The sequence below is a fragment of the Gymnoscopelus microlampas genome (genome assembly GCF_963454915.1).
Source record: "Gymnoscopelus microlampas genome assembly, chromosome: 16".
Lineage (NCBI taxonomy): Eukaryota > Metazoa > Chordata > Actinopteri > Myctophiformes > Myctophidae > Gymnoscopelus > Gymnoscopelus microlampas.
In genome coordinates this window covers 6368414-6440502 of record NC_139953.1, presented here as the reverse complement: position 1 = coordinate 6440502, position 72089 = coordinate 6368414, and the positions used below count along the sequence as shown (strand labels likewise).

Below are 72089 nucleotides of genomic sequence, written 5' to 3'. Positions count from 1 at the left end.
ATAAGTTCTATTCATATCGTTAATGTGTTCAACTAATTAATCATTCAATTGAATAGATGATGTATATTCTTCTCCTTATGTGTGCAGAAGCCAGAGACTGCATATTAGGTGGTTTGTTATCGTTACAGCTACAGATGTTTGCATTCCTCTGTTATCAGTTCACTCCCTGCCTTGGAGTTCTCTCTCTCTCAGTTTGCTCTGCCTGTACGCTGTTATAAATTACATTCAGTATAGATTACTAGAGTAATCTGATACTTTTAAGTACTTTTGGTCACGCCTCCCTGCTAGCTTCTCTGTCTGTCCTGTTTCCTTGTATAAATGACAATGTAAAGTGAGTTGTACTCCAGAAATGATTCAGGTCAAGCTGTACATTTTTCCTTGCGGCAAGTAAAAAAGAAGGAGATCTCCGTTGTGTCTGTGTCTATCTTATTCCAATGTGTGATCTGAGCCTAAGGTGTTTGTAAAATGATAAAGCAATCTATCATTACAATGGTCCCTCGAGCCTGGATGTCAGAGCTGTTCCAAGAAGAGTAAGAAGGAAGACGCCGCTGGAAAAGTCTGCAGCCAGGACCCGGATCCTGAAAAAATCCTGGAGCGTTGAATTCGCCTCCAGGCCGGTGGTCATCTCGTCTTATCATCTGCTCTTCAAGGAACGGCCGACGGCATTTGAACGCTGATCACACAACTATAAGATAGCACGTGAGTAAGACACAAAAGTTGTCTATCTGCGTGCATATAGACATAGGCCTAAGCACTGAATAAGCAGTGAAATCTTAGGATATTTTGCTTGTTTTAGAAGCAACAGAGTGATTTATTTCCTGCAAATTGTATACTGTAGTGTGTATGAAATCACAGATATTGACAGACGTGCGTCATCACTATGTGTATCCAAAACGCGATCTGAGTGAGTTATCCGGGTCTAACGATTTTCTCTCCGCGGTCATCACTATGTGAGTGAGCCGTGAGCACTTTTCCGGATCATCTTCTAGAATAACCCACGAGGTATCTATATTCAGTCTAAATCTAGAATAACCCCCATTTCATTCTAAGGGGTGTTCGGTCTAGATTGGATGAGAGTACTCTTGGGTGTTCGATGAGAAATCCGTTGGAACGTGGTGAAACTGAATGTGTTTATATTGTATGTTTGTGCTTAATATTACTAAAAGATCCTCACTACCGTGAGCACCTTTCCGGAGAAATCCGTTGGAACGTGGTGATAGTGTGATATTAAGATGTGTTATTAAGGAATGTGTGAAGTACGATTCAACCAGTATACAGCAGTGTAAATAACGCTCGAAATAAGTATGAATGATAATCACGGTGGTTGAGAGACGAGGTCTGTTTGGGACAGTCGCGTGGACTGGTGATTTCTGTATGAATCTATGAATGAGAGTACAGTGAATGTGTGTGGGGATCCCCAGGGAATATGTGTATGTTCCTGTAGAAGCCTATGAGAGATTGTGAGGAATGTTCAGTGGAATATATGTGAATGAGAGAGAGAGAGAGAGACTAAGTGCGTGAGTGGATCTGCCTCTCTGTTGTGTGACTGTGAATGAATAAGATTTTCAGTGTCTGTGTATGTCCTCACGAGTATAGGAATACAAGTGAATGTGTGTGTGTGTGAGGGCTACATGTGTGTGCCGAGCAGAGAGAGATAGCGACTGCTTGAGAGTGTGGAAAAGTAACTGAGTACATTTACTCAGATACTGTACTCAAGCGTGCGTGTATGCAAGATGGGAGAGAAAGCGAAAGAAAGAGAGTGGGGTGATGTTGATTACCAAGGAGCTAGACCAAAAGGAAAGAAGGGACCCTCCCGAACATGTTTTCGCTGTGGCCGTACCGGCCATTTCATAGCAGATTGTAAATCGAGCACTACGGTTGACGGATGGGAAGAGGAAAGACATAATAACAGAAAGACACGTAAACCTAAGAGCAGAATGGAGAAAGATGATACATGGCAGGACCTTGGTTTTATTGGTACAGAAACCCTTATATATATATATATATATATATGATGAGGGCACACATTCTGCACACATTTGGTATTAATTAGCTACGATGTCTAAGCCCCTTGCCTGTTTACAGTAGCCAGTCTAAAGCAAAGTTTTATGCATGAATAAAAGCCCCACATCTTATTACAGTCATAATTAGAATCTTAAGCCAGGGAAACGTTTCCAAATGCAATCATCTATATGCCCTTGCTAAATTATTCCACATCACTGAGTTGGCTACAGCAAGAAAGTCTCTTATCCCTTAATTTGTTCATCGAAACAAACTATCGGCACCTGACACCAATCCCAGCGCGTGATTTTCAGACAGTGGGAGATCATGTACATTGGACTCCAAATACCGCTATGAGTATACTTAATCACTGGGCGTTACAGCTTCAGATGTAGTTTACTGTATAAACCATTCTCAAGAGTGTGAGTGTGAAAGTGACTGAGTACATTTACTCAAGTACTGTACTTAAGTATCACATACGTGTGGGGGGAAGAAGTGACAGAATGGTGACTGAGCAAATCAGTAACTCCCAGAGAGTAAAAGTATTTTTGTGGTTGGTATGAATGAGTTACAGCGAACAGTTGAAATGAGTGTATGTTGGAAAGTAATTGAGTACATTTACTCAAGTACTGTACTTAAATGCCAACCAATAGGGTTGCTGTGTGGTACTGTGTGTGGGGGTGTTTAGAGGAGTCTGTGTGCACGTGTGTATGTGCACGTGTGTGTGCGGGCTGTGTGCTAACAGAGCGAGACAGAAAGACAGTGATGAAGTGAAAAAAAAAAAAAACATCACAAAAGGCCATAAGTTCTAGTGATATTTAGGAGCCCTTATCAGTGAAGTATGTGCAGTTAAAGCTATTAACCAGCTCCCATATAAGGCCCATTTTTCTGTTACAAGCCCTTTGTCTAAACTCAAATGTTAAAGATGTGTTATGACTTCTGTTCTGTTGCGGTGACATTACATTGAATTAAGGCCTGTGGGTGGTTTACTCTGAAAGAGTGATCAAAGTAACATGGGCCTTTGCTTAATGATATTGAGCTCATTGCGGTAGAATATGAAGTTTTTAGTAAATTAGCGAAGCGAAGTGAACCTTAAATATTAAGAGGGATTAGTTCCAAGTACCCCAAGCTAGGAATGTGCACTGCAGGGTCAAGGGGCATTACTGTCCAGAGAAGAAGCGTAGAGGTTTGTGTGTCGTGTCCTGGAGTGTGGGTGGAGTTTGCAAGCTACTGCAGGGCTGCAAGTCTGAATCCGCTGTGCCATGGAGTGGCTCACAAACTTTTTGTATTAAAACTATATTCAATATTTTTGTTTTGATTTAAAAATAGTTAAAAGACTTAAGCGAAGATAGCTCTACTTTTGTAAGTGACATTTGTGTCTTAACTAGCAATGGAAATCTTTTTCCAAAAGATGGCAGATCTACAAGCTGTAGAGCAGTTGTTGATTTTAAGAAATACTCAATAATGAAAAGTATCATAAGTATTAGAAGACTTATGTAAAGTTACCCTATGTCAAAACTGACACTTCGTACATGTTTGAGAATCAGTAGTATTCATAGTTTTGGCCCTTTCCCTCTCCACATGTAAGAAACTAGAGTATTTCTACTCAAATTGTGGAGTATATCATGTGAAGACATTCTAATCTCAGCCTGCAAGATGTTATGGGTAGAGCAGTGACTACCTCGTCCCAAGCCCATGGGAACGCTTATATAAAAAAAAAAACAAAGGAAGCGAGTTCAGTTCTCATGGAACTTATCTTTCATTTGTTGTGTCTTGATACTAGTGTGTCAAATTCCTATATTTGAAGTACCCAAGCAGTGTTATAAGGCGATTGTTTTATTTTTTTATTTTTTTATAATTATAGTGTCTTAATGCAGTAATTGAAATATATTGAACCAATCATCTGAGTAATGGTTCAACAGGAGGGATAGTTGAAGATTATGAAGCATATTCACACTATATTCACACTATATTCACACTTATATTTTAAAAATTCTGGTAAAAGCCATACACTGTAAAAATGAATTTGAAGACGTTACAAAGGTCAAAAGAACTAGTAAGCTGCCAAGAGTTTATCTCTTCCACAGGAACGATGGGACTGCTTATGGTGATGCTGACCAGGTCATCAAGTGTGAACTGAACTCTCCGTGCTAGGAGGGTCCAGGCCCGGGTCACGTCAACATGCCAACTGCTGTGAGATGCAGTCCCTGGTCAACATGTCACCTGATGTGAGACGTGTGGTTTGTCCAATCCACACAAAAACATTCGCAAGTTGGTGCAAACATCATCGAACATTACGTAAGAAGGTGAAGAAGGCCGGCTTGTGGGGTGGAGTCTCACATATAGAGTGATATTAGGCCCTAACCGGTGAAGAATCCACTTAGAATAGTACCCCCTCCCTCACCTGATTACACTTAGAAGGACGATGCACCACACTTGTTTTTATATTTTCCTATCTATGTTATTGTATATTTTTCTATGTATCTTTTGTCTCTATTATTAAAAGTTAAGCAGGGGAAGGCTAAAGCTAAGATAATTATGATCGTTATGTTGCATATATATATGTCTACATCCTACATTTCCTGTTGCAGTTAACTGGTAGTAAGTAAGTGCCTCGAATCCAAAATAGTGAGTGCGCCTTGGGGGTCAATGCTATTTGCCGTGCAAAACGTATGATCAGTTTTAAGCACATAAATAAGAGCTTTTATGTCACTCTGAAGCGGACTAAGTATGAAGTGTGAGGAGGTTAAATGCATATCATGGAGTGTGTGGAATGAGGGCGCATTTAAGACAACCTCCGAAGGGAGGGGCGGGATAACCGACCAAACGGTCATCATCTGGGCTAAGCCACACCCTAACATGCCATCAAACCCTCTCCGAAGCCACATACTAATGATGCCATCAAAACACCGTGACACCACTGGGGATCCAGTGGTCCTGGTGAGAAGTACTTTTCGAACAAGTACCTGTTGTGTTTACATTTCAGATGACATTAATACTAAGGCTATGAATGGTAACATCACGATAAGGGGTGGTTTTTCTTGGTTAATGGGAGGGGGTTGGATTCAAGCTCTGTGCAAATTTGAAACAATGGTACTCTGTGCTTTGGTGCTGTTTCGCGTGTTATCGGTCTGTGTGATCCCGTGCATCAGGACCTTAGTGAAACGCATGGTTGCTGACACGTTCGTTCAAACGTATACTGCGGTATCCCAGACTGGGCAAGACTTAAAAGATGACGGGAATGTGTTCTCCCTTCGAAGCCTTTATGATGAAAATGACACAGACATTTAAGCTCTGTTAATATTTGAAAATGAATTGTCAGTTCATAATGGTCAAATTAATGATACAAACGGTTGAAGGTTATTAAGTGTTACAACCACTGCTCACAAGAAAGCCACACATTCTGAGAGTGATAATGTCCTTTTTCCTATCCGTGGGTTTTTTCAGCATTATCTACAATCGTTTATATCATTATTGATCAGGATCAATTGACATTCTAATAGTCTCATCATGTGCCCTGATAACAGCTTTGTGCTATGCTCTGTATGACAAAGTGCGAAAAGCGGATAGCTTAAGTACCAAGGCCACTGAAAGCAAAAGAGGCAAGTGATTCCTGTTATGATGTCCATTTTGAAAAAGCGGAAAACAAGAAGAATGTGAAGATTAATAAATTTGATCAACAGGAGGGAAATGACAGAGCCGATTCTCAGTTCTATGTAATGTGGGTTTATAAGTTCTATTCATATCGTTAATGTGTTCAACTAATTAATCATTCAATTGAATAGATGATGTATATTCTTCTCCTTATGTGTGCAGAAGCCAGAGACTGCATATTAGGTGGTTTGTTATCGTTACAGCTACAGATGTTTGCATTCCTCTGTTATCAGTTCACTCCCTGCCTTGGAGTTCTCTCTCTCTCAGTTTGCTCTGCCTGTACGCTGTTATAAATTACATTCAGTATAGATTACTAGAGTAATCTGATACTTTTAAGTACTTTTGGTCACGCCTCCCTGCTAGCTTCTCTGTCTGTCCTGTTTCCTTGTATAAATGACAATGTAAAGTGAGTTGTACTCCAGAAATGATTCAGGTCAAGCTGTACATTTTTCCTTGCGGCAAGTAAAAAAGAAGGAGATCTCCGTTGTGTCTGTGTCTATCTTATTCCAATGTGTGATCTGAGCCTAAGGTGTTTGTAAAATGATAAAGCAATCTATCAGCAACAACTGTAAATGATGAGTGGAGCCCCCTTCCTTGTGTCCTTTGATGAATGGCTTAAATTTCAATTATTTCAAGGGACTTGCCAGAACTGGTTATTTGCAAGTGCAAGACTCAAATTACCACGACAACCTCATTGTCATGGTAGTAAGAAAACTATTGGGGATTTGTTTTGCCTTGAAACCTAATTAATTGGATTCCTTGACCCTAAAAATGTAATGTAAATGTGGGTTCTAATAATAAATTATAAAGAAATACATCACATGGATGCAACTGGGACGCATCATCAGTGTTGTAGTAAAAATGTAATGTAAATGTGGGTTCTGCTGTATTACTTCAAATGGTGGCAGCCATTTTTTTTATTTTTAACGCATATATTTCATAAATGAAGAGTGAACTAACTTGTCTCTTGTCTCTATTTTTTTTCCTATGGCCCTAAGGTACTTCCATGACAAAGGGGAAAGTAAATAAAAGTTTTAGAGGGGGGGGGGGGGGGGGGTAAGTTACCCTGTTAAAACGTATTTTTTTAATGAAATTAGTATCATAGAGCCTATTGGTTTTGAATCTGCTGCTCTAGCTCCACACACACACACACACACACACACACACACACACACACACACGCACACAGTAGTTGATCAGTCATTTCTCGGTTCCATACTTACTTTGCAGAGCAGCAGCTGCAGCCGGCGAGATCTCTCTGATTTCTCTCAACAACACTGACATGTTGTGAGTGACAGATGTCACTCAGATGGAGAGAGTGATAGGTCGGTCAAATAATGTGTGTGTTTACTGTTGATCACGCATCGGCTTTCTAGGAAAAAGAAAACGAAACTGAATGAACTCACTCAGGATCCAAACCAGTGTTGCCATGTTTTGCGAGAGAAACAAGCAATCAGGTCTATGAAAACAAGGCCAAAAGATTGATTGATTGAATACTTTATTAGACAGAAATGCAAACAGCACGAGGTACAGTCTCACATTTGGACTAAAAGGATAACACAAAAATGTCCTGGGGACTATTAGCTCCATAAAGAACCTCTCACTCCGCTATACAGCTCCGAGATGAGGTTCTATGTGGTTCTCATCCGGAATCGGTCGAACGTCCGCCAAGCTCCGCTGTTTACCCTTTTGTATACATCGTATCCCAAAACTAATGGTAGATTCCAAACCTCACGGATGTTTAAGGTTTGGACCGGAGCATAATATTTTAGGTCTGGAGCGAAACTACCCGTTTAAATCGCTTATTTAGTCCGCCGGTGGCCATGTTTCCCATTGTAGCCAAACCAGGAGCAGTACTGGCAGCGGACGTAGGGGGGTTTTCCGGGTTGAATGGGAAACATGGCCACAGGCTGACTAAATAAGCGATTTAAACGGGTAGTTTCGCTCCAGACTTAAAATATTATGCTCCGGTCCAAACCTTAAACATCCGTGAGGTTTGGAATCTACCATTAGTTTTGGGATACGATGTATACAAAAGGGTAAACAGCGGAGCCTTGGCGGACGTTCGACCGATCCCGGATGAGAACCACATAGAGCCTCATCTCGGAGCTGTATAGCGGAGTGAGAGGTTCTTTATGGAGCTAGGGGACTATAGGCTACGGCTATTTGAAAGTAGCATTGTGAGCTTGTAGATCTGCTATTTTCAAAAGAAGAACTTTTTTAAACATTTTAACAACACAAATCTGGTATGGGGGTCCCTGGCATAAAATATTTTCAGATGGGGGTCCGACAAATACATATTAATTTGGGGGTCCTTCACTTGAAAATGTTTAACAAACCCTGGTTTAAACAACTTTAGAAACAAGCCCAAATAAGCAACTACACTTTAGAAACAAACAAGCCCAAACACCCGCAACCAACCAACCAAATTGTTTACAAGCAGAAAAACACGCCCAAAGTCGCTTATAATAAGCGGACATGGCAACACTGGTCCAAACATCCCAATCATAAACTATAACCTCGGTCCCAGCCTCACTCATCTGCGAAAAGAAGAGCCTGATCATAAACCTATCCTATCATCTATGCTCCGTCGCACGACGGTGTCGCGCGTCGAAAATAGCAGACCTACAAGCTCACGTAGGTCTGCTATTTTCTTCACGACGGCAGCAGTAATAATAATAATAATAATAATAATAATAATAATAATAATAATAATGATAATGATAATGATAATGATAATGACAATGATAATAATATTAAATAATAACAAAATTCTGTTATAATAATAATAATTAAAAACAAGTCAGATGCTCTTCTCACTGATGGCTTTATTAAGGCACTCTTGCAGCATTACCAGGCCAGCGTCAAACTGTAGTGAAACATAAAATAATATGTTCAGAATAAACATAAACATAACGCAAACACACATAAACGTAATAAAAGAAAATACACTTTAAATTAAATGATCTCACTCTCTGCATACTAAACACACACAGGGAAAGAGTCCATGGGTGCCCAACAGAACGGCGGGGCATAACTGAAAACAAAATCAATCGAATGAAACGTATAAAGAAAACACATGAACTTAAATATTCACATTTAAACAATCAAACAAACCTTTGTTCGCTTCACGCTGTCAGAACAAACGTTACGCCAGCATACACAACAAAACGGAAGTGGCAACACTTGCTGTGTCCCACTGGCCATGTGGCGTTCCGGCATGACCTATTATGAAGACATTCACAGGTGTTACCAATGATACTAATGAAGGCTTTGTTCCATTCTGGTCAAACAGAGTCAGGGTGCTGATATTGTGCATGTTGGCTCACTGGAAACACTCCCAAATGGCCCTTTACGAGTGTGTTACGGGTCCATTTGTACACTCTCAGAGTTATGGGGGTTGTGAAAATTGAAAAATCTGAGAACTACTGTGCTACAGTAAACTAAATGGAACAGAGCCTTCATTAGTATCACTGGTAACACCTGTGAAGGAAGTGATAATATGGCTGCTGTGCATAGAGCCTATCGAAGATACTTCCGGTACCTCAAACCCAAGCTAAGATAATAAACCATTATGAGCAACAGAAACAAAAATAAAGAAATTAACACAAAAACTATTATTGCAAAATTATAATCATAATAATAATAACAACAACAACAATAACAACATCAATATCAATACTACTAGTATTACTAGGCTACTAATAATAGCAAAGTAGTACAAACGTACAAAAACAAATTTGCTGTAAAAGCACTAGAGAGCAGCATTTTAACACATACAGTAAACAACCATAACAATAGAAGTCCTATAGGACTCAAGCTATAACTTAATGACTATTACTTAATTTTATCCTTCAACTTATTGTTTATGCCCCAAAATGACTGTATATACAGGTTTTGTTGCAATTTGTCAATGTTGTCGAATGTTCTAATCGGGAGGCATGCGTTAATCCGACAGACCTTTTCTCCGACTATGTGGCATCCGCGTGCGGTTAGGGTTAGGGTGCGGGTTTGGTTCGGGTTTAGTATTGGAAACACCCGTTCTAATCATGTATACTTTACTTATTTATTTTTTTCCAATTGTTGAATGTTTAAGCATGTTCTAATCATGTATACTTTACTTAAAAAAACATTTTATGTTTGAAAAAAAAAAAAAACATTTTGTAAAAGATTGCCAATTTAACACCGAGGTGCCCACTCTTCCTTAGTGCCCACCTATCCTTTTACCCTCTGATAGGTCTAAAACTATGTATTTTGTCGACAATATTGACATATGCCATTGTATCCTAGTGTGCCATCTCTGCATAACTCAAGTTTGCCTACCAATCCTATGATTTTATTAAGTTCAAGGTGGTCTGGTAATCCTAGTATTAGTTCTCTCCTTTACTCTAGAGACTGCATGTGTTTTGAGTTGCACAGCGCACAGGCCCTCTGAGGTAACAGCTCATTGGAGTTAACGTGACCATCTATGACAAAGCCACAACACCTCAAGCGAGGCTGGTCAGAGCCAAGGTCTCGCCAAAGTCTCAACCTACGAGCAAGGCTCCTCATGGCCATATGTCATCATCAGAGCTGATAACAACTTCATTTGTGTATAACTGTTGTGATCATTGACTGTTTAGTCAGAGAGATATTTTTGCTATACGGTGCCTCGTGGATTGATTCTTTCTCTTAATACAATGTCAACCTTTAAATTTGAGAACCGGCCTGTGTCTGTCTTTGATTTCGTCTCATCCTTTTTACACTGGGTTTTACTTTTTCAGCTGTTTAACTACAAATAGTTTGAATTAACATAGAGCAGGATTTACGACCCTTATCAGCTCCTTTACCAACTGTATCAGTGTGTTTAAAGTTTCAATCCAATAGTCCCACTTCACTCTCTTTATCTAAGTCAGTATATGGACCCCTGCAAAATAATGCTGTCCACCCCTGACTTAGATAGATAAACCTGATCCCACGGTTGGGGGGGGGGGAGGGGGGGGGGCAATACTGTAGCCTGCACTGCAAAACAAAAACAACTCCCAGTCACAGTTGTTCATCCCATGACTCGCTTAAGCAACAAAAAAAAGTGCCTGTGTCAACAGTGCAATCAGTAGCCTAAAATAACCCAGGGGGGGTCTCCAGCTAAATGATTGATCTCTTTCTTCTTTTTGAAGTCGGAGAGGACATGTTCCCGTCTTCCCCGACGAGATCAGTGCCCATCATGTTGACAGGAGAGATGATCAGAGGAGCAGAGTTTTTACCGCCATTACTAACACCGGGACAGAAGTATGGACAGAGTTGGCCAGCGAAGGTGCAGCCAGTGAACGAGTGGAGATGAACTCTGGTCTCCACATCGTAAAAGGAGACGAGACCCTCCTCATAATCCACAAACACGCCCACTTTCTGTAACCTCCCTCTTACAGGGAGGACGGGAGGGCTAGCATTGGTACTCACCCCGTACACGTACACATTCCCATTCCCATCCGACCATATCGTCCAATAACCGCTGTTGGCACCCAGTGTGATCATTCCCTTCCTGTCGACGGACTCTCTGGCCACGCCTATATCCCAGGAAATCTTCCCGTTAACCTGAACCTTGTAGTAAAACCTTCCCGAAGAGAAGCTTTGTTTTCCTAAGACACTGAGACTATGAGAGAATCTCTCCTCGTTGTCCGGGAGTTTCTTCCACACGTCTCCATCACTCACCTGTTTTCCATCCTCAGACAGGATGAGGCAGGGATTTGCCGTATCGGGGTCCAGAGTTACATCCACTGCATATTGCTGGATGATCCTCAGCTGCTCTGTATCACGCAGATTCTTCACAGCTGTCCACACAGCTGTCCTCACAGTCCCCGCATGTGTAGACTGATGGACATTGACCTTTGTCCAGTCCTTGGTGGGTGGAAGGCTGTTGATGGATGTGAAGTTCTGGAGGAGGCGGAGGTGGTCTGCAGTGTCTGAGAGCTGCCTCAGCTCAGATCTTCTCTTCTCTAACTGAGCGATTTCCTGTCGCAGCTCTCTGATGAAGCCTTCAGCCTGTTTCTCTGTTGTTTTCTGCTTCTCTTCAATCACATCAATTTGCTTAGACTGGATTCTCTGAATACGGCCGATCAGAGCAGTGAATCTCTGAATACGGCCGATCAGAGCGGTGAAGACCTGCACACTGTCCGCTATCTCTCTGTCTGCATCGTTCTTGTTCCGCTCCACTGAGTGTTCGATCTCCCGAATCTTCACTCGTCTCGCCTGGACCATCCGCTGAACGTCGGCCTCCGTCTTTCCCAGCTCAGCCCTCAGAGACACGACGTGATGCAACCTGTGGTTTGACTCGGTGCAGAAAAGACAAACAATGGTGCGGTCGGACTTACAGAACAGCACCAGAGGTCTGTCATGTTTCCGACAGATAAAGTCTTCCAGGTTCTTCACGGGGTCCATTAGTTTGTGTTGTTTTAACACGGCGACTCTGTGATGAGGCTCCAGGTGAGTGTCACAGTAGGAGATCTTACACACCAGGCAGGACATGGCGGCTTTGAGCTTGGTCTCGATACAGATGTCACAGGGTACCTCGTCTGCTTTAGCCGCCTCTTGCTTTGTGGTGGACTTCCTGAACTGATCAGCCAACTCAGATAGCACCTTATTGACATAGACTTCTGGTCTCTTGTGGAAGGTTTTGATACATAGAGGGCATTTACACACATCAGTCCTGTCCCAGAGTAGTGTGATGCAAGTCTTGCAGTAGTTGTGTCCACAGGGAATGCTGATGGGATCAGTGAACACATCCAGACAGATGGAACAAAGGAACTGCTCCTCCGAATGGAGAATACTGGCAGAGGCCATTTCGACACACTCTGGGAATAATGAAAGTGAAAGTATCAGATGTAGTTCTTCAATGCTACTTCTCACAGCTTAATAGTTATATGAATCTGCTCTGGATTGTATTAGAATAAAGCTCAACAATGTCGAAAGGTGTCGAAACATGCAGTGGTGGGAAAAGTACTCAAACGTTTCACTTAAGTAAAAGTATCAATACTGCAAGTAAAAGTCTGTTATCAAAATTTAATTGAGTAAAAGTACACAAGTATTGGTATCAAAATGTACTTAAAGTACCAAAAGTAAAAGTACTAAAATGTTTGAAAATAGCAGATCTACAAGCTCACAGCGCGTCGCATAGCCTAGGTATAAAATAGGGCTAAAATAGTGGTTAATGTATGTTTTATAATGTAATCATGTATATCTGCAAAGTAACTAGTAACTAAAGTTTTCAAATCATTGTAGTGGAGTAAAAGTACAATATTTGTCTCTGAGATGTAGTGGAGTAGAAGTAAAAGTATAGACAATTGGAAATACTCCAGTAAAGTAAAAGCAAATTCAAAATTGTACTTAAGTACAGTACTTGAGTAAATGTACTTAGTTACTTTACACAACTGGAAACATTTTTAACAATTGAAAGATCAGACATTTCAAAGAATAGGGAAATAGGGAAAGAGCATATGTCTTGATACAGTTTCATATATATTTTAAGATATATTTTTAACTGAAATCTTTGCTTCTGGGGGTTGCTGGAATTAAACACTTTCAGATGGGGGTCCGTGCGGCCAAACGTATATCAATTTAGGGGTCCTTGGCATGAAAAAGGACGAAAACCACTGATCATGGACACAGGGAGGTGAGAGCTACCTGTATGAGGTCACTGATGTTCTTCCTCAGTCTGAGACACTCTGCTCCAGGAAACAACTCGTTCAGATCCTGTCTGTTCAGCGACTGGATGTCTGTATCACTGACAAAACCTGCCTCTACACACACACACACACACACACACACACACACACACACACACACACACACACACACACACACACACACACACACACACACGTACATGTAAAGCAACCATTTATCTTGTGAGGAGGACCAATAGAGTTAATAGGACAAGGCAAATGATTGTCCTCACAAATTGTCTATTTCTCAAATTCTTCCATACATGCAGGGAAATCTGACACACACACACACACACACACACACACACACACACACACACACACACACACACACACACACACACACACACACACACACACACACACACACCAGGCAGCAATTAAACAAACAAAAAAGGACATCACTATTAAACATGTTATTATTTATACAGTAATGAATGCAAATACTTATCATTTTGCTGTCATAGGCTCTATGCACAGCAGCCATATTATCACTTCCTTCACAGGTGTTACCAATGATACTAATGAAGGCTCTGTTCCATACTTCCATTTAGTGTGGCACGGTGGTTTCCACGACCCCCATAACTCTCAGAGTTACACACCCGTAAGGGGACATTTGGAAGCCCATGAGGGTCCCTGGACCCCAACTGTAGACCCACTGGTGTAACAGAGTGTTTCCAGTGAGCCAACATGCAACAATATCAGCACCCTGACTCTTGGAGGTCTAAGACCCCAAAATATGCCGTTAACTTCAAGTCATGATGCAAAGGTCCCCTTTGGTATGGAAGTACCTTAGGGCCATAGGAAAACATTTATCCAAAGAGACGAGTTAGATCACCCTTCATTTCTGAAATATACACGTTTTTAAAAATGGCCGCCACCATTTACAGAAATACAGCAGAACCAATATCTTTGCTTCTGTTAAAGCTACTATATACCATACCCGGTCGGCGCAGCCGTGGGGGGATATACGCACATGATCTGGCAACCCGGGAGGCAGTTTGTCCCATAGCTGGGCAGCCGCAGCTATGGGACGACATTCTTTGACACAAAAGCGCTAATAAGAAGCTGAGATTTGATGAAATTGAAAAACGGGCTTCACAGCTAAGTTCAGATGGTAATGGTCAATGGCTGTGTGCAAAATCAGAGCAATTGGTCCAGCCAGTGGGGAGAACCGGGTAGCTTCACCACCACCACCACTACAAACGCACGCACAGAGGTTACTAGAATTATAGTAGGAAGGATAATAATAATATTGGTGTCAAAGTGTACATTTTTTGGGGTCAAGTAATCCAATTCAATAGGTTTCCAGGCAAAAAACCCAATAATTTTCTTATTGCCATTGAAAACAGGGGTAAAATATGCACATTTTATTAGAAAAATATGTTTTAACAGGGTAACTTTCCATTTATTTCCCCTATAAAACTTTAATTTAGTTTTCCCTTTGGCTTGGAAGTACCTTAGGGCAATAGGAAATACATTATCCAAAGACACAAACTAGATAAGACGTCATTTCTAAAGTATGTGCGTTTTAAAAAATGGCCGCCGCCATCTACAGCAATACAGCATAGCCCATATCTTTGCTTCTGTTAGAGCTATAATGATAATATTGGTGTCAAAGTGTACATTTCTGGGGCCAAGGAATACAATTAAATAGGTTCCAAGACTAAAAAACCCAATAGTTTTCTCATTACCCTCACAATGGGGGTAAAATATGCACATTTCATCAACAAAATAAGTGACAACAAGGTGACATTAAATGTTTCCCCCTATAAAAAACTTTAAGAAGTACAACCTCTTATGCACATGCCATATGCTCTATGTGTGTCTGTCCAATCTAGGAACCCAGTCAAAAAAAGGAAAAAACAGCACCCTTTTCTGTTTTTTTTCTTTGAATTTGACTCTGGGGGGGACCTCCCAATAGAATGTGGATAACAGGATGGTGGCCATTAGGTCCGCCCTCAGCCCTCCACTTCCGGTCTATGTGTCTTTGTTTACATTCCTAACTATACACGTTGTATCAGGAGGTCCCGACAGATTTACTGTAGCTGCGGAGCTCTGAATCTGTCTTGAGAGATTAGTGTCTGTCTGACTGTATGGGTCGGTTGCACCAAGAGGGATTAAGCTGTAACCTGGTTTAAATCAAGGTTTATCTATTAATCCAGTTGCACCAAACTTTAAACCTAGTTTCCACTAACCAGGTTTAGTTTTAAACCATCCTTTAATCTTGGTTTTTATTTTCACAGTAAACCTGGATTAATGTTAATCCTGTTGCACCACTACTTTAAACTCCAATTTAAATGTCAGTAAGGGATTAATTCTAAACTTGTAGTACAGGTGGTTTAAATGTAAACATGGCAGCATATATCAGATGGCTTCATGAAAACGAAAGAGTAGCTCAAAGAAAAATAAGGGACCGTCTAAACCCAGTCGAATGTTATGATAATGCTGAATTTAAAAGGAAATTAAAAAATTAAAAAATTATTAAAAAAGGAAATTAAAAATAAAAGGAATTTTTTAAAAAAATGTAACACGCCTGCCCACATTATCTCAAAAGTGAATAAAAAAGTAATTCTAATGATATTTGGCTCAAGAGAAGAAGTATTCCTTTTTATTTACAGCGCAAATCCAAGATGGCGGACACACAACAAAGTTTAATCCATGAAATAATCACTGTTTAACGTTTTAATCACTGTTTAAAGTTTTAATCACAGGTTAAGGATTTAAATCACAGATTTGTTAAGCAATGCTTAAAATGAAGTGGTGCAACAAAACTCGAATTAAAATAAATCCTAGATCAACAAATCTTTGATTAACCCTAAACTAAGCTTTATTTAATCCCACTTGGTGCAACCGACCCTGAGTGTATATGTCTGACTGCTATCACCTGAGAGTTACACCTGTTGCTGCCACAAAACATAAATTCTGCACCAGGGACTGCGACAATTTGATTAAATCAGATGTGACAGAAAATCTGAGACACTTTGAGGTTCAATTTGAGGTTTGTATTACTTTCTCTTTGAATATAGACATTTTCTTTATGTTAGCTGTGCCATTAAAGATCAAAAAGTGGACAGAGCAAGAAGAAGACATTAAGAGTCTGTGAGCCCAGTAAAAACACAGTGCATGAATAGTGGTGGCAAGTTCACTGCACAGGCTATACTCTCATGCTCATCATCCTCATGTGAACAAACCACACCGTGTTTCTTCTGTGGTGAAGTTGGCAACAGAAAGGAACTAAGGAGGGCTTCCAACCTGGGATTGGATCGAAAAGTGAAATACTGTGCTCAGGTGCTGGGTGACTACAGTAGCTAAATAAGCTGCTGGTGACATGGTAGCTATGGAAGCAGTGCATCATTGTGCATGCCTGACTATGCTCTATAGGAAAGCAGAAACCGCCGTTGTGACACGACAGAAAATAAGGCAACACAGGTCATCAGAGCACATGTCCTCAATGAATTGTTTGAGTCAATCAATTAGTATTAAATGTAACACCACGCGCCTTCGTGAGGATATTGACATCAGATCTGTGCGACTAGATCGTGGCTGGTCCCTGTTATGTTGTTTGATGATGACCTGGCATGAAAAGCAACACATCTACTGATGTCTCCATCGTCTTCAGAGCAGCAACTTCCGGGAAGAATATCTTCCGATGAAACAATAATTTACAGGTTCCTTCACAGGTTCCTGATTCAATCCCTCCCCTACTGCGATTGTTCCTAAAGATGCTTCTGAATGGATAAGGTATTGACCAGCCAGCCCCTGAACCAGAGACGTGCCAGGTTGCTACATCAATTGGGCAGCAAATCATTTACAACTCTGTGAAATGCAGATCCAAGAAATGTGGCAGTAGTGTTAGTTGTCACATAAGAGAAAGGGAAACAGCTTCACTGTATCTGGCAATGAATCTGCACCTGCATACTGGCAGTAAACACCAGGTGGATACCATGCATAAGCGAGGTATGTGTATGTGATATAGTGAAGTTTACTATTACTACTGCTAATTTGGGAAATCAGCCAGTCCAGCAAGGGGCATTCACACACTGTCTGGGGGATGGGGGTTGTCTTGGGCATGACGTAGACTAGTACCCCGGATGCAATGTTTTCATTCAGTTGCATGCTACCAGCGGAATGTTGTGATTGTATCATGCTGAAGTTTACTTGAGTAGAAAGGATTATTTCACAACACCTGTGTGGTTATTCACAGTCACGATATAACAGTGTGTATCATATGATTGCTTGAAAACATTGAGTACAGTGATCAATCAGTGGGAGCAGATTGGTGTGGTGGTCCCACCTCAGGCAGTTAAGGGTGTCTTCACCAATGGTGGTTTTGACAACATTGACCACAACCCATCATCAACAACAGCAAAATCAGCCCTCCACATGACATGCATTAGCATTCAGTAACATCCTAGTTCCAGCTAAGATGGGGAAGAACCTGTACAATCCTTGCCAGCTTTCTACACAATGGATCTGGATGTTTCACTCCAAACTGATGTTCCTGCCCTTAATACAAACAGTCATCCTCAGCCAGCCTCTTGTCCTCTCATCAACATACTTGAAGAAGGCTCCCAGTGGTTGGAGAGAGTCAGACACCTTGAGGGTGAAGAATGGATCTCATGGGCTGCATATTATGCAAGCATTGCAGAGCGTTGTTCAGCCCCCCCCCATCCAGATCAGACATACTGCCACTGTTCATAGAGTCTCCACCAGTCCCATATGGCTTGGCTTGGCATGCAATGAATGTCCTCCTTCAAGCAATCAACTACCTAAATCCAGGTCAGACACCAGTCATGGTAGCTGATCAACCCCTATTCACACTTGCCAAAAAACTTCAGTGGAAGTTCCCCCAGACAGAGCTTGGTGAGGACTCCTTCCTAGTTACATTGGGGGCAATGCATACAGAGAAGATGCTCTGGAGTGTGTCATGGAGACTGGCTGGGTGGATGGCAGTGGATGGACTACAGCTCTTACCAATAGTGGTATTTCAACTAGTGGCAAAGCTCAGTCTTTCATTGGTGTTCACCACATCTGCAGAACCCGGTACATGCAACAGGTGTCTGTAGCTGCTCTGTATATACTCATGATGAAGGCTTATGAGCGATATTTGGAAAAGGCAACAACTGTAAATGATGAGTGGAGCCCCCTTCCTTGTGTCCTTTGATGAATGGCTTAAATTTCAATTATTTCAAGGGACTTGCCAGAACTGGTTATTTGCAAGTGCAAGACTCAAATTACCACGACAACCTCATTGTCATGGTAGTAAGAAAACTATTGGGGATTTGTTTTGCCTTGAAACCTAATTAATTGGATTCCTTGACCCTAAAAATGTAATGTAAATGTGGGTTCTAATAATAAATTATAAAGAAATACATCACATGGATGCAACTGGGACGCATCATCAGTGTTGTAGTAAAAATGTAATGTAAATGTGGGTTCTGCTGTATTACTTCAAATGGTGGCAGCCATTTTTTTATTTTTAACGCATATATTTCATAAATGAAGAGTGAACTAACTTGTCTCTTGTCTCTATTTTTTTCCTATGGCCCTAAGGTACTTCCATGACAAAGGGGAAAGTAAATAAAAGTTTTAGAGGGGGGGGGGTAAGTTACCCTGTAACTGTTAAAACGTATTTTTTTAATGAAATTTGCATATTTTATTTTACCCCTCGCAGTCATGGTAATTAATGAAGTATTTGCTTTTTTTGCCTTGAAACCTATTTAATTGGATTCCTCAACCCCAAAAATGTACACTTTGACACCAATATCATTATTATAGCTCTAACAGAAGCAAAGATATGGGGTCTGGTGTAATAGTGGTTAATTGTCGGCGGCCATTTTTTAAAAACGACTATAAAAAAATAAATAAGGGTGATCTAACTCGTCTCTTTGGATAATTATTTTCCTATGGCCCTAAGGTACTTCCATACCAAAGGGGACCTTTGCATCATGACTTGAAGTTAAATGTGTCTTAGCACCTCCACTATCTGTTTGACCAGAATGGAACAGAGCCTTCATTAGTATCATAGAGCCTATTGGTTTTGAATCTGCTGCTCTAGCTCCACACACACACACACACACACACACACACACGCACACGCACACGCACACGCACACAGTAGTTGATCAGTCATTTCTCGGTTCCATACTTACTTTGCAGAGCAGCAGCTGCAGCGCGGCGAGATCTCTCTGATTTCTCTCAACAACACTTACATGTTGTGACAGATGTCACTCAGATGGAGAGAGTGATAGGTCGGTCAAATAATGTGTGTGTTTACTGTTGATCACGCATCGGTTTTCTAGGAAAAAGAAAACGAAACTGAATGAACTCACTCAGGATCCAAACCAGTGTTGCCATGTTTTGCGAGAGAAACAAGCAATCAGGTCTATGAAAACAAGGCCAAAAGATTGATTGATTGAATACTTTATTAGACAGAAATGCAAACAGCACGAGGTACAGTCTCACATTTGGACTAAAAGGATAACACAAAAATGTCCTGGGGACTATAGGCTACGGCTATTTGAAAATAGCATTGTGAGCTTGTAGATCTGCTATTTTCAAAAGAAGAACTTTTTTAAACATTTTAACAACACAAATCTGGTATGGGGGTCCCTGGCATAAAATATTTTCAGATGGGGGTCCGACAAATACATATTAATTTGGGGGTCCTTCACTTGAAAATGTTTAAGAAACCCTGGTTTAAACAACTTTAGAAACAAGCCCAAATAAGCAACTACACTTTAGAAACAAACAAGCCCAAACACCCGCAACCAACCAACCAAATTGTTTACAAGCAGAAAAACACGCCCAAAGTCGCTTATAATAAGCGGACATGGCAACACTGGTCCAAACATCCCAGCCTCACTCATCTGCGAAAAGAAGAGCCTGATCATAAACCTATCCTATCATCTATGCTCCGTCGCACGACGGTGTCGCGCGTCGAAAATAGCAGACCTACAAGCTCACGTAGGTCTGCTATTTTCTTCACGACGGCAGCAGTAATAATAATAATAATAATAATAATAATAATAATAATGTAATAATGATAAAATAATATAATAATAACAATAATAATAATTAAAAACAAGTCAGATGCTCTTCTCACTGATGGCTTTATTAAGGCACTCTTGCAGCATTACCAGGCCAGCGTCAAACTGTAGTGAAACATAAAATAATATGTTGAGAATAAACATAAACATAACGCAAACACACATAAACGTAATAAAAGAAAATACACTTTAAATTAAATGATCTCACTCTCTGCATACTAAACACACACAGGGAAAGAGTCCATGGGTGCCCAACAGAACGGCGGGGCATAACTGAAAACAAAATCAATCGAATGAAACGTATAAAGAAAACACATGAACTTAAATATTCACATTTAAACAATCAAACAAACCTTTGTTCGCTTCACGCTGTCAGAACAAACGTTACGCCAGCATACACAACAAAACGGAAGTGACAACACTTGCTGTGTCCCACTGGCCATATGGCGTTCCGGCATGACCTATTATGAAGACATTCACAGGTGTTACCAATGATACTAATGAAGGCTTTGTTCCATTCTGGTCAAACAGAGTCAGGGTGCTGATATTGTGCATGTTGGCTCACTGGAAACACTCCCAAATGGCCCTTTACGAGTGTGCTACGGGTCCATTTGTACACTCTCAGAGTTATGGGGGTTGTGAAAATTGAAAAATCTGAGAACTACTGTGCTACAGTAAACTAAATGGAAGAGAGCCTTCATTAGTATCACTGGTAACACCTGTGAAGGAAGTTATAATATGGCTGCTGTGCATAGAGCCTATCGAAGATACTTCCGGTACCTCAAACCCAAGCTAAGATAATAAACCATTATGAGCAACAGAAACAAAAATAAAGAAATTAATACAAAAACTATTATTGCAAAATTATAATCATAATAATAATAACAACAACAACAACAATAACAACATCAATATCAATACTACTAGTATTACTAGGCTACTAATAATAGCAAAGTAGTACAAACGTACAAAAACAAATTTGCTGTAAAAGCACTAGAGAGCAGCATTTTAACACATACAGTAAACAACCATAACAATAGAAGTCCTATAGGACTCAAGCTATAACTTAATGACTATTACTTAATTTTATCCTTCAACTTATTGTTTATGCCCCAAAATGACTGTATATACAGGGTTTGTAGCAATTTGTCAATGTTGTCGAATGTTCTAATCATGTATACTTTACTTGTTTATTTTTTTCCAATTGTTGAATGTTTAAGCATGTTCTAATCATGTATACTTTACTTAAAAAAACATTTTATGTTTGAAAAAAAAAAAAAAAACATTTTGTAAAAGATTGCCAATTTAACACCGAGGTGCCCACTCTTCCTTAGTGCCCACCTATCCTTTTACCCTCTGATAGGTCTAAAACTATGTATTTTGTCGACAATATTGATATATGCCATTGTATCCTAGTGTGCCATCTCTGCATAACTCAAGTTTGCCTACCAATTCTATGATTTTATTAAGTTCAAGGTGGTCTGGTAATCCTAGTATTAGTTCTCTCCTTTACTCTAGAGACTGCATGTGTTTTGAGTTGCACAGCGCACAGGCCCTCTGAGGTAACAGCTCATTGGAGTTAACGTGACCATCTATGACAAAGCCACAACACCTCAAGCGAGGCTGGTCAGAGCCACGGTCTCGCCAAAGTCTCAACCTACGAGCAAGGCTCCTCATGGCCATATGTCATCGTCAGAGCTGATAACAACTTCATTTGTGTATAACTGTTGTGATCATTGACTGTTTAGTCAGAGAGATATTTTTGCTATACGGTGCCTCGTGGATTGATTCTTTCTCTTAATACAATGTCAACCTTTAAATTTGAGAACCGGCCTGTGTCTGTCTTTGATTTCGTCTCATCCTTTTTACACTGGGTTTTACTTTTTCAGCTGTTTAACTACAAATAGTTTTAATTAACATAGAGCAGGATTTACGACCCTTATCAGCTCCTTTACCAACTGTATCAGTGTGTTTAAAGTTTCAATCCAATAGTCCCACTTCACTCTCTTTATTTAAGTCAGTATATGGACCCCTGCAAAATAATGCTGTCCACCCCTGACTTAGATAGATAAATCCCACGGTTGGGGGGGGGGGGGGGGGGGGGGGGGGGGCAATACTGTAGCCTGCACTGCAAAACAAAAACAACTCCCAGTCACAGTTGTTCATCCCATGACTCGCTTAAGCAACAAAAAAAAGTGCCTCTGTCAACAGTGCAATCAGTAGCCTACAATAACCAAGGGGGGGTCTCCAGCTAAATGATTGATCTCTTTCTTCTTTTTGAAGTCGGAGGGGACATGTTCCCGTCTTCCCCGACAAGATCAGTGCCAATCATGTTGACAGGAGAGATGATCAGAGGAGCAGAGTTTTTACCGCCATTACTAACACCGGGACAGAAGTATGGACAGAGTTTGCCGGCGAAGGTGCAGCCAGTGAACGAGTGGAGATGAACTCTGGTCTCCACATCGTAAAAGGAGACGAGACCCTCCTCATAATCCACAAACACACCCACTTTCTGTAACCTCCCTCTTACAGGGAGGACGGGAGGGCTAGCATTGGTACTCACCCCGTACACGTACACATTCCCATTCCCATCCGACCATATCGTCCAATAACCGCTGTTGGCACCCAGTGTGATCATTCCCTTCCTGTCGACGGACTCTCTGGCCACGCCTATATCCCAGGAAATCTTCCCGTTAACCTGAACCTCGTAGTAAAACCTTCCCGAAGAGAAGCTTTGTTTTCCTAAGACACTGAGACTATGAGAGAATCTCTCCTTGTTGTCTGGGAGTTTCTGCCACACGTCTCCGTCACTCACCTGCTTTCCATCCTCAGACAGGATGAGACAGGGATTTGCCGTATCGGGGTCCAGAGTTACATCCACTGCATATTGCTGGATGATCCTCAGCTGCTCTGTATCACGCAGATTCTTCACAGCTGTCCACACAGCTGTCCTCACAGTCCCCGCATGTGTAGACTGATGGACATTGACCTTTGTCCAGTCCTTGGTGGGTGGAAGGCTGTTGATGGATGTGAAGTTCTGGAGGAGGCGGAGGTGGTCTGCAGTGTCTGAGAGCTGCCTCAGCTCAGATCTTCTCTTCTCTAACTGAGCGATTTCCTGTCGCAGCTCTCTGATGAAGCCTTCAGCCTGTTTCTCTGTTGTTTTCTGCTTCTCTTCAATCACATCAATTTGCTTAGACTGGATTCTCTGAATACGACCGATCAGAGCAGTGAATCTCTGAATACGGCCGATCAGAGCGGTGAAGACCTGCACACTGTCCGCTATCTCTCTGTCTGCATCTTTCTTGTTCCGCTCTACTGAGTGTTCGATCTCCCGAATCTTCACTCGTCTCGCCTGGACCATCCGCTGAACGTCGGCCTCCGTCTTTCCCAGCTCAGCCCTCAGAGACACGACGTGATGCGACCTGTGGTTTGACTCAGTGCAGAAAAGACAAACAATGGTGCGGTCGGACTTACAGAACAGCACCAGAGGTCTGTCATGTTTCCGACAGATAAAGTCTTCCAGGTTCTTCACGGGGTCCATTAATTTGTGTTGTTTTAACACGGCGACTCTGTGATGAGGCTCCAGGTGAGTGTCACAGTAGGAGATCTTACACACCAGGCAGGACATGGCGGCTTTGAGCTTGGTCTCGATACAGATGTCACAGGGTACCTCGTCTGCTTTAGCCGCCTCTTGCTTTGTGGTGGACTTCCTGAACTGATCAGCCAACTCAGATAGCACCTTATTGACATAGACTTCTGGTCTCTTGTGGAAGGTTTTGATACATAGAGGGCATTTACACACATCAGTCCTGTCCCAGAGTAGTGTGATGCAAGTCTTGCAGTAGTTGTGTCCACAGGGAATGCTGATGGGATCAGTGAACACATCCAGACAGATGGAACAAAGGAACTGCTCCTCCGAATGGAGAATACTGGCAGAGGCCATTTCGACACACTCTGGGAATAATAAAAGTGAAAGTATCAGATGTAGTTCTTCAATGCTACTTCTCACAGCTTAATAGTTATATGAATCTGCTCTGGATTGTATTAGAATATAGCCCAACAATGTCGAAAGGTGTCGAAACATGCAGTGGTGGGAAAAGTACTCAAACGTTTCACTTAAGTAAAAGTATCAATACTGCAAGTAAAAGTCTGTTATCAAAATTTACTTGAGTAAAAGTACAAAAGTATTGGTATCAAAATGTACTTAAAGTACCAAAAGTAAAAGTACTAAAATGTTTGAAAATAGCAGATCTACAAGCTCACAACGCGTCGCATAGCCTAGGTATAAAATAGGGCTAAAATAGTGGTTAATGTATGTTTTATAATGTAATAAAAAATAAAAAAAACGTGCGGCCAAACGTATATCAATTTAGGGGTCCTTGGCATGAAAAAGGATGAAAACCACTGATCATGGACACAGGGAGGTGAGAGCTACCTGTATGAGGTCACTGATGTTCTTCCTCAGTCTGAGACACTCTGCTCCAGGAAACAACTCGTTCAGATCCTGTCTGTTCAGCGACTGGATGTCTGTATCACTGACAAAACCTGCCTCCACACACACACACACACACACACACACACACACACACACACACACACACACACACACACACACACACACACACACACACACACACACACACACACACACACACACACACACACACACACACACACACACGCGTACATGTAAAGCAACCATTTATCTTGTGAGGAGGACCAATAGAGTTAAGAGGACAAGGCAAATGATTGTCCTCACAAATTGTCTATTTCTCAAATTCTTCCATACATGTAGAGAAATCTGGCACACACACACACACACACACACACACACACACACACACACACACACACACACACACCAGGCAGCAATTAAACAAACAAAAAAGGACATCACTATTAACATGTTATTATTTATACAGTAATGAATGCAAATACTTATCATTTTGCTGTCATAGGCTCTATGCACAGCAGTCATATTATCACTTCCTTCACAGGTGTTACCAATGATACTAATGAAGGCTCTGTTCCATACTTCCATTTAGTGTAGCACGGTGGTTTCCACGACCCCCATAACTCTGAGAGTGTACAAATGGAACCAAATGGACCCGTAGGGGTCCATTTGGTTCCATTTGTACACTCTCAGAGTTACACACCCGTAAGGGGACATTTGGAAGCCCATGAGGGTCCCTGGACCCCAACTGTAGACCCACTGGTGTAACAGAGTGTTTCCAGTGAGCCAACATGCAACAATATCAGCACCCTGACTCTTAGTGGAGGTCTAAGACCCCAAAATATGCCGTTAACTTCAAGTCATGATGCAAAGGTCCCCTTTGGTATGGAAGTACCTTAGGGCCATAGGAAAACATTTATCCAAAGAGACGAGTTAGATCACCCTTCATTTCTGAAATATACACGTTTTTAAAAATGGCCGCCACCATTTACAGCAATACAGCAGAACCAATATCTTTGCTTCTGTTAAAGCTATAATAATAATAATATTGGTGTCAAAGTGTACATTTGTGGGGTCAAGTAATCCAATTCAATAGGTTTCCAGGCAAAAAAAACAATAATTTTCTTATTGCCATTGAAAACAGGGGTAAAATATGCACATTTTATTAGAAAAATATGTTTTAACAGGGTAACTTTCCATTTATTTCCCCTATAAAACTTTAATTTAGTTTTCCCTTTGGCTTGGATGTACCTTAGGGCAATAGGAAATACATTATCCAAAGACACAAACTAGATAAGACGTCATTTCTAAAGTATGTGCGTTTTAAAAAATGGCCGCCGCCATTTACAGCAATACAGCATAGCCCATATCTTTGCTTCCGTTAGAGCTATAATTATAATATTGGTGTCAAAGTGTACATTTCTGGGGCCAAGGAATACAATTAAATAGGTTCCAAGACTAAAAAACCCAATAGTTTTCTCATTACCCTCACAATGGGGGTAAAATATGCACATTTCATCAACAAAATAAGTGACAACAAGGTGACATTAAATGTTTCCCCCTATAAAAAACTTTAAGAAGTACAACCTCTTATGCACATGCCATATGCTCTATGTGTGTCTGTCCAATCTAGGAACCCAGTCAAAAAAAGGAAAAAACAGCACCCTTTTCTGTTTTTTTTCTTTGAATTTGACTCTGGGGGGGACCTCCCAATAGAATGTGGATAACAGGATGGTGTCCATTAGGTCCGCCCTCAGCCCTCCACTTCCGGTCTATGTGTCTTTGTTTACATTCCTAACATTCCTAACTATACACGTTGTATCAGGAGGTCCCGACAGATTTACTGTAGCTGCGGAGCTCTGAATCTGTCTTGAGAGATTAGTGTCTGTCTGACTGTATGTGTATATGTCTGACTGCTATCACCTGAGAGTTACACCTGTTGCTGCCACAAAACATAAATTCTGCACCAGGGACTGCGACAATTTGATTAAATCAGAGGTGACAGAAAATCTGAGACACTTTGAGGTTCAATTTGAGGTTTGTATTACTTTCTCTTTGAATACAGACATTTTCTTTATGTTAGCTGTGCCATTAAAGATCAAAAAGTGGACAGAGCAAGAAGAAGACATGAAGAGTCTGTGAGCCCAGTAAAAACACAGTGCATGAATAGTGGTGGCAAGTTCATTGCACAGGCTATACTCTCATGCTCATCATCCTCATGTGAACAAACCACACCGTGTTTCTTCTGTGGTGAAGTTGGCAACAGAAAGGAACTAAGGAGGGCTTCCAACCTGGGATTGGATCGAAAAGTGAAATACTGTGCTCAGGTGCTGGATGACTAGCTAAATAAGCTGCTGGTGACATGGTAGCTATGGAGGCAGTGCATCATTGTGCATGCCTGACTAGGCTCTATAGAAAAGCAGAAACCGCCGTTGTGACACGACAGAAAATAAGGCAACACAGGTCATCAGAGCACATGTCCTCAATGAATTGTTTGAGTCAATCAATTAGTATTAATAAATGTAACACCACGCGCCTGCGTGAGGATATTGACATCAGATCTGTGCGACTAGATCGTGGCTGGTCCCTGTTATGTTGTTTGATGATGACCTGGCATGAAAAGCAACACATCTACTGATGTCTCCATCGTCTTCAGAGCAGCAACTTCCGGGAAGAATATCTTCCGATGAAACAATAATTTACAGGTTCCTTCACAGCCTCCTGATTCAATCCCTCCCCTACTGCGATTGTTCCTAAAGATGCTTCTGAATGGATAAGGTATTGACCAGCCAGCCCCTGAACCAGAGACGTGCCAGGTTGCTACATCAATTGGGCAGCAAATCATTTACAACTCTGTGAAATGCAGATCCAAGAAATGTGGCAGTAGTGTTAGTTGTCACATAAGAGAAAGGGAAACAGCTTCACTGTATCTGGCAATGAATCTGCACCTGCATACTGGCAGTAAACACCAGGTGGATACCATGCATAAGCGAGGTATGTGTATGTGATATAGTGAAGTTTACTATTACTACTGCTAATTTGGGAAATCAGCCAGTCCAGCAAGGGGCATTCACACACTGTCTGGGGGATGGGGGTTGTCTTGGGCATGACGTAGACTAGTACCCCGGATGCAATGTTTTCATTCAGTTGCATGCTACCAGCGGAATGTTGTGATTGTATCATGCTGAAGTTTACTTGAGTAGAAAGGATTATTTCACAACACCTGTGTGGTTATTCACAGTCACGATATAACAGTGTGTATCATATGATTGCTTGAAAACATTGAGTACAGTGATCAATCAGTGGGAGCAGATTGGTGTGGTGGTCCCACCTCAGGCAGTTAAGGGTGTCTTCACCAATGGTGGTTTTGACAACATTGACCACAACCCATCATCAACAACAGCAAAATCAGCCCTCCACGTGACATGCATTAGCATTCAGTAACATCCTAGTTCCAGCTAAGATGGGGAAGAACCTGTACAATCCTTGCCAGCTTTCTACACAATGGATCTGGATGTTTCACTCCAAACTGATGTTCCTGCCCTTAATACAAACAGTCATACCCCCCCCCCCCCCCCCCCCATCCAGATCAGACATACTGCCACTGTTCATAGAGTCTCCTACCAGTCCCATATGGCTTGGCTTGGCATGCAATGAATGTCCTCCTTCAAGCAATCAACTACCTAAATCCAGGTCAGACACCAGTCATGGTAGCTGATCAACCCCTATTCACACTTGCCAAAAAACTTCAGTGGAAGTTCCCCCAGACAGAGCTTGGTGAGGACTCCTTCCTAGTTACTGTACATTGGGGGCAATGCATACAGAGAAGATGCTATGGAGTGTGTCATGGAGACTGGCTGGGTGGATGGCAGTGGATGGACTACAGCTCTTACCAATAGTGGTATTTCAACTAGTGGCAAAGCTCAGTCTTTCATTGGTGTTCACCACATCTGCAGAACCCGGTACATGCAACAGGTGTCTGTAGCTGCTCTGTATATACTCATGATGAAGGCTTATGAGCGATATTTGGAAAAGGCAACAACTGTAAATGATGAGTGGAGCCCCCTTCCTTGTGTCCTTTGATGAATGGCTTAAATTTCAATTATTTCAAGGGACTTGCCAGAACTGGTTATTTGCAAGTGCAAGACTCAAAAGACCACGACAACCTCATTTTGGTAGTAAGAAAACTATTGGGGATTTGTTTTGCCTTGAAATCTAATTAATTGGATTCCTTGACCCTAAAAATGTAATGTAAATGTGGGTTCTGCTGTATTACTTCAAATGGTGGCAGCCATTTTTAAAATTTTAACGCATATATTTCATAAATGAAGAGTGAACTTATTTGTCTCTTTGGATCATTTCTTTCCTAGTGCCCTAAGGTACTTCCATACCAAAGGGAAAAGTAAATCAAAGTTTTAGAGGAGGGGGGGGGTAAGTTACCCTGTTAAAACATATTTTTCAAATGAAATGTACATATTTTACCCCCGCTGTCATGGCAATTAGTGAATACTTGGGTTTGTTGCATTGAAACCTATTTAATTGAATTCCTCAACCCCAAAAATACAATTTGACACCAATATTATTACTATAGCTCTAACAGAAGCAAAGATATGGGGTCTGGTATAATAGTGGATGTCATCAGCCTTTTTATAAAACGCCTAGATAAAGAAAATGAAGGGTGATCTAACTTGTCTCTTGTCTCTATTTTTTTCCTATGGCCCTAAGGTACTTCCATGACAAAGGGGAAAGTAAATAAAAGTTTTAGTTTTTTCATTTAGTTTTTTCATTAAAAAAATAAGTTTTAACAGGGTAACTTAACCCTGTTAAAACGTTTTTTTTTTAATGAAATTTGCATATTTTATTTTACCCCCCACAGTCATGGTAATTAATGAAGTATTTGCTTTTTTTGCCTTGAAACCTATTTAATTGGATTCCTCAACCCCAAAAATTTACACTTTGACACCAATATCATTATTATAGCTCTAACAGAAGCAAAGATATGGGGTCTGGTGTAATAGCGGTTAATTGTCGGCGGCCATTTTTTTAAAACGACTATAAAAAATAAATAAGGGTGATCTAACTCGTCTCTTTGGATAATTATTTTCCTATGGCCCTAAGGTACTTCCATACCAAAGGGGACCTTTGCATCATGACTTGAAGTTAAATGTGTCTTAGCACCTCCACTATCTGTTTGACCAGAATGGAACAGAGCCTTCATTAGTATCATTGGTAACACATGTGAATGTCTTCATAATATGGCTGCTGTGAATAGAGCCTATTGGTTTTGAATCTGCTGCTCTAGCTCCACACACACACACAGTAGTTGATCAGTCATTTCTCGGTTCCACACTTACTTTGCAGAGCAGCAGCTGCAGCCGGCGAGATCTCTCTGATTTCTCTCAACAACACTGACATGTTGTGACAGATGTCACTCAGATGGAGAGAGTGATAGGTCGGTCAAATAATGTGTATGTTTACTGTTGATCACGCATCGGCTTTCTAGGAAAAAGAAAACGAAACTGAATGAACTCACTCAGGATCCAAACCAGTGTTGCCATGTTTTGCGAGAGAAACAAGCAATCAGGTCTATGAAAACAAGGCCAAAAGATTGATTGATTGAATACTTTATTAGACAGAAATGCAAACAGGACGAGGTACAGTCTCACATTTGGACTAAAAGGATAACACAAAAAAGTCCTGGGGACGGCTACGGCTATTTGAAAATAGCAGATCTACAAGCTCACAACGCGAGTTGTGAGCTTGTAGATCTGCTATTTTCAAAAGAAGAACTTTTTTAAACATTTTAACAACACAAATCTGGTATGGGGGTCCCTGGCATAAAATATTTTCAGATGGGGGTCCGACAAATACATATTAATTTGGGGGTCCTTCACTTGAAAATGTTTAAGAAACCCTGGTTTAAACAACTTTAGAAACAAGCCCAAATAAGCAACTACACTTTAGAAACAAACAAGCCCAAACACCCGCAACCAACCAACCAAATTGTTTACAAGCAGAAAAACACGCCCAAAGTCGCTTATAATAAGCGGACATGGCAACACTGGTCCAAACATCCCAATCATAAACTATAACCTCGGTCCCAGCCTCACTCATCTGCGAAAAGAAGAGCCTGATCATAAACCTATCCTATCATCTATGCTCCGTCGCACGACGGTGTCGCGCGTCGAAAATAGCAGACCTACAAGCTCACGTAGGTCTGCTATTTTCTTCACGACGGCAGCAGTAATAATAATAATAATAATAATAATAATAATAATGATAATGATAATGACAATGATAATAATATTAAATAATAACAAAATTCTGTTATAATAATAATAATTAAAAACAAGTCAGATGCTCTTCTCACTGATGGCTTTATTAAGGCACTCTTGCAGCATTACCAGGCCAGCGTCAAACTGTAGTGAAACATAAAATAATATGTTCAGAATAAACATAAACATAACGCAAACACACATAAACGTAATAAAAGAAAATACACTTTAAATTAAATGATCTCACTCTCTGCATACTAAACACACACAGGGAAAGAGTCCATGGGTGCCCAACAGAATGGCGAGGCATAACTGAAAACAAAATCAATCGAATGAAACGTATAAAGAAAACACATGAACTTAAATATTCACATTTAAACAATCAAACAAACCTTTGTTCGCTTCACGCTGTCAGAACAAACGTTACGCCAGCATACACAACAAAACGGAAGTGGCAACACTTGCTGTGTCCCACTGGCCATGTGGCGTTCCGGCATGACCTATTATGAAGACATTCAAAGGTGTTACCAATGATACTAATGAAGGCTTTGTTCCATTCTGGTCAAACAGAGTCAGGGTGCTGATATTGTGCATGTTGGCTCACTGGAAACACTCCCAAATGGCCCTTTACGAGTGTGTTACGGGTCCATTTGTACACTCTCAGAGTTATGGGGGTTGTGAAAATTGAAAAATCTGAGAACTACTGTGCTACAGTAAACTAAATGGAACAGAGCCTTCATTAGTATCACTGGTAACACCTGTGAAGGAAGTGATAATATGGCTGCTGTGCATAGACCAATTATTTGTTTACAAACATTGAGACTGGACGCACAGGTGACTGTTTCATGTCATCAATTCCCAACAGATCCCCAAACCTGCTGTTTTAGGGTGAGCTTGTTTCAGTTCATTCAACCACCTCTGTGTGTAGGCTAGTGGGGTGCGCCCTAGCGACACATATATACTTCATCGTGCAACGGTATTGCGCACAGAGAACAGCTGACATACAAGCTCACAATCTCGTAGCGGATGCGACCGCTGTGAGCTTGGAGATCTGCTATTCTCGGCCGTTCTCTGCGCGCGACACCTTCGCGGGACGGAGCATAAATTAGTCTTGACGGGCTGCAGCTGCGCGAACCAAGCAGGTTCTGGTGCCATGATCATAGAGCGCTCCCTCTGTTCTTATGACAGTCACTGGAGGTGGAGTTTTGAGGACAACTGCTTTGAATAGTTATTATTGTTTACACACAACAGAAACCAAGGATTATATATTTCAAGAGCGAGAGATCACAGTAAAAATGCTAAGCATTCTTCCTCCACACTGGGAGAAAAACAGCATCTGAAAGTTTGATGGGATGCATTTTTACACGTGAGACTGTGACCACTTTTACATTGCATCTTATGAGAGGTGGGGTTCTTTTGCTGCCGACCTGCGCGCGCATACTGTTTCATATCAGTGTGACGTCGTCTGTTAAGGCGTCTATAGAGCCTATCGAAGATACTTCCGGTACCTCAAACCCAAGCTAAGATAATAAACCATTATGAGCAACAGAAACAAAAATAAAGAAATTAATACAAAAACTATTATTGCAAAATTATAATCATAATAATAATAACAACAACAACAATAACAACATCAATATCAATACTACTAGTATTACTAGGCTACTAATAATAGCAAAGTAGTACAAACGTACAAAAACAAATTTGCTGTAAAAGCACTAGAGAGCAGCATTTTAACACATACAGTAAACAACCATAACAATAGAAGTCCTATAGGACTCAAGCTATAACTTAATGACTATTACTTAATTTTATCCTTCAACTTATTGTTTATGCCCCAAAATATATACAGGTTTTGTTGCAATTTGTCAATGTTGTCGAATGTTCTAATCCGGAGGCATGCGTTAATCCGACAGACCTTTTCTCCGACTATGTGGCATCCGCGTGCGGTTAGGATTAGGGTGCGGGTTTGGTTCGGGTTTAGTATTGGAAACACCCGTTCTAATCATGTATACTTTACTTATTTATTTTTTTCCAATTGTTGAATGTTTAAGCATGTTCTAATCATGTATACTTTACTTAAAAAAACATTTTATGTTTGAAAAAAAAAAAAACATTTTGTAAAAGATTGCCAATTTAACACCGAGGTGCCCACTCTTCCTTAGTGCCCACCTATCCTTTTACCCTCTGATAGGTCTAAAACTATGTATTTTGTCGACAATATTGATATATGCCATTGTATCCTAGTGTGCCATCTCTGCATAACTCAAGTTTGCCTACCAATCCTATGATTTTATTGAGTTCAAGGTGGTCTGGTAATCCTAGTATTAGTTCTCTCCTTTACTCTAGAGACTGCATGTGTTTTGAGTTGCACAGCGCACAGGCCCTCTGAGGTAACAGCTCATTGGAGTTAACGTGACCATCTATGACAAAGCCACAACACCTCAAGCGAGGCTGGTCAGAGCCACGGTCTCGCCAAAGTCTCAACCTACGAGCAAGGCTCCTCATGGCCATATGTCATCGTCAGAGCTGATAACAACTTCATTTGTGTATAACTGTTGTGATCATTGACTGTTTAGTCAGAGAGATATTTTTGCTATACGGTGCCTCGTGGATTGATTCTTTCTCTTAATACAATGTCAACCTTTAAATTTGAGAACCGGCCTGTGTCTGTCTTTGATTTTGTCTCATCCTTTTTACACTGGGTTTTACTTTTTCAGCTGTTTAACTACAAATAGTTTTAATTAACATAGAGCAGGATTTACGACCCTTATCAGCTCCTTTACCAACTGTATCAGTGTGTTTAAAGTTTCAATCCAATAGTCCCACTTCACTCTCTTTATCTAAGTCAGTATATGGACCCCTGCAAAATAATGCTGTCCACCCCTGACTTAGATAGATAAACCTGATCCCACGGTTGGGGGGGGGGGGGGGGGGGCAATGCTGTAGCCTGCACTGCAAAACAAAAACAACTCCCAGTCACAGTTGTTCATCCCATGACTCGCTTAAGCAACAAAAAAAAGTGCCTGTGTCAACAGTGCAATCAGTAGCCTACAATAACCAAGGGGGGGTCTCCAGCTAAATGATTGATCTCTTTCTTCTTTTTGAAGTCGGAGAGGACATGTTCCCGTCTTCCCCGACGAGATCAGTGCCCATCATGTTGACAGGAGAGATGATCAGAGGAGCAGAGTTTTTACCGCCATTACTAACACCGGGACAGAAGTATGGACAGAGTTGGCCGGCGAAGGTGCAGCCAGTGAACGAGTGGAGATGAACTCTGGTCTCCACATCGTAAAAGGAGACGAGACCCTCCTCATAATCCACAAACACGCCCACTTTCTGTAACCTCCCTCTTACAGGGAGGACGGGAGGGCTAGCATTGGTACTCACCCCGTACACGTACACATTCCCATTCCCATCCGACCATATCGTCCAATAACCGCTGTTGGCACCCAGTGTGATCATTCCCTTCCTGTCGACGGACTCTCTGGCCACGCCTATATCCCAGGAAATCTTCCCGTTAACCTGAACCTCGTAGTAAAACCTTCCCGAAGAGAAGCTTTGTTTTCCTAAGACACTGAGACTATGAGAGAATCTCTCCTCGTTGTCCGGGAGTTTCTTCCACACGTCTCCATCACTCACCTGTTTTCCATCCTCAGACAGGATGAGACAGGGATTTGCCGTATCGGGGTCCAGAGTTACATCCACTGCATATTGCTGGATGATCCTCAGCTGCTCTGTATCACGCAGATTCTTCACAGCTGTCCACACAGCTGTCCTCACAGTCCCCGCATGTGTAGACTGATGGACATTGACCTTTGTCCAGTCCTTGGTGGGTGGAAGGCTGTTGATGGATGTGAAGTTCTGGAGGAGGCGGAGGTGGTCTGCAGTGTCTGAGAGCTGCCTCAGCTCAGATCTTCTCTTCTCTAACTGAGCGATTTCCTGTCGCAGCTCTCTGATGAAGCCTTCAGCCTGTTTCTCTGTTGTTTTCTGCTTCTCTTCAATCACATCAATTTGCTTAGACTGGATTCTCTGAATACGACCGATCAGAGCACTGAATCTCTGAATACGGCCGATCAGAGCGGTGAAGACCTGCACACTGTCCGCTATCTCTCTGTCTGCATCTTTCTTGTTCCGCTCTACTGAGTGTTCGATCTCCCGAATCTTCACTCGTCTCGCCTGGACCATCCGCTGAACGTCGGCCTCCGTCTTTCCCAGCTCAGCCCTCAGAGACACGACGTGATGCGACCTGTGGTTTGACTCAGTGCAGAAAAGACAAACAATGGTGCGGTCGGACTTACAGAACAGCACCAGAGGTCTGTCATGTTTCCGACAGATAAAGTCTTCCAGGTTCTTCACGGGGTCCATTAGTTTGTGTTGTTTTAACACGGCGACTCTGTGATGAGGCTCCAGGTGAGTGTCACAGTAGGAGATCTTACACACCAGGCAGGACATGGCGGCTTTGAGCTTGGTCTCGATACAGATGTCACAGGATACCTCGTCTGCTTTAGCCGCCTCTTGCTTTGTGGTGGACTTCCTGAACTGATCAGCCAACTCAGATAGCACCTTATTGACATAGACTTCTGGTCTCTTGTGGAAGGTTTTGATACATAGAGGGCATTTACACACATCAGTCCTGTCCCAGAGTAGTGTGATGCAAGTCTTGCAGTAGTTGTGTCCACAGGGAATGCTGATGGGATCAGTGAACACATCCAGACAGATGGAACAAAGGAACTGCTCCTCCGAATGGAGAATACTGGCAGAGGCCATTTCGACACACTCTGGGAATAATGAAAGTGAAAGAATCAGATGCAGTTCTTGAACGCTACCTCTCACAGGAAAAATTGGAAATACTCCAGTAAAGTAAAAGCAAACTCAAAATTGTACTTAAGTACAGTACTTGAGTAAATGTACTTAGTTACTTTACACCACTGGAAACGTTTTTAACAATTGAAAGATCAGACAGAAACATTTCAAAGAATAGGAAAATAGGGAAAGAGCATGTCTTGATACAGTTTCATATATGTTGCATTCTCTGTTAATGGATAATAAACCAGTATCTGCTTTACTCACCGGTCTTTAAGTTGTCAGTATTTCTGTAAAAGCGTGTGCAGCCACCAAACTACTGTGTACTGTAAACTACTTTCACTTTCCACTTGACACCGACAAACTCCTCCTTGTCCAGCTCTGTTAACCCTTCAGATCCTCCACTCTTCTCTGGCCTTCTTTTTCTCTTTCTCTTCAGCTTCTTCTCCTCTCTACTCATTCTCTACATTTACACCGTTCATGACAACTCACTGTTATGTTGCAATACAATACAGTCAATACACACACACACACACACACAAACAAACACACACACACACACACACACACACACACACACACACACACACACACACACACACACACACACACACACACACACACACACACACACACACACACACCTAGCCTGGTAAACCCCCCTCCCTCCGGAAATATGGAAATGAGATGACACACCCACACACACACTATGACATTTAGAGTAAGAAAAAACGTCACATCCTACAGCAGGGGTCTTCAACATGTTTCAGCCCAAGGACTCCTTAGTTGATAAAATATAAGTATAACAGTAATAACTATATTATTACAGTTATCTAGTATAACTATATAACTATAAAGGCCCCCAGACTCTGGAACAGCCTACCAGAGCAACTAAGGTTAACCAGATCATCATTTAAATCACTGTTAAAACCCCATTTCTACAGAATGGCCTTCTTAACTCCCTGAGATAAATGTTGTTTTTTTTATTGCTCTGTTATATTGTAAAATGTAATATATCACTGTTATTTCATTATTGTTGTTGTTGATTGCTGTTTTGAGTGTTCAAGCACGTTGTAACTTTGTTTAAATAAGTGCTATACAAATAAAGTTTTATTATTATTATTGAGAGAGAGATGAACAAAATTGTGTTGCAGATTAAACTTTTTTTTAAAGATTTCATAGATAGCTTCATATACTTGTTTGACAGCACTGTCATCAGTGCTGGATTCAAGCTTGTGTATTTTCAGACATTTAACCACTTAAACCCTAAAAGTTTGTACACACGCACGCACGCGCGCACACGCGCACACACACACACACACGCACGCACGCACGCACACACGCACACACGCACACACACACATATATATATATATATATATATATATATATGAGGGGTGCTGACATCTTAATGGATGTTTCTAGTCTGTCCCTGCCAGTCTGTGTATCCTACGTCCGGAGTATGAATTGGCCCTCAGGCTATACAGTCACATGCATGCACACAAAGGATACATGATTGATTTAATTTATATCTCTCTTACTGAACTTTGCTCTCCAACGCTGTTCTCATTAAATACACTAATAGAGTTGATATAAGGGTCGTAAATTCTGCTCTATGTTAATTAAAACTATTTGTAGTTAAACAGCTGAAAAACCCAGTGTAAAAAGGATGAGACGAAATCAAAGACAGACACAGGCCGGTTCTCAAATTAAAAGGTTGACATTGTATTAAGAGAAAGAATCAATACACAAGGCCCCGTACAGCAAAAATAGTTATACACAAATGAAGTTGTGCTCTGACGATGACCTCTGGCCATGAGGAGCCTCGCTCGTAGGTTGAGAGAGAAGATGGCAAGCTGATGGTGTGACAGTTTATCTTGGACAAACAAACGTCCAAATGTCTCAAACAACATGTTGAGCTCGGCTCTGACCGGCGTCGCTGGAGGTGTTGTTGCTTTGTCATAGATGGTCAAGTTAACTCCAATGAGCTGTTATCGTATTCCTCCAGAGATTATCAATGACCTCAGAGGGCCTGCGCTCTGTACGGCTCAAAACACATGCAGTCTCTAGAGGAAAGGAGAGAACTGATACTAGGATTAGTTTTGTCCAACCTCAAACTTAATAAAATCATAGGATTGGTAGGCAAACTGGAGTTATGCCAAGATGGCACACTGAAATAGGATGGCATATATATCAATTTTGTCGACAAAATACATAACTCTAACATACACTAGACAGTTTTGTTGTCCCCTGCTGATGAGTCTGGTTCTAAGAAACAATTAGGGCACTGGCATGCTCAACTCAAACATCTTCAGAGTGTAAGGCACACAAATAGCAAATGAAGTCATCAGCGCTCGCACGCATCACTTTTCAAAATGCTCTGCAGCAGAAGGAAACAGCTCTATAGCTTCCTCAGTCTTTCTGAGGAATCTGTGGGTGTGAAGTCTGCTATTAGAACAAGGCAAGCACATCTATCTCATGCATGTCTGGTGTTAGAATGTCACACCTAAAAGTGTGAACTTGTTACGTTCTGTTAATCTTTCACAATTCTTCGGGAGGATCTAATCATTATCATCCATATTTCTTTTATATAAAGTAGATACACTTTTGCTTGACTGAATCTTCAAAATAGCACGACATATACCTTTGTATACATGTATTTATTTATTAAATGTATTGTCTTTGTTACACTTCATATAATGTTTGATAAAATATGCTAATACAAAAATGAAAAGCATCAGATAGGTAAATAACATTATCGTCAAAGCAACCAAGAAAACAATGATAAAACCAAAAAAGAATAAATATAATAATAATCATTGCCTCCAAATTAAAATGTTCTAAATCCTAGTTTTGGTGAGGCCTCCCACCCTCCCAAAAGTATGACTCTGCACAGCCCTGATACAGCTGTGGCAACATGCTGGCAGTGACATGATTGTACTTAAAGCCTCCTTAAAAGTCTGATAAAAGATTTAAAAAATAAGAAGGTCAAATAACAAAAATAACAACAATAATAAGTAAAATAGCAAAAACTGTACAAATACAATAGAATATGTTGCAAAAATATAATAAAAGCAAGTAAAATGTAATTACATAGCATCAACACAGCCATAGATTGTGACCTGAGGTTTGTGTGTCAGAAGCATAGACTGTATAAAAGAGATGGACAAAGCCAGACCGCTGGTTTCTACAGACCGAAAATGAAACCGATTGTTCAGGAATTTGAAATCCGCCATCTCTAAACGTTTTTGAAAACGGCAAAACAAAGGGTATTTATTAAATATAGTAGGCTATATCATATCATTAAATATAAAATAAAATCACAGAAAAAAAGGTTTTATGGTCATGATTCACCGCTATCCTGGATAGCTTGATTCTAGGCTTAAATTGATTGATATAAATATTTTTGGAAAAGTCAATGGGAAAAATGCATCGAGTATTTACTTCCGGCACCAGGAAGTGGCGGGACTGCGATGCTCTATTGGTTGTGTAGCTTGTCAATCAAATCATCCCGCCCCTCCTAGAGAATAGCCTACTTTATCGTCAATTTTAAAATAAATGGGACCATAATTTAGCAACGCACATATGATGATTGAAAGGAGACTTTAAACTAGCGACTGGAAGCATATAGAATGTATGACAATTTTTATTAAGGTAAGAAAATCTAGTCTAAATTTAGTCAAAAACCCATCCGCTTGCGTTAAAATAAATTCTTTCTGACACCTGCAGGGGTAAAGCGAAACTAGAGGCCATTCATATCAACTGTCTCTTCCGTATTGGAGTCAATGTAAAAATCTCAAGCTGGCCCTTGGTCTGAAGTCCAGGATTCAGCTGTACAGGGAGCTGTTGAATCCTGGCCTTTGACCTTTGGTGATGAACTTGGAGGTTGAATGCTGAACAGTAGTCAATGGACATCATTGTGTCACGTGTCCCAAAAGCAAAATGAATAACCTCCTAAACCATAATAGTTGGTGATTTGTATTAATGTGATTATTGGTAAGAAATGTTTGAGGTTTTAACATTTTCACTAGTAATAATTATTACTAATATAATATAATATAATATAATATAATATAATATAATATAATATAATATAATATAATATAATATAATATAATATAATTACTACTAACTTCACAAAGCAGAAAAGTAAACAGCAGTCTCAGCATTGAATTTAAGAGCAACATCACTTCTCACAGATAGGATACCTTCCATTCTGAACACAACCCATTAAACCATTCTCTATCTATCTGGTATGATTATGGAACCATTTGTAATTTGTTTTTGTATTTTTCTAGTTTTCCCTACTAATTACTACTGTTTAACTTCACAAAGCAGAACGCTAAGCTGCGCTTTAATCAATGAAGTTAAGAAAAACATCACTTCTCACAGATCCAGTCTCTATTCACTGAACACATCGCATTATACCATCCTCTGTTGTGCCATTGGAATGCACAGTTCCAGTCTTCATCATTAGCAGGATCCAGTGGATTATCAGTGCCCCAGTACCTGCAGAGTAAACAACATAACGTAGATTTAACCACATCCACTCAGTCACTCACATACAGTGACCTTGATAGAATTACAATAGAAAAACGTGTAAAATGTCTCACTGTGTTGTCAGTGCAGTCCCATCCACCCAAGTCCATTTGCCCTCAGTCCTGTTCAGACCAATCCATGGTGACCGATGCTGGCTCAATCCCTTGATGAATGTCTGATAATGTGTACATGATTTTACCATAATTCATTTTCTCCAATAATGTACTGTATATTCAGGTCTACACTACAAGCATGGAAATGCATCACATGAATCTAATTTATATGGTTAATGGCCACATTTCCACAGATACGCACGCACACACAGATACGCACGCACACGCACGCACGCACGCACGCACGCACGCACGCGCACACACACACACACACACACACACACACACACACACACACACACACACACAAACCTCTTCGCTGTTAATGACCACCAGGTCTGCTCCTGTCTTCAGACATTGTTCTCTACCTTGCTCCCAGGTTTTAATTTCTCGAGGTGTGTAATAACAGCTGTCTCCAAACGTCCACCATCCACTGGGACACGATTTGCCTTAACATAAAACAGGAGTTTTAATGATATTTCAATACATTGCTAACACATAAAGTAGCCTACTGTAGCCTGAGTAAGGAATTACCTCAGTAAATGTAACTGTGTGTGTGTGTGTGCGTGCGTGCGCGCGTGCGTGCACATGCGTGTGAGTGTACTACGTGGCATTCTCCATCCCTGTTCCCCTACCCCCTTTTTAAATTAGTTATCATCATGAATTGTTTGAACATTTATGTCTTTAACGTACTGCTGTACTTTTGAAACTGTCAATAAAATATTAAATCAATCAAACACTAAACCAGCAGTGATGAGGGTTTCCAGATTATCATTTTTTTACCAACACACAACTCTGACAATAATGAAAATTTCAATAAAACTACACAAAGAATATTCCTTCAAAAGCATTTGCAACCTCACCATTTGGCACCAGGCTCAGTTTGGTCTTCAGCTGGGTATTCTCCTGCATCAGGGCATCGTAGTCGATCGCCAGCAGGTTAATATCCCGCATTAGGGTGTCGTATTTGGTCTGTAGCTGTAGCAGGGTCAGGTTGTTGTCTGTTGTTGACTGGTTTGTGGCTGAATTACCTGTAAAAGACCAAAAGGTGATGATAAACACGGTTGCTACTTTTGTAAGAGCATGAATTTGACCTTTTACCTCCTGATACTCACAGTTCATGGTCATGTCTATGGTTCTCACTGCCAGTAGGAGAAACAGCAGTGCAAGGCAAATGGCACACGCTCTGACGATGGCTCTCTGGATAACTGGAAGATATTGGTACAGTACAACTTTAATATATCATCAGTTTCAATGTTTAATTTCAAAGAACACAGAGTGAGTATTATATACTGTTTAGGTCATCTCTGCAGAAAGGTTCATATGGTTGCTGTCGGGTTGAAAGTTGAAATATCTCCATATTTCAAAGTTTTTTTTTCAGATGTATGCCCTACTTCATCGTACAAGAGTGTCACACAAAAGCCGATCTAAGTTCACAACATGTCACCTCACGACAGATGGTAGATCAGCTATTTTCAATATTTTTTCAATGTTTTTAAAATAATAATGAAAAAGGAATGGTTTTAGTAATGATAATGTCACAATAATGTAGTTGAACATAAACTTCAATTTACAACATACTGTAACATTTTTATTTGCAAAATTCAAAACGTTTAAATGTTTTTTTAACTGAACGGCGTGCCATGGATATTTGATTAACCTATTAAGACCTGGGGCCGATTCTACAAATGTCTTCTTAATCCTAACAGTTTTCTGAAAGAAAGATGTTGCTATCAGTGGTTCTCAAACTTTTCCATGTCAAGGACCCCCAAAACTATGTATTTGGCCGTGGACCCCATCTCAAAATATTTTGTTCCAGGGACCCCCAGAAGCAAATATTTTAGTTAAAAATGTTCGCTTAAAAATATATATATTCAAAGATTTGAACAGCCAAAGTATAAAATTATGGTTAAAGTGGTTGAAATGATTGTGATGCTATATGACACAGATGTTTTCCTGAATTAAATGGGTTAAGTTTTCTTGAAGTATTTTGCAATTGTTTTTTTTAGAAAGGAAAGGAACTCATTTATTGCATATTGTTGCTTTCGGGAAGAAACCTTGTAACTCCATATTCCAACTTTTTTGCCCAACTACGTCGAACAAGAACATCACACAAAATTAGTGAAAATAGTCGATTTACAAGCTCACGCCACATCACATCGCTACTCGTTGTGAGCTAGATCTGCTATTTTGAGTGGAACACAGGTTCTATTTTTTCCATTTCCTCTAAAGTTAAAGTTCCACCCGTCAGAAACGTTAAGATTTAAACCTTGTTGAGCATGATTGTGGACCCACACAGAGATCCTAGTGTGTATTCTTTAACCCATTAAGACCAATTCTACAAATGCCTTCAGTAGTTCAGTAGTTCTCAAACTTTTTCGTGCCAAGGACTCCCAAAATTATATTATATTTTGCCGCGGAAAGTACTCAAATGTTTTACTTAAAGGGGAAGACCACTCATTTTCAACATTGAACGCCTTTAATACACCTTAGAGCTGTTATGTGGAAATTTAAAAAAAAGCCCCCCCCCCCTCTATGTTGCCTAGAACTGGATAATTGATTGAGGTCATGTGATCAGTGACATACGCAGGGTGTACTTTTGGCTGAGGGGACGGGGCCAAAAGTACACCCTGCGTATGTCACTGATCACATGACACAATCAATTATCCTTTTCTAGGCAACACAGAAGGGGGGGACGGGGGACTTTTTTCTTATTTCCACACAACAGCTCTAAGGTGTATTAAAGACAAGTTAAATGTTGAAAATGAGTGGTTCCCTTTAAGTAAACATATCAGCAGGCCTACTGCTGTCCGGAATAAAAAAATGTACTTGAGTAAAAGTACAAAAGTATAGGCATCAAAATATAATTAAAGTATCAAAATCAAAAGTACTCATTATGCAGAAGGTCCCATTTCAACATTTCACAAGTTTTCTTATTATAACATGTATAAGAATCCTTTGAAAATAGCAGATCTACAAGCTCACAAGTGAGCTTGTAGGTCTGCTATTTTCAAATGGCCGAAATGTATATAGGGCTAAAGTGGTTAATGTGTTTTTTAATAATAATCAAAATCTACAAAGTAACTAGTAACTAAAGTGTTCAAATAATTGTAGTGGAGTAAAAGTACAATATTTGCCTCAGAGATGTAGTGGAGTAGAAGTACTGAAATTTGGAAATACTCCATTAAAGTAAAAAATACCTAAAAAATGTACTTATAAGTACAGTACTTGAGTAAAAAGTTACTTTCCACCACTGACAATGACGGATAGACAGACTTAAGGACTAATTAAGCTGTTTGTGGTTGTAAATAGCCACAGTGACACTCTTACTCTGAGATAGGCTACCTGACTTAATATTTTGAGGGAAAGAAATAATAATTTAAATTTAAAAAAAAATTGCGCTCCATCTATCAAAGCATTACACGGGAGCAACAAAAAGTAAGCAGATTACAAATTCAATTGTGTATAGTGCACTAGCCCCAGCCACATATGTAACTAGCAAGATGTAACAGAATTTGAATCATCATCATTTTATCATCATCGTTTATCATTAGAAACCTGTTTTTCTATATTTCAGTCAAGTTAATGCATCATAATCTGAACAGTGACATCAACAAGCTGCCGATTAGACTGAGTGAGTTTCAATAAGTGTGAAACGACCATCCAAAAACCACCCCAAAAAACGGCAGAATTAAACAAAAAATAATAATAATTGAGTTTGACACCCTTGCCTCGGGGGCTAAGCCACCAACCTAGTAGAGACCTAGCTCTGTGTCTGCCAGAAACCCCCAGAAGAGACTTTTCTAAAACATCTTTAAAAATTGCATATACAAGCTGAAGCTCGCAGCGCGGCACAACGTGTGTGAGCTTGTACATCTGATATTTTTGAGAACCATTGTTCTAAATCCTGAGAGTGTTCTGAAAGACTTAACAGTATGTAGCTATCTAAAATGACACTTACCAGGTTTTAATGGGTTAATGTGTATGTAATCAGTAATGTTGTGACAAGAGACATGAGACATAATCGCTGGAAGTGTGTTAACGTGTACCTAGATCTCGTGTAGCCCTCTGGGAGTCATGGCCTCGGCCTCTGAGTCTGTGTGTTCTTTCGTTGACGTTCTCCTCCTCTCCATCCTCCTCCTGCGTCTCCTCCCCGACTCCTCCATCGTACCTCACTCTCTTTGGCACGACTGGCTTGCCGGAAACATGTGTAGAAGACATCTTAGGAACAACACAAAAAGTAAATTAGAAAAGGTAATTGGCATTAACGCTTTTTGTTAATAATGTACAAACTACCGTGCTTCTCAATAATATGTTTAAGTGTTAACTCACTCACCTTGCCCGATATTTGTGTTGTCCTACTTTGGTCTTCACTGTTGCAGAATTGTAAAGCTGGGCTTTGTTCTAGTCTGACTTAAATACTGTCACAGCCATGAGCACAAAGGTTTTGGCCACACTTGTGGGCGTACATACATGTATGCAAAAATAACCAACAGACTCTTTACCGCCAAATGCACTGTGCACTGGCGTGGAAATGACAGACTTAGTGACAGTATTAAGGGTGTCAGTTGACCTCATATGTTCCATATAGACAGCAGAGATGTGTGTATGTTTGCGTGTGTGCGCGTTGTAAGGGGGGGGGGGTTGTGTGTGTGTGGATGTATTGGGATGTTTTATCCACCACTGCAGAGCCATACTGTATATGGTCATGTTTTGAGCATCTTCTGTACCAGGCAGTGATGAAGTCAATCAGGTTACTCTCTGTACCAGCGGTTCCCACCTTAGCTAGTATACATCAAGTTACTATTTAGTTACTATTTATATCTCTCTTACAGAGCCAAAGTAGCTCTCCACCCTGCTCTCATGCAATACAAAGGCTACACTAGATTTGTTTTCCCATGCTGCTAAGTCTGGTTTTAAGAAACAAGGGAACTGGCATGCTCATTTCAAAAGTCTAAGAGTATAAGGCACACAAATAGGAAATTAAGTCATCAGCGCTCGCACAGCAGCAGCAGAAGAAAACAGCCCTATATGGCAGCTTCCTCAGTCTTTCTGAGAAAATAATGTTGTGATATCTAGTTTTAGAACAGAAACCACATCGATCTCATGCATGTCACACCAAAACGTGTGAACCTGCTATGAACTGTTAATCTGTGACAATGCTTAGGGTTTATCTATTAATCATTAAGATCCATATGCGTTATAGTGTGTAGCCTTTAAGTCTAGATTGTTTTGCGTCTCTGGATTTTTGTTTTATTTATTTTTCCCTGCCCTCTGGTAATGATAGGTTATTTTATTTTCCTTCTAAAGTTAAACATTTTTCACTGACATGTTTCACAATAACATTACATAATACATGCATGCATTTATTCATTTAATTATTTTTGTTTAAATGTACACTTCGTATAATGTTTAATAACAATATGATAATACAAAAACTGAAAGCATCAGATAATATCTGATTCATTTATATCATTTACCATATCTGATATGGTAAATAACAGTATTGTAGGAATTGCAAGAATTAACCTATTGCAACTTCTCACTTTGGGCACGCAGAGCAATGTGTCCCATTTATTTCACACACTCACTCATACTGACAACACAACACAAGACACACACACACACACACACACACACACACACACACACACACACACACACACACACACACACACACACACACACACACACACACACACACACACACACACACACACACACACACACACACACACACACATTGTCCTTATTGTCCCTAATCAAACCCCTCCACTCGCTAAAAATGCATCTGCACAGCCATAGATTAATAAACTTGACCTGTGTCCTTTTCAGACCAATCCATGGTGACCGATCCTGGCTCAATCCTCCCATTATATCCCTGATCATTTGTACATGATTGAACCATAATACATTTTCTCCAATAATGTACTGTACTTTGAGGTCTACACTAAAATCATAGAAATACATCACGTGAATCTACGTGGTTAATGGCCACATTTCCACACGCATGCACGCACGCACACGCACACACACACACACACACACACACACACACACACACACACACACACAGTAGAGAACAATGTCTGAAGACAGGAGCAGTGTGTGTGTGTGTGTATGTGTGTGTGTGTGTGTGTGTGTGTGTGTGTGTGTGCGTGCGTGCGTGCGTGCGTGCGTGCGTGCGTGCGTGCGTGCGTGTGCGTGTGCGTGTGTGTGTTGCACTTTTGAAACTGTCAATACAATATTAAATCAATCAATGAATTGACCTTTGATCTCCTGATACTCACAGTCCACGGCCTTGTATCTGATTGTATTTGATTGAAAATAAGTCATTTTTTGGGTGAACTACTCCTTGTAGTACCTAGTACCTAAATCTCGTCTAGCCCTCTGGGAGCCATGGGAGTCTCTGAGTCTGTGTGTTCTTTCATTAACAGAGTCCGGGCTCTCCATCTCCTCTCCATCCTCCTCCTGCCTCTGCTCCCTGACTCTTCCAATTTTACCTCACTATATTTGACATGATTGGCTTTGTGTAAAAATCTTAAGAGAAAAGGTAAATTAGTATATGTTTTTGTTAATAATGTACAAACTACTGTACTTCTAAATAATATGTTTAAGTGTTATCTTCACTTGTTATCTGTGTTGTCCTACTTTGGTCTTCGCTGTTGCAGAATTATTATTGTTTTAAACGAGAGCTTCTGGGAAGTGGGAAGCGCGTTCGTGCGTGTGTGCGTGCGCACGCGCACTTGTGGTTGGGGGTTCTGTGTGTGTGGCCATATGGGGATGTTTTATCCACTGCTGTAGAGCTGTATATAGTCACGGAACAGAGGTGATGATTGACAGGCAAAATCCCTCAACAGCGACACCCGCAGGCAAAGATTTATTTTTTCATTGCAGTTGAAAAGGCTTTAGAAATATGAGAGAAAAACACCTGCAATGGCTCACTGGAGTGGAATTTTCAGTTAAAACTTTGTATACACGTTTGAAGGACCATGACAAAGACTTTTAATGTGTTGTAAAACTGAATGTCATGAAACCTTTAAGAGTGACACAACCATTACGTAATTTCCTCGCCTATTTTAACCTTGTTAAGTGGTCAGATGGGTGGGCCGCGTGCATTCTCAGAGCATGTTTATGTTAATGATCAATGAATCATCGATTGTGTTCGGGCTTAGTATACTTTAAGTTACTATTTAGCCACTATTTATATGAATCCAAGAATGCTCGCCCTAAAACACGCTCGCCCCAGGTCAAATCCGGCGACCTCGGAACAGTTGCCACCAGGTATTCCTAAACGCAACCTCATTAACTATGCCGGCTAAACCTAACCTTATTCCTAATCGTAACCTCAGTAAAACTATGCCTAAACCTAATCTTATTCCTAAACGTAACCTCAGTAAAACTATGCCTAAACCTAATCTTATTCCTAAACGTAACCTCAGTAAAACTATGCCTAAACCTAATCTTATTCCTAATCATAACCTCAGTAAAACTATGCCTAAACCTAATCTTATTCCTAAACGTAACCTCAGTAAAAATATGCCTAAACCTAATCTTATTCTATGCCTAAACCTAATCTTATTCCTAAACATAACCTCAGTAAAACTATGCCTAAACCTAATCTTATTCTTAAACGTAACCTCAGTAAAACTATGCCTAAACCTAATCTTATTCTTAAAGGTAACCTCAGTACAACTATGCCTAAACCTAATCTTATTCCTAAACATAACCTCAGTAAAACTATGCCTAAACCTAATCTTATTCCTAATCGTAACCTCAGTAAAACTATGCCTAAACCTACTCTTATTCCTAAACGTAACCTCAGTACAACTATGCCTAAACCTAATCTTACAAAAATACAAGAACCGCTGGGGGCGGGTGGTCTGCGAAAAAAGAAATGGAGTGTGTTTTGGGGCAAGCTTTCCAGTTACCATTTATATCTCTCTTATTGAACCAAAGTAGCTCTCCACCCTGCTCTCATTCAATACAAAGCTACACTAGAGTTTTGTTTTCCCCTGCTGATATGTCTGGTTTTAAATAACAAGGGAACATCTTCGGAGTATATAAGACACACACATAGCAAAGTCATCAGCGGCAGCGCTCTTCGTGTTATTAACACAACTAGCATAGCTGAAACAATAACCTGGCCTTAGTTCTAGACAGAGCTAATGTGACACCAAGTCATCATAACCACTGTGTCATCAAAGTCTCAGGAAGGTGCAGTCACATTAATCATAGCAATATCTCAAATATCTCCATTATGCAACTAAAAAGTACATTTTTGGTTAATAATGGATTAATGTTTCATCATTACTTCAACATTTAGGACAACATTTGACATACATTGTGGGTTGTTGGTAATGAATATGGTATTGAAAATATTGGAAAGGGTCCTCCTTGGGGCCAAAAAGGTCGGGGACTCCTGCTGTACAGCGCATAACACAAAGTCTGCAAATACTTTGACTGCACACATCCCCGGATATGGGGGTTAGATCACATTTTTCACTGACTTATACTTGCATTTATTTATTTAATTGATTGAATTGAATTGCTTGAGACAAAGCGGCACATGCAATTAACAAATGAGCATTCTGAACAGCTGAGCAAAGGGCTGAAGGATTGAGGAACTTGTAATGTACAGTATCTCTGTATTGTGTTGCTTATAATGTAATTTCAAACTCATGTCACAAATTCTGTTATCATACCAAAAGTTTGCAATGTATTTTACTTAATCTTTCTAGACAACACAGATGGACTGTAAAGTATTCTAATTAAGCTTTACAGTGTGTCAACATGGCGACAATATGTGGTTAGTCGGCTTCATGTTCCGACAGTGGATATCAGCGTTGCCCTTCTACCACTGTAAGTTAACTTTAACCCCAACATGAAATAATGAAATAAGCTACATACTGTAGCGCTGCCATTTTTCACAGGTCAATATTGGAAGTCAGGATGCTGTTTATAATAATAATAATAAAGGCCTTTAATGATTCCAACAGGGGAAACTACTTTTCAGCTTGACCCAGCTGAGGTGGGTCATATATAACACTCAGGTGAGCAATCAAGGGTTAAGAACCTCACTCATGGACACCTCAACCCATGTAGTCCAGGGGCCAACACTGATATTTTCACAAATTGGTACCACCTGAGGTGGCCGTAAAGTTTTTGTATTTTTGTATTCCTACATGTCTCTAGTTTATATTTTGGTATGATACATCTTCCAATTCAGTAGCTTAATGGCAGTTATCACTACCTACCGGCTAATGTATCCGGTAGGAGACACAAAGTAGAATCTTTGTGTCTCCTACCGGAAATACACCCGGGCATCAAATTATTGCGACAAAAAAACAAAATATATCCATGTATTCAAGGCTTCATGGGGTGTGCAATTGATAACTTCTCAGATTTTTGGTGTTTGCAAAAAGACTGCTTTCCATAAGCTTGTAAAAGTTGACCCTCCTTCGGTCTAGGGTGGTCATAGCTGAATGGGTAGAGAGTCCCCCTGGGGAACTTAAAGGAGGAGTTCACCCAAAAAATGATTTATTTTCTATCAATTGCACACCCCATGAAGCCTTGAATACATGGATATATTTAGTTCTTTGTCGCAATAATTTGATGCCCGGGTGTATTTCCGGTAGGAGACACAAATATTCTACTTTGTGTCTCCTACCGGATACATTAGCCGGTTTAGAGTGATTACTGTCATTAAGCTACTGAATTGGAAGATGTATCATACCAAAATATAAACTAGAGACATGTAGGAATACAAAAATACCAAAAATGTACGGCCACCTTAGGTGGTACCAAAATCTGGCTTGGCCCCTGGACTAATGGCCATAGACAGGAATCGAACCCTTGACCTTCGGACTCACAGGCTGCCAAACTAGAGTCTGTTGATGAGCATAAACTCTTGCCTTATGCCATGAACGAAGCCCGTTTCACTAACACTTCTCTAGATCAGTGGTTCACAAACCTTTTAGCTCGCGACCCAAAAGAGAAATTTTCTCCAATAATGCACGTTGCTATCCAAAAAGTTGTGAGATGGTAGATTTGCTAGTTTCACAACGAAGTATGTCATACATTGAAAATAACTACTCTCAAATAACCATTTCATGTTATCTTAAAAAAAGTGCACATGCATTAATTAATACGGTCATGTTTTGTGCAATTTAAACGAAGTCTGCATGAGGTAAGGCTCGAACTAGGGACCCTCAGATTGACAGGCAATCACTTTACCAACTGAGCTATTCGATGCACAGTGAGAGAGAAGCCCACAAAGATGATTTTTCTTCCTTTTTTTTAATGAAGCCATGCCCTTTACAATATTCTTTGGCTCATGAAGGCTTAATTTTTTTATGTACAAACTTCTCTTCAACTGGGATTTTAGTAGTCGCAATATTCCTTTAACTCTTTGTTCTCCAGGATCAGGTTCTTGTTCACAACATTCAGCTGGTTATTTTCCATGGTCAGGGTGTGGTAGTTTGACTTTAGCTGGTTATTTTCCATGGTCAGAGTGTGGTAGTTTGACTTTAGCTGGTTATTTTCCAGGGTCAGGGTATGGTAGTTTGACTTTAGCCGTTCATTCTCCAGGGTGAGGTTGTTGTCCGTCGTTGACTGGTTTGCGGCTGCATTAACTGCAACAGACCAAAAAGTGATGATAAACACAATTGTACTGTTATTATATGAGCATGAATTTGACCTTTGACCACCTGACACTCACAGTTCGTGGTCATGTCTATGGTTCTCACTGCCAGTAGGAGAAACAGCAGTGTAAGGCACACTGCACACGCTGTGATGATGGATCTCTGGATAACTGGAAGATATTATGAGTTAGTACAATAGAATTTACAACTTCAATATGATCAGTTTCAATGTTTCATTTGAAAGAACACAGAGTGGGTATTATAAAGGTCATCTCTGCAGAAAGGTTCTTATCTTTGCTGTTGGGTTGAAAGTTGAAATATCTCCATATTTCAACGTTTTCGTTTTTTTCCCGCATGTATGTATTTCGCATGTATGCCCTACTTCTTCGTACAAGAGTGTCACACAAAAGGAATGAAAAAAGCCGATCTACAAGTTCACAACATGTCGCATCACGACACATTGTGACCTTCTATGATCTGCTATTTTCATTATTTTAAAATGTTTTAAAATAATAATGAAAAATCAATGGTTTTGGTAATGATAATATCTGTTGTACATAAACTTAAATTTAAAACATTCAATTGTGACTTTCTCAAATTTCAGGCTTGTTTGAGCTGAAAGGCCTTGGCCAGCAAGAACATTTGTCAAGCCTCGCAGAAATAAAGGCTTTAAAATGTTTTAACTGAACGGTGTGCCATGGATATTTGATTAAGTCCTCCTTAAGTATTCTGCAATAGTTTTTCTCGAAAGGAAAGGAACTTGTTGATTGTATATCGTTGCTGTCGGCCAGGCAGAAACCTTGTATCTCCATATTCCAACTTAACACACACCACACAAAAGTAATGAAAACAGACCATCTACAAGCTCACGGCGCATCGCGACTCGTTGTGAGCTTGTAGATCTGCTATTTTTGAAAACCACTGTTCTAAATCCTAAGAGTTTTCGGAAAGAAAACTATTATAATGGGTTAATGTGTATGTAATCAGTAATGTTGTGACAAGAGACATAATCGCTGAAAGTGTGTTAATGTGTACCTAGATCTCGTGTAGGCCTCTGGGAGCCATGGTCTTCGTCTCTGAGTCGGTGTGCTCTTACATTAACGTATTCCGGGTTCTTCTCCTCCTCTCCATTCTCCTCCTGCCTCTCCTCCCCGACTCCTCCGTCGTACCTCACCCTATTTGACATGACTGGCCTACCAGGAATGTGTAGAAATCTTAACAAAAAAAGTGAATATGTTAATAATGTGAATTACTGTAAATAATTACAATATACTACTATAATTCTAAATACTTAAATGTTGTCTTACTCACTTTGTCCAATATCTGCGTTGTCTTACTCTGGTCTTCACTTCACCGGAGAATGAGCTGCGGTCTGCTCTAGTCAGACTTTAACAGTGTCACACCAAAGCATGTGGGTTTGGCTACACATAGCTTTGACCACATGCATGAGTAAATTTACAAAGAAAACGGAACACAGAAATAAGTAATGGACTCTTTACCGCAGACTATACGTAATATCTGGAGATAAGGAAGTGATGAACACTTTCGTCAGCTGTGTGTGTGTGTGTGTGTGTGTGTGTGTGTGTGTGTGTGTGTGTGTGTGTGTGTGTGTGTGTGTGTGTGTGTACACATGCGTGAGCGTAATTAGACCTATTTGATTCGGCTGGGGAAATTCCGTTTTCAACTTCACCCAGCTGATTGATGCCCAAGTATGAGTGTGTGTGTGTGTGTGTGTGTGTGTGTGTGTGTGTGTGTGTGTGTGTGTGTGTGTGTGTGTGTGTGTGTGTGTGTGTGTGTGTGTGTGTGTGTGTGTGTGTGACATGGCTTTACAGTAAATGTTAAATAAAGGTTGATTAGTCAAGTCAAGTCAAGTTTATTTATATAGCACATTTAAAAACAACAGCAGCTGACCCAAAGTGCTTTCCAAACAAAGAACAGATAGACCTTAGTCTATTTACAAAGCAAAGTAAAGGCATATAAAGATGAAGTGAAGTAGCAACAATAACAGAACAAAACAAAACATAAAAACAAGGCAGTGACAAACAATCAACAGACAATGACCGATTACATTATATACAATGCAATACAATACAATATTAACTTGTGTTGATTAACATAAAAAAATATTATAATGGTTTTATACGGTTTAAACTAGAGCCCTGTTGAATGTAATTAATAATTCTAATTATAATACCCGTAATTTATATAGCTATTAGGAAAAACTCTCAAATAAAATAATAATAAAAGCAATAAAACACTAAAAATAACAAGAGTTTAAATCAAAGTCAATTCGGAAAGGCGATTCTGAACAGGTGTGGGTTTTCAGGGCGGTTTTGAAGGTAGGGAGGGAGGGGGCAGCCACAGAGAGTCGCCCCAGGTTCAGAGCCTGGTCTTGGAGACCTCCAGGAGGCCGGCATCACTGGACCTGAGGGAACCGTGGTGATTGTTAAATGTTAATTTGTTACACCGTAAGGTTTGATACTATAGTTCTGCACAGCTACTGGAATTGGGCAATACAAATATTCAGATTTTGAGTATAGAGAATAAACAAAAATCTATAGTTCATTATTTGATGAGTTCATAATAGTGGAGACAGTGTGGCATGTATAATACAACTGTATGGTGTTGATTGACGTCACAAATAATTGGGTGGGAATGTCAGTTTGTAGTCAATAACACCTTGTTTAGCCTCTTTCTCAATACAGGAAACACAGTGTTTTAAAAATACACACAGCTCCCCACTTCCTTCTTCTATAGTATTGCCAGTGATAAAAACACCAGGGCTGCATCATTCTTTATTTTTTATGTTTTTGTTAAATTACTTGAATACTTATATTTATGACTTCAGTCATCATTTTAAATTGCATACAGTGTGGTGAATGTCACTGAGTACCCATTGCCATTGATCTGCAGTGAGTGGATCTGCAAGTCTAATGTTTGTCCTCCGACATTTAGAGTAAGGAAAACATTTTTCAGCTGAAGGACTCCTTAGTTGAGAGAGAGATGAAGCAGGGACCCCCACTTCATTGTATAATGTTGTGTTGCAGATTCAACTTTTTTTCATAGACAATGTTGGATTCATGTTAATTTGTATTTTCAGTCATTTAACCACTTAAACCCTCAATATCTAGTAAACCTGACCTTTGGCTCTGTCCTTTTGTCTTCTCTTTTTTTCCCCTCTACACCAAACCTCCTCCCTGAAAATAGCCGATCTACAAGCTCGTAGATCTGCTGTTTTCGGCTAATGTTCCCCTCAGAATAGGGATCCTAGGGTTCAAGTGGTTCATGTAAAAACAAAGTTCCTTTATCACACAAAGATTTGGTGGCCCCCCCTGTACTAACTCTGAGGACCCCATACGGGTCCCGGACCCCCTCGTTGAAGACCCCTGTTGAAGACCCCCTAGAAACATAACTGTAGTTCTCACCCACAAATTGGCGGATGTTATTGGTGTGCATGTGCGCGCGAGCGTGTCCAGACGTCCGCCAAAGGCACTGGCCCACTCGGGAAAGCACGGCCCACACCAGAGGCAGAGTGTCAGGAAATTGATGCTCTCCCACTTGGTCATGCTGTAGTTTCTCCATCTGTGGAGTAAACTGCTGCCTGCCTGCTGGCTCTCACAGGCTTTATGCAGGCTGCTGGGAGAAGGGCTCACACACATAAATTACAAGAAGTGCGTGTGTGTTTGCGTGGATTGTGGTATAAATGGGATGGCATCTGTTCACTACCAGATCATGTCCCCTTGTTAGTCCCCTCATTTACACACAATTGATTCAACAATGCAAGCATTGTTCCATCTGTTTAGATACCAGCCACTTCACTTAGAGCTACTTCAAAGTGCAAACAAACTCACAGCGTTAGTAAGTGTGAAAACATGGTTTCCTATATACATTTCCTGTCCTGCCTATAATATTTCGCTTTGCATTATATCAAGTCACTTTTAACCACATCCTCTGTCAAACCTGGCCTTCACTCTCTGCAGCCTTTCATTTCACATAATGCTGTTGACACGTTACCTGTATAGTTTCTCTTCTACTCCAGTTAAACCACAATAATACCTAAATTAATCAGCAGTTAAATGAACTTTATGTGTGTCATCATGACTCATGCACAAACACACACCTACACATATCTCTATTCATCTCCTCATCCTCTTTCCTCTGTCTCTTAGTTGAAGCTCAGCTATTCCATAGGAGAGAAGAGCCATCTGCTGGCCGCTGAACAGAACTACACCCTCTAGACAGAGATTGGCGCGCGCGCGCGCACACACACACACACACACACACACACACACACACACACACACACACACACACACACACACACACACACACACACACACACACACACACACACAGTAAATGCACTTGAGTACAGATTCTGAGGATCTGTACTTTACTTAAGTATTAGATTTTTTTTAAATATTACTCTTACTTGAGTTGATGGAGGGGAAGGGAACTGGTTGGAATAACGTGTTCCTTCCGCGCTAAGTCCAACCAGGGAAACTCTCCCCTGTCAGGTGATAAGAAGGTCAGTTGGCTCTCATGCATTGAAGGAGGCATGAGCTCGGCCCTGGCCTCCCTAGGTTGGCAGAGGGAAGGTAGTGCCCAGGATTACACGCTTAGGCATTGGCACTGGGTGAAAAAATAGGGGTTACAAAAATCGTGGGGTAAATTTTTTGTAAAAAAAAAAAAAAAAAAAAAAAAAGCATTTTTTTTACACAATAACCCGGCGATTTCTTTATTATTATTTACAATAGCTTTTCTAGCCCCCAATAACTCAAATCTGGCCATCAAAGACCACCGTACCTTTTTTATTGTGTAAAAAAGACATATTTAGCCACTGGACAGAATGCTAAAACTATAGAAAGCAGTAAATGAAAAAAAAAATAACACTCATCTTTTAATTAACTTTAATTACAAGCTAAAATATAAACCTTGGTTGTAAAAAAAAACAAAGTTGTCCTTTAAAGAGGTGGTGCCATGGTTTTGCACTTTTTCTGTTTTTCATGCATCTATGAGGTTGATAGAACTTCATTAAGCCCCCTGGTGGTGTTTTTAAGGTGTTTTATGTCTTCTCTGACTATTTTGAGTTTCTTCCTGGAGGCTGAAACCTTGAGGGTCAAACGTGCCAATAGAAAAACAGCCCTTTAGTGACATAGTAAAAATATACCCTCCCCCTCATTATCATAGGACAGGTGGGTGGTGCTAAGGTGGTGGAGGAGGTGCTAAGGTGAGAACCAGGTATACTTAGGGTGCGTTCGGAAATTACGCACCGGAGCACACTCGCCTATTAGTTTGTATTGGCCAGTGCACTCAGTGCTGTATTTTCGAACGCGCCCTTAATGAACTGGAGGCGTGTCCAAATAAAAAGGTTCAGGTTCAGAACCTGGTCTTGGAGACCTCCAGAGGCCGGCATCACTGGACCTGAGGGAACCGTGGTGATTGTTAATTGTTCATTTGTTACACCGTAAGGTTTGATACTATAGTTCTGCACAGCTACTGGAATATTCAGATTTTGAGTATAGAGAATAAACAAAAATCTATAGTTCATTATTTGATGAGTTCATAATAGTGGAGACAGTGTGGCATGTTTGTGGTCAATTACACCTCGTTCAGCCTCTTTCTTAATACAGGAAACACAGTGTTTTAAAAATACACACAGCTCCCCACTTCCTTCGTCAGTGCTGCATCATTCTTTATTTTTATGTTTTTGTTAAATTACTTGAATACATCAGCATACGTCACTTCAGTCATCATTTTAAATTCCATACAGTGTGGTGAGTGTATGTCACCGAGTACCCATTGCCCATTGATCTGCACAGCGAGTGGATCTCCAAGTCTAATGTTTATCTTACAATAAATTCACAAAATCTCTGTACGTAGTTCACATATACCAGCCTACCCGAGTATAGGCAAACGGACACCGGTCTAGTTTAATCAATTATAGACCGGTGGGATTTCTGAAATATGTGATTGTTAGAGGCATTTGGGGGTAAAAGTCGGGAACCAGGCCATTTTACATAATTCAAGGGTGCTGAATCAGAAAAACACGGTTCCCAAGCAAAATTCTTAGTGCTTAACCTCCTAATTTGCATATCAAAATGGCTGCCGATTTTGAAGTATTTCTTAAACAACTCTATAACAAAGCAAGCAAATCTGACAAATAAAGTGTATATATTTATGTTCTGAGGGTCATACAATGTGTGGAAGATATTTGTAATGTAATAAATGTAAATAAATATGCAAATTAGAGGCCACCATTACATAAAATGATGTACCGTAGTACTCAAACGGTGCAAAAGGTGCATCCCCCTTATTTTGTTCCTAATTATCTGTATTTTTGCCATCCTTAGGACATCTAAAATACATACTTTTTCCCCATGCTAAATGTTTAGTTTTTGACCTTCTAATCTGCATATTTGAATGGCTGCCAAATTGGCAAATTCGCACCTTTATCTTCAATAACTCTGTGGCCAGGCAAGCAAAATTGACAAATGAAGTGTCTATATACATTTTCTACAATGTGAGTAAAGAATTTGTAAGTAATATAATATGATAATATAATATAATATAATAATCAGCCTACTCCGAAATATGCAAAATAGCGGCCCCCATAACAGATAACGGTTTAGTACTCTAAAGATACTGTATTGGCCATTGTTGAACGAAAGTCTAGACACTAGACCACATTCATACAAGGAGGTTGATCATCACTCCGTTGCTGACATGCACACATGGCTGTGCATCGTAACCCAGATTTCCGGCATTTGCAACGACGTGTTGTGCATTGCTTATGGCATGCACATGAAATCATTTCTATAGGCTATACTAGCATGGAACAGGTTGGACTAGGCTAGAGTAGGTTGTACTAGACTCTAATACTCTCTATTAGGCTTTACTAGTCCCTTGTCAGCCCTGTAGATACTCAGACCATAGGGACTAACCACTGTGTACACAGGCCATAGCTTGTGTGTGCACGAGCAATAGTTTTGCATGAACCTTTGTAGACCATAGTACAGATCTGCCTTGTACAGCCTAATATAGCCTAGTACAGCCTAGCAAAGCCTACTAGAGATTAAAAAATCACACCCTGTGTGAAGGTAGCGGCGCCTTTGATACATTTTGTCATTGATATGTGTTTATAATGTGTTTATAGCCATGTGTCGCGTGAAGCTTGACCAATCACTTTGTTGACGCACCTGACCAATCAGAACGTTGACGCACACGGACAAAGTCAGGTATAGAGCGGCTAGAGCCGCTAAAAAGCCTATTAGAGACCAGTAGAGTCTAGTACTGTACAGCCTAGTACATCCAAGACTAGTCCAGCCTTTTGGGAGAACAGACTAGGGGAGGGTGGTATAGGCTATACTAGCATGGAACAGGCCGGACTAGGCTAGACTAGGTTGTAATAGGCTGTACTAGACTCTAATAGGCTCTATTAGGCTGTACTAGGCTCTTGTCCGCCCTGTAGATCCTCAACCCATAGGGACTAACCACTGTGTACACGGGCAATAGCTTGTGTGTGCACAAGAAATAGTTTTGCATGAACATATGTAGGCCAAAGTAAAGTACTGCCTTCTATAGCCTAATAGAGCCCAGTAAAGCCTAGCAACGGCTGCTAGAGCTGAAAGCAGACCATTAGAGCCCAGCAGAGACTAGTACAGTAAAACCTAGTACACCCAGGTCTAGCCTAGTCCAGCCTGGTGGGAGAACATAATAGGGGAGGGGGTACCAGGCTATGCTAGGACTGATAAGGCTGGACTAGGATAGATGAGGCTGTACTAGGCTGTACTAGACTCTAATAGGCTATATTAGGCTGTACTATGCTCTTGTCAGCCCTGTAGATCCTCAACCCATAGGGACTAACCACTGTGTACACGGGCAATAGCTTGTGTGTGCACGAGCAATAGTTTTGCATGAACCTTTGTAGACCATAGTACAGATCTGCCTTGCACAGCCTAATAGAGCCTAGTACAGCCTAGCACAGCCTACTAGAGCTTAAAACAGCCTATTATAGACCAGAGTCTAGTATAGTACAACCTACAGTAGTACACCCATGACTAGTCCAGCCTTTTGGGAGAACAGAATAGGGGAGGGGGTACAAGGCTATGCTAGGACTGATAAGGCTGGACTAGGATAGATTAGGATGTACTAGACTATACTAGGCTCTATTAGGCTGTGCTAGGCTCTTGTCAGCCCTGTAGATACTCAGACCATTGGGACTAACCACTGTGAACACGGGCAATAGCTTGTGTGTGCACGATCAATAGTTTTGCATGAACCTTTGTAGACCATAGTACAGATCTGCCTTGTACAGCCTAATATAGCATTGTACAGACCAGCACAGCCTACTGGAATTTAAAACAGTCTATTAGAGACCAGTAGAGACTACAACATCAAAGCCTAGTACACCCAGGTCTAGCCTAGTCCAGCCTTTTGATGGAACAGACTAGGGGACGGCGATATAGGCTATACTAGCATGGAACAGACTGGACTAGTTAAGACTAGGTTGTACTAGGCTCTATTAGGTTGAACTAGGCTGTGCTAGTCCCTTGTCAGCCCTGTAGATACTCAGACCATTGGGATTAACCACTGTGTACACGGGCAATAGTTTGTGTGTGCACCACCAATAGTTTTGCATGAACATGTGTAGGCCAATGTAAAGTACTGCCTTCTATAGCCTAATAAAGCCAAGTACAGCCTAGCAAAGCCTGCTAGAGCTGAAAACAGACTATTAGAGCCCAGCAGAGTCTAGTACAGTAAAGCCTAGTACACCCAGGTCTAGCCTAGTCCTAGGACTAGGCAGTAATAGGCTGGACTAGGCTGTACTAGGCAGGGCCCATCGGGGGTGGGGGGGGGACACAAGCCTGTATGGCAATCAACTGAAAAGTTAGGCTACATAGCTTAAACAATTTCAGCCTTTCCCTGTTGGCCATCTATGAAGTTTCATAGGTTTTCGATGCTGGGAATTGGAGTTATGGCTGTTTAAAGCCCAGCCAATAGGAACACAGAGGGGCGGGGCTTAATACATTTCAGCTAGTCCCTGTTGGCCGTCTAAGTGTACCTATAGCCATCCCCATCCCACTCTATATAGTTGTGTTGAAAGTAGTTTGTGTTCAGTTATCAGTACCAGTTCTGTGGCTCTAACTCATTCTGGGGGTGAGTTATACATGGGGGTTTATTTATTTTTTGGTCATCAGGGGCCAAATGTACCAGGATTTTTCCATGATCTAAATATGTATTTTAGATGTCTTAAGGATGGTAAAAATACAGATAAGTAGAAATAAAATAAAATAAGGGGGATGCGATGAATCACTTTAAGTATGAAACCGTTTTCTGTAATAGTGGCCTCTAATTTGCATATTTATTTACATTATTTACATTTATTTACATATATTACATTATAAATACCTTCCACACATTGTCTGACCCTCAGAATATAAATATATACACTTTATTTGTCAGATTTGATTGCTTTGTTATAGAGTTATTTAAGAAATACTTCAAAATCGGCAGCCATTTTGATATGCAAATTAGGAGGTTAAGCACTAAGAATTTTGCTTGGGAACCGTGTTTTTCTGATTCAGCACCCTTGAATTATGTAAAATGGCCTTGTTCCCAACTTTTACCCCCAAATGCCTCTAACCTCCTTATAGAAGGCCTTTTTTCTGAAATCCCTCCTGTCTAGAAGCCCCGGGTGGCGTTGTGAGGGTCAGCATCGGTCTCTGAATATTTGTGGTGAACCCTGTGGTCTCGAGCCCATTCAAAGATATCATTCTGTGGGTTGATGCAAAGACAAAGATTACATACACTGTGCAGTCAAGATGGTACTTACGCTGTTATGATAACTGCCATTATACTGTTACTTCCAACTGTGCGTGTGTGCATGTTATGACTGTCTGTGACCTTAAAGGGATATTTCACTTTTAACGTGTTTGGGGTCATTTAAACGTCTACTCAGGCTTTTGTGGGCATACAGTTTTTAAGTTGCTTGATTCAGTATTTAGATATTTGATATTCATTTTATCAGACACGCCCCCTTCCTATATAAACCCATTGAAACTTCAAACTCCATTTTAACCATGATAGATTCATCGAAAACACCCGTCCTTGGTTCTGGTGACTGACATTTGTGTTTTTTCAATTACTTTTTTCATTAATTTTATATATTATAAATTTTATATCATTTTCTGGGAAAATGAAAAAAATGAATTTACCAAAAAAAAAAGACATGTTTGAAAGTGAAACATCCCTTTAACGCTCTGCAGTTACCTGGAAGGCCATGGAGTTAGCAAGAGCAAGGAAGATTCTTAGGGGCACTGAGGCCTTATAAGATCTGTGGCTCCACAGTCGATGAGCTCCTGCCGTCACTCCTAAAGCACTTACCAAAAAGCAAAACACAGCTGCGGGAGAAACAAAGGAGTTCGTCATCAAACAACACTATAATAACTTTCTCGCACATTCACACCCCATGGCATGAATCGTTTATTGTACTTGGATGACTCACTGTGCAAAAATGAATTTGTGGGGGCGTCAACACATGACTACTAAAGTCGACATCTGGGTGTACAAGGAACTAATTGGAGCGATGCTTTTCAACCAGCGATCAGTGAAAAGGGAAATAGTATCAATTACTCCAGATTATTCACAAATGAGTTCGAAGCCGGTGAATGTAATTGAGTAATTACATGAGTTAAGGGGGGGCATCTTGTGTCATTAACCCATTTAGATCTGAGGCCGATTTTAAAAATGCCTTCTAAATCCTAACCTAGGTTTTCTGAAAATCTTAAATCTTTTATTCAAAATACATATACAAAGCAACATCGAAAATGACATTTCCCGGTTTTAAAGGTATAACAACGTATAGGCTTTCCCGGTCTTGGGTTAAACTGTGATAATGTCGGTGCTCGGTCCTAGGACACATGGGTATAACCATGGATACAGCCATTCTAAGGTTCAATTCTAGCTGAAAGCGGTGGTGATCGAGCCCTCGGACCTTCGCAGCGTTCTCGCACGTTGGGACATGTGGCAGCCGGCAGCCGGCGTGACTTTACATGATTCCAAACCCTCACACTCTTGGGATTCTGCACAAAGGAGCAGACTGCCGTGTCCTAAGAACCACACGTACTGTAGGTGGATGTGAATTCTACTTTAAAAAAAAGTAATGTTTTGTACATGGAGAACAAAACCCTGTATAACGGTTCAATCAGACATGACACCTGAAAGGGCAGAAATAGACAAAGATACCTCTGAGCAGCAGCTAAATAAGAATATCAGAAATCACCAATCATTGGTAAAACAACAACTGGACGCTTAAATAGGAACAGCCAAGTTCCTGTTTCAGTGTCGTGAAGTGCACAATAATGGCTATAACAAGCTGTAATTAACAGGCGTGTTGTTTTGATGTTGCGGATATCCACATCACAGTACAATGAGCATGCAAATTTGCCGTGTCACCACGATACCATTCCACGAAAACTCAAGTCCTTCACAATATCACATCATAGAGGTCTTAAAGGCTTTGCTGGACAAATTTGAGGCAGATGCTAGGATCAGTTTGTAAAAGTATCATAGTGCCACCAGTGGGTGGCACCATGATAGGATTCAAAATTGGCTTGTATTCAGGCCAGGACTTTGATCAAACTCGTGTTTTTCATGTCAAGGACCCCCAAATGGACACTTATTAGCCCGCGGACCCCCATTTGAAAAGATACATTTTAAGGACCCCCAGTTTGACATGCATTAGGGCTACGGACCCCCATTTAATGGCATTTCTATCTCTGGTTCCATTTGTACTCTCTCAGAGTTACAGACCCATAAGGGTACATTTGGTTCCTATCCATCATTTAGCTGGGGACCCCCTGGAACCCCCTCAAGTATCCCTGGGGGTCCCCGGACCCCACTTTGAGAACCAATACTTTACTCAATACTTACACCAAACCAAGGTCAAGGGAGATGCTGCAGGGACTTGTGAAACGCCATAAGCAGCTCCTACGTGCAATAAAGTCATTAGGATGACATTCTTCCAGACCATGATACGTTGAGGTTTGGGGCCTTCTTTCTCCTGGTATGCGTGGTCAAAGGCATCATCTTCTGTCTGTGTCGTCGGCTCTGAAACAACCTTACTATTCCCGTTGCTGATGCTGGACCTGATGATGCGCTTCACCGGATAATCTGAGCTCTCAGCCTCCGTCATGGTTGGTTTGGCTGCTAATAATATTGTCTGCAAAAAAAATCTATAGAAAATAAAAAACAAATAAAAAACGACATATATTTTTATATTTGTATATATTTTTTTTAATATATATTTTATATTTTTTTACATTAGATTTTTATATATATATTATTAAAAAAAATAAAAAACGACATATATTTTGTTATCATATCAGATCCTTTGTCAAGACCATGCGGTTACAAAAGCACGTCTGCATTAATTGCAGTGCTGCTGCTTTGACTGGGCTTGGAGACAGTGTTGCCAGATTCAGCGAGAGAAATAAGCAACCAGGTCTATGAAAACAAGCCCAAAAGAAGCGACTATTATAGGCCACCTGAGCGCCATTTGAAAATAGCAGATCTACAAGCTCACAACGCGTCGCGATGCGACGCGTTGTGAGCTTGTAGAGCTGCTATTTAAATAAAATCATGGGAGAGAAAAAAAGAAGGGGAAATGTGGAATAAATGAACACAAAATCTTGCATGGGGGGCTGGTGTCCCTGTTACAAAATCTTTTTAGATGGGGAATTGGGGATGGATGTGCGGACGATTACATATTAATCTGGGGGTCCTTGACATGAAAATATGTGAGAACCACTGGTTTAAACAACGATAGGAAATAAGCCCCAAATAAGCAACTACACTTTAGAAACAAGCCCAAAAAAATAGCCGCAACAACCAATAATTTACGTGTACGCGACAAAAACAAGCCCCAAAGTCGCGTCTAATAAGCGGACATGGCAACACTGCATGGAGACAGACAGGATGGAACGTGATGATGCTGTTGCATAAGCATAATATTTATATTTACAGGGAAAAATCGAATATAGGAAACGCGCAGCCAGCCACCCACGCCTATCAATTCATACTCACCAGATGTAGACTTTGACGAGGGTTGAAGGGTTTTTTAATGAGTGGTATTAAGTTATGTTGCCACCAAAACTACGACTTACAGAAGAGCAAATAAACGGACTGCTGCTGATGTTGCATCTGTGTGAGAATTAGATGAAGTGCGGATCGTCTGGCAGCGATTGGACAAGCGGGCAGTGTTGCCAGATTGCATGAGAAATAAGCAACCAGGTTTTTTTGATTGATTTAATACTTTATTAACAGTTTGCATTTCCTGGTGTTAAGCTTAGACGTTAATAGGACCAGACCAGTTACCATTTGCAGGCAGATGCTCTTTTATGGTGGTTTTGAAGGAGAGTAAGGAATCACACTCTTGGTAGGGCTTAATTGATTGATTGATTGATTGATTGATTGATTGATTGATTGAATACATTATTAACAGTTTGCAAAGACAAGCACAGGGAAGCACAGTTCAATACAAGGTCTGTTAAGAGGATTTTAAACCCAAGAAAGCACTATATGGCTTGTTTCCATTGGGGTCCTTTCTTTGTACTCAATTCATCATCAATTCCACATTTTGGTGGCATATTAGCAGTAGAATGAATTTAACCCCGCTTGTGCTGAATCTGGGTTGAGTGAGATCAGTGGAGCTCAATGAAAACAAGCCCAAAATAAGGGACTATATGCTACAGCTAGTTGAAAATAGCAGATCTAGCAGCCGGTCTGCAGACAAATATAATTAATCTGGGTGTCCTTCCTTGCCATGAAAATGTTTGAGAACCACTGGTTTAAGCAACATTGATTGATTGATTGATTGATTGAATACTTTATTATCAGTTTGCGAAAAAAGGCAAGAAAACCGCAAGATACCAATATTTAGAAGCAACTTTACAGGGGGGGAGCCCAAAGTAGCTTATAATAAGCGGACATGGCAACCCTACTCGATGCCCACCTTACGACGCGTCTCATTGGCTGTCCTTTTATCTGCTGTTCACCGGTTTATTCATTCGCTGCCAGCATCCCATCCCATGGCCCCGAGGGATGGCAGGCCTGTCGCGCTGCGATTGGCCCGCCGTTGGTTGTCAAGCAACCACCGCTGGGGCTGGTCTGGTGGGTCTGGTCTCTGGGTCTGCAGAGTCAGTGTTGTTATTATGAGTTTCCACTAACACTCAGTGGTGGTGGAAAGTAACTAAGTACATGTGCTCATCAAGTACTGTACTTAAGTACACTTTTGAGGTATTTGTACTTTACTTCAGTATCTCCAAATTCCAATACTTTTACTTCTACTCCACTACATCTCAGAGGCAAATATTGATGCATATTCATGCAATGAGCTGACAAGCTCATTGCATGCACTTTCACATGAGTATGAAATGAAAACAAAAAATTACACATTCACAGCCCCCCACTAATATCTCTGGCGTAAGCCACCAGTCCCCGTTGATATTGTAGCCCTCTCCACGACAACTGTGTGATAATAATAATAAACTTTATTTGTATAGCACCTTTCATGACATGAAATGCAGCTCAAAGTTCTTTACAGAGAAAGAATACAATCACAGAAGAAGTAAAACAATTTTTTTTTCTTAACATTTTTATCCCGCGATTTTTGTAACCCATTTTTTTCACCCGGTGCCAATTTCCTAAGTGATCCTGGGCACTACACCAGCCCTACACCAGCGCTACACCAGTCCCCCACAGCCTAGGGAGGCCAGGGCCGAGCTTATGCTTCCTTCAATGCATGAGAGCCAACTGACCTTCTTGTCACCTGAAAGGGGGGAGTTTCCTCGGTAGGACGTAACGCGTGGAAGGAACACGTTATTCCAACCAGTTCCCTTCCCCTCCATCAGGCGCCCCGGCTGTCATGGAGGCGGTATAGCGACCAGGATTACTACATGTTTTTGTGAGGGTATTAACTACCCTAGGAGACACGGGGAGAACATGCAAACTCTACACAGAGTAGGCAGAAAAGAACAACTAATTTAACAATGAAGCAAAAAAGAAAAGCAAAAGCATAAAACAACATTAAAATAAAAGCAAAAAAAGGCATGACCCCTCCCAGGGGGAGCAGCAGTCGGGAGAGGACAGCTGTGTATCATCTGTGGATCATTTGTTTGAATGCCATTATCAATTATATACTCTCTAATGGCTTTTCGCAGGTTGGACTTAATCTTTGCGTCTGCAACCAACTCGTGCAGTGGCGACAGATTGAAAGACAATATGTCAGGCGACGTTTTAAGGCTGTCCTTCCATTTTGTGAAGCCGGCCGAGTCCTCTGTCGTCAGAGAAAACTCTCCGCTCCAGCCGTTTCCTCCAACCACCTCAGTCATATGCTTAAGAAAACCGTTTTCGTCATTTGTCACAGTGTCGCGGTTGTTGAGAATCTTTCTACATGCCTCACTAGTCATGTTGAGGGCCACTGGGGCCAGTTTCACGAGCCCCTGCCCAACCATGATCCCCATGTTCATGCAGTGCTCCACCTGACCTACAGTGACAGTATTCAGGGTGGCCAGACAAGTGTCTATGGTCGTCACTTTGTTCATTCGACCCCCCAGGTCCGCCCGACTTATGTAGTGCGTCCCATAGATCTCAATGAACCTGCGGTATGCCTCAGTGGTGTTGGCCATGTTCTCCAGTGGAAGAGACTGGATGTCTTGCTGGAACTGCACTGACAGAGGACTTCTGTTGGGCACTCGAAATCTACAGTATGAAGGAGAAGGATGGCATGTTTCATTAGCTTTGAAATATGGTATGGTTAGTTGTTAGTCGTTGTACAGTTTGTGTCCTCATTACAAGTGTTCTGTTACCTTCACGTTAAACGTATTCATTGAGCACCACAACTACTCAATAACTAATAAATAAATAAATAAATAAATAAGTATTCTGTGTGTAGTGATTCGCGCCAAATGTATACGTTTTATAAGAAATTGAATATAATACACAAGATAAGGAGGGTAGGGTGTATATTATCATTTTAGATAATTATATATGAATTACATTATTACATTATTTAATTATCTGTTTAATTTCTCTGTGGTGAAAGATTTAAATGTTTATTTAAATGTATACCATGTTGGTATATGTGAAAATATACACGTCAAGCGATGCCGCTTGACGCCTCCTTTTTCAACATGTAGAATTATAGTATTTTGTTGCCTGAGGCTTGTTTTTGATTTGTTTTGTATTTTTTATTATATTGCATATATTACATTTTTTGACTTTGTTGTCTAATTTTAACATGTTCGAAATAAAGATTTTCATTTATATAGGGTTTAAGTGATTAAAGACGATGGAGAGACATGGGGATGATCTTGGATCAGCCCTAATGACTTTAGATAGAACAAGCAAAGAGCAAAAAACATGATCTGACCTGTAGTGTTTGCAGTGGAACTGGTTGACGTTGAGAGAAGTTTTCTCTGACTGGAAAGAAGAGGATGAAAAGCTTTGCACCTTAGACTTACTGCCCGCCATCTGCACCTCACCCTTCAACCCACCCCCTTTGACCGGCAGTTCTAGCCCCAGAGTCCAGTTATTCGTTATCACAGAACTGGCACGCTGCACCGCAGAGGTAAGCGAGGAAAAGATCTCATTTACTCTCTTGCAACGGTCCGAGTGAGTGTGCCAGTCTGCCATGTAGTGAGGAAGCTTCTGCAACTGGCCACCCATCAGAGGATTAGCACAAATCATGCAGGAGGTTGTTGGGCTCAGGTATTTGTCGACGTCAAACACATAAGCACCAGTAGGCTCCAGCTTCACCACATCGTAGCCCTCTCCCGCTTGGTCGTGCCCCGGTACGAACGGGAGAGTGTCACATTCTTCCAGGGGGCCTGCGCGGCATCCATCGATGGCATCGAGGTTAGAAATGATCAGGAAACCCAGGGTCATCAGGTAGTGACACATGACTGAGGTCACCATTGTCTTTTGCCTCCAGCAGTCTACGAGGTCTCACTAAAAGAAATTGGTACCTGTTACTTTACTACAAAATGCACTTAGTCTGGTCATTGATAATAGCTGAGCTTTCTTGTGCCCCCTGGAACATACTGTATTACATGTTCCAATGTCAAATTAGATGGTTGGTTGTACAGGATGACCCTTTTAACGTTTTTCATAACCGTTAACCAAAGCTTGTTAATGGTTAATCAAACATTAACAGATATAAGAATAAAATGTAGGCTACTATGGATGAATATTAGTGACTCACTCAGGGTCCCAAATGAACAGCTACAGTACCAGTACTGCATGTGCAGTCAAGACACTGCTACAAGAACCCACATACCGGTAAATTTAATCTTTGGTGAGTAAGTCACCCAAAAGAAAATCACTTGGGTCAAAGTGTTTTGTGTGAAATATACACACAAAACTAAAAAACATATCAGAAATTCATACATTTATAATTGTGTAAACACTCTCAATTCTTACCGTCAGTCTCTCGGAGCTCGCAATGGAAAATGACGAACGCAGAAATGACACCCTGTCAACTAGTAACACTGATGCCTGCAGGACACTTTGTACTGACTAGTGAGCATCCACTCTATTTATATGGGTTTGGTATACCCATGTGGGTGAAACCTTCTGTTGATTAATCACGTGACTTGGTACTGTCTTAAATGACGCAACTCAGGCTCCTGCACTGTGCTCTAACAGTGGCTACTGTCCTTATCTGATCTAATCAATCAACACCTGTTTCTCTCATGCAAACCCCACGTCACATCCTCTGCTTTGGAGCCGAGACCACAGGCCAGAGCCATTTTTACCTTTTCTACTAAACTTTAGTTTATACAATTTTAAGTAAGCAGAAAAATACACACATATAACATGGCAATAATTATACGCAAACTTCCCTGCTGAAAAGCTCGGATAATTCTACACTCACCTTCCATCTGCCTCCTGTGATTCTTCAGTTGAGACTTTCAATTTGAGACTGACATACTGTTATTAAAGCTGCTTCCGCATTGAAAACCAAGACAGGCAAAGTTCAAGCCCCCTGGAGGAACACAGCAGAATGAAAGTGAAGATGCACCTGTGACAGTATAGGCCTACGGTGGTTTAGCAATGATGAGGAATGTATAGGTTTTAGCAATTAAATGATCTTGATGGAAGATGGATGATGGGTAAAGAGGATGGTGGCACACACATTTCATGTACTGTATGTGCCACCATCCTCCATACATTTCATGTATGTGCAAATGTACAGCGATCGAAGAAGAAGAAAGAAAAAAGAAGAGATTTACTGATAATTTAGTAAAGTCAGTAGGCTAGCTATAGCTATGGCTCCAAACTCTGGAATTATCTTGTAGAAAACCTTATCATCAACACACCAAGTTTCACAAACAAACTTAAAGCACGCATGGAGCACTATGTAACTTTCCTCTTCAACCTCGGACTTGAACCCGGTTTACTGCGCAAGTGCTGAATTTGTATTACCATTGAGCTAATAAAGCCGGCCTGCTTGCTCAGGGGATAAATTGAATCTTGACCATCAGGTAAAGAATTGTTGTCAGATCCTGTTTCTAGGTGAGACATGACCTTTGACATGATCTAAATGTCTCAAATACTCTCAATAAAAGAGCAGGGAGACCAAATACAACCACCCCAATTATATTGTATACTCTACCATACAGATTGGACAAAAATATTATTTTATTCAATTCATTCAAAAGTTAACATAGTTAGGCTGTAAAACACATCTAGTTACAGTTGTTTTTAACTAGGCCTATAGGTGGATACAATGCATTAAAGGGAGTCCCTGGTTTTATGTTTCTACATGTTCTATGTATTTTTTCTATTTACTGTTTTACTTATTTTTTTATATTATTTGTATTAAACCCAATATCATTTGCTATGTTTCTGTCAAGTACTTAGTAAACTTAAGGAGATATTTTACTTTCAAATAAGATAAACATTAAAAAATATATTAAAAATAAATGAAAAAGTAATGGAAAAGTCACGGCCCCCTCACCCTTTAGTGGTTTATTATTTTATTATTTTCAAACTAGCCGAATAGCCACTCTGTAAGCTATTGGCATACGAGTATTTGTCTTTGAGTCTACATAATACAGTACAATCTTCTCTTCAGCCTCAATGATTAAATTGTGTATTTGCTTCACCGGCTCAGAGAAGGAGATAGTAGGCTAACAGTAAAGTAGTAGGCACACCAGGCTGTGCCTGAGGACTGAGGTGTGTATGCTTGCTTGCACCATATCTGATGTTTCAACTGGATCAAACTGATTTATGTCCTCCGACATTTAGAGTAAGGAAAACATTTTTCAGCTGAAGGACTCCTTAGTTGAGAGAGAGATGAAGCAGGGACCCCCACTTCATTGTATAACGTTGTGTTGCAGATTAAACTTTTTTTCATAGACAATGTTGGATTCATGTTAATTTGTATTTTCAGTCATTTAACCACTTAAACCCTCAATAACTAGTAAACCTGACCTTTGGCTCTGTCCTTTCGTCTTCTCTTTTTTTCCCCTCTACACTAAACCTCCTCCCTGAAAATAGCAGATCTACAAGCTCGTAGATCTGCTATTTTCGGCTAATGTTCCCCTCAGAATAGGGATCCTAGGGTTCAAGTGGTTCATGTAAAAACAAAGTTCCTTTATCACACACAGATTTTGGTGGCCCCCCCTGTACTAACTCTGAGGACCCCTTACGGGTCCCGTACGGGTCCCGTACCCCCCCGTTGAAGACCCCTGTCCTAGAAACATTACTGTTGTTTTCACCCATAAATTGGCGGATGTTATTGGTGTGCATGTGCGCGCGAGCGTGTCCAGACTTCCGCCAGAGGCACTGGCCCACTCGGGAAAGCACGGCCCACACCAGAGGCAGAGTGCGAGCTGTCAGGAAATTGATGCTCTCCACTTGGTCATGCTGTAGTTTCTCCATCTGTGGAGTAAACTGCTGCCTGCCTGCTGGCTCTCACAGGCTTTATGCCATTAAGACCTGAGGCGATTCTTAAAAAAAACAGTTTTTTGGAGAAAAAAATTCAAAAAAATGTTTTCAATATTTTTCAAAAATAGCAGATCTACAAGCTCATAGCGCGGCACTCGGTGCCGCGATATGAGCTTGTATATCTGCTATTTTTGAATAGCCAAAGAAATCTAAAGTGACACAAATGCGTTCCACCGCGTTGTGAGCGTGGAGATACGCTATTTTTTTGGCATTGGGGTCAGGTTAAAAAAAATTGTAAACCCTAAACCAAATCTGAATATTTTTAGTTGTAAGCCAAACTCAAAACATCTGTTTTTTTTTTACCATAAAACAAATTCAGCATAGCGATAGTTCATGTAGGCGCGGAAGGCAGGAGGTTTACATGCTAGCTCACTATCCCCGGACAACCCCCCCCCCCAAATTAATTTGCTAAAAAGCCAATTAATACATACACCTACAAATCAGTCTGTCTCTCCACGCTCAACCTCACTTCATTCTCATTCGATACAAGCTCACACACGGCCTCATACCCACAGTGTAACTCAGGCGCTTGATTTAAACAGTCTTCTATTCACTATTGATTCTAGAATCTACATGCTTCGCTGTCTCAGCTGGTTACACAGCTGTCAGTTTTCAGATTCCTCACAATGTGTATTTTCTACTTTACGTGTGTGCATAGGCGGATTAGGAAGAAACGGGCCCCTGGGCCGAGACACGCAAAAGGCCCCCCCGCCCCCTTCCGTGGGTGCACGCGCGCGCAGCGCGCGTGCACGCACCCACCCCCGAATTTTTTTGCGGTTAAATCTTGGTTAATAATGGAAATTTTAAAAAAAAAGTTTTTTTTTCGGTTAAAAACGTCTGTGC

At 40.7% G+C, this 72089-nt stretch overlaps 6 protein-coding genes across 7 annotated transcripts; all 6 read right to left on the bottom strand.

The window, feature by feature from the left end:
* Positions 1-10779: 10779 nt before the first annotated feature.
* LOC311062793 (E3 ubiquitin-protein ligase TRIM21-like) lies at positions 10780-12471 on the bottom strand (the record flags this gene model as incomplete). The annotated part of the gene is made up of 2 exons (XM_084082011.1): positions 10780-11681; positions 11772-12471. The coding sequence occupies 2 exons, from the start codon at positions 12469-12471 to the stop codon at positions 10780-10782; spliced, it is 1602 nt and encodes a 533-aa protein (XP_083938137.1).
* A 10184-nt stretch (positions 12472-22655) lies between these two features.
* On the bottom strand, positions 22656-24347 carry LOC311062792 (E3 ubiquitin-protein ligase TRIM21-like; the record flags this gene model as incomplete). Its single annotated transcript, XM_084082010.1, has 2 exons — positions 22656-23557; positions 23648-24347. 2 exons carry the CDS (start codon positions 24345-24347, stop codon positions 22656-22658), a joined length of 1602 nt encoding a protein of 533 aa, XP_083938136.1.
* Positions 24348-34210: 9863 nt separating this feature from the next.
* Positions 34211-36253, bottom strand: LOC311062791 (E3 ubiquitin-protein ligase TRIM21-like; the record flags this gene model as incomplete). The annotated part of the gene is made up of 2 exons (XM_084082009.1): positions 36206-36253; positions 34211-35913 (listed from the first exon to the last, which is right to left on the bottom strand). The coding sequence occupies exon 2, from the start codon at positions 35900-35902 to the stop codon at positions 34211-34213; it is 1692 nt and encodes a 563-aa protein (XP_083938135.1). The 5' UTR covers positions 35903-35913; positions 36206-36253.
* A 4294-nt stretch (positions 36254-40547) lies between these two features.
* On the bottom strand, positions 40548-44811 carry LOC311062790 (asialoglycoprotein receptor 2-like; the record flags this gene model as incomplete). The annotated part of the gene is made up of 5 exons (XM_084082008.1): positions 40548-40652; positions 40897-41039; positions 41454-41621; positions 41706-41798; positions 44640-44811. 5 exons carry the CDS (start codon positions 44809-44811, stop codon positions 40548-40550), a joined length of 681 nt encoding a protein of 226 aa, XP_083938134.1.
* Positions 44812-60917: 16106 nt separating this feature from the next.
* On the bottom strand, positions 60918-64441 carry LOC311063636 (acyl-CoA desaturase-like; the record flags this gene model as incomplete). Of its 2 annotated transcripts, none has more annotated exons than XM_084083161.1 (4): positions 64320-64441; positions 63168-63469; positions 61506-61636; positions 60918-61010 (listed from the first exon to the last, which is right to left on the bottom strand). In XM_084083161.1, the coding sequence occupies exons 2-4, from the start codon at positions 63427-63429 to the stop codon at positions 60918-60920; spliced, it is 486 nt and encodes a 161-aa protein (XP_083939287.1). In that variant the 5' UTR covers positions 63430-63469; positions 64320-64441. The 2 variants fall into 2 exon arrangements, with proteins under 2 accessions (XP_083939287.1, XP_083939288.1); XM_084083162.1 differs by having other exon boundaries at positions 63168-63456; positions 64320-64404.
* An 853-nt stretch (positions 64442-65294) lies between these two features.
* LOC311062788 (perforin-1-like) lies at positions 65295-68210 on the bottom strand (the record flags this gene model as incomplete). Its single annotated transcript, XM_084082006.1, has 3 exons — positions 65295-65424; positions 66435-66995; positions 67666-68210. The coding sequence occupies 3 exons, from the start codon at positions 68208-68210 to the stop codon at positions 65295-65297; spliced, it is 1236 nt and encodes a 411-aa protein (XP_083938132.1).
* Positions 68211-72089: the final 3879 nt, after the last annotated feature.